This window comes from the organism of the source record quoted next, unplaced genomic scaffold, assembly GCF_019419815.1.
Source record: "Pyrus x bretschneideri cultivar Hongxiangsu unplaced genomic scaffold, Pyrus_bretschneideri_v1 Contig41, whole genome shotgun sequence".
Classification (NCBI taxonomy): domain Eukaryota; kingdom Viridiplantae; phylum Streptophyta; class Magnoliopsida; order Rosales; family Rosaceae; genus Pyrus; species Pyrus x bretschneideri.
In genome coordinates this window covers 2,827,794-2,895,964 of record NW_025999735.1, presented here as the reverse complement: position 1 = coordinate 2,895,964, position 68,171 = coordinate 2,827,794, and the positions used below count along the sequence as shown (strand labels likewise).

The following is a 68,171-nucleotide window of genomic DNA, read 5'->3' as shown; positions in this document are numbered from 1 at the left end:
ATGAAAACTATAAGTGTTGACGAGGCATTCGTTACTATGATTGCATGAAACTTATGCCAAGAATTTGTTTAACGCGATTGTTTATAAGCAACCTCCACTACTTGTGAATATAAGTTCATAACTATTACGTGAAACTCACTTATATTCTAGCGTCATATTCATGCATGAAAATTAAGCGTGAACTCTCAATAAACATACATAAATAGGTTATCAATCAAATAGTTAAACAAATTGAATTCACAACTTATGAAACGTAATTAGAAGTAATCAAATCATATTGCAAGCATAAACATATATTTCGAATCACCCCTAGCTAAGGGGGGTTTAGTTCCTCATACGTACAAGACAAAGAGAATTGAAATTAAACATTGCAATTGAGGAAAAGCAACACCTAAAAATTCCAACAACTCAAACTTGAATTGTATGAATGTTTAGGCACTCTTCTCCTCCTCTTCGTTGTGGCACAAGGTCTAAGGATATGTTGATTGTTGGATAGTGTTTTAGAGGGATGGGAAGTGGTGGAAATGAAAGGGGGATGCTGGAAAATGGAAGGAAAGCCACGACAAGGGGAAGGGAGAATGTGTTTTGTGTTGTGAAGGTGGAGAGTGAATTGAATGGGGAATTAATGAATTGTATGAATGCAATGCATGGTTTTATAGGGAGAGAATGGATGGGAGAACATGTGAATGGCAGCTAGGAATGATTAAAGAATGGAATGCATGTGTAATGACAACTAGATTGGTTAGTGGAAATCTAAAAATGCAAATGGGAATGCTGGAATGCAAAGGTGGCCACGGCTTTGAGTGTGTTTTGTGTTGGAAATGCATGTGAATGCATGTGAATGTTGTTTGTGTGAAGTGTGTGTGGGTTAAAGAGTGAATGGTGGCTGAAATAATGATGGAAAACAGCTAGGAGAAGTATGGAATGCATGTGAAATGTAAAGGGAAAAGCTGGAATTGCTAGGAAGGCCACGGCATTGAAGGTGTTTTTGGTGTGTTGATGCATGTGTTGAATGATTAAAGGGACATGTGGGGTGTATATGTGGCTGAAATGATGAAGTAGGAAGGTGGAAATGCATGTGAAATGCTGGAAAGGGATTGGGAATGCACGGCACAAAGGATGGGCTGTTTTGTGTTGGTGTGTTGTGTGATTTGTTTTGTGGTTAATGGGAATGTGGTTGAATGATTAAAGGGACATGTGGGGTGTAAATGCAAAGGGAATGCAAAGTGAATGAATAATAAATGCATGTGCAATAAAGATGGAGAAGGTGGTGTAACGATGCATGGTTATAGTTTAGGGTGTTGAATATGGATTTGCATGGCTTTTGAGGTGATTGTGGGTTTTGGAATTGGAAGGAAATGCATGGCCTTGGGGTTGGTTTAAGAGAGAATGGGCTAGGCCCTTTGTTTTATGTCCAAAGTGAATACAAGGCCTTCAAATTCGTCCAACACTTTGGCTCCAATCATATGCTATCCATTCCAAGCCCAATTTTGCTCCCAAATGCTCCAAAATGCATCTTTTTGCTCCCTTAGCCATATGAACCTAAAAACACACGAAAATGGCTTAAACTACTAAAACAACTATGAATTAACAACATAGATGCACGAAAACAAGCTAAGTAAGTCGCCTAAATATGCTCCTATCAAACTCCCCCACACTTATCTTTTGCTAGTCCTCTAGCAAAACAGAAAAACAAAACAAAACCTACACCTTCCAACAATTGTCTTAGGGATTTCCAATGCACATGACATGTTAAAAATCATCATTCCCACAGATTTTATTCATCTTCACACTTAAGTACATTCTTAATCATAGTCACCACATACTATTTCACAATTAAGCATTTAAAACCATATTTTGAATGTAGTAACATGCCTTAGAGAATTTGCTCAATTCCTCACAAGATATGCACTCAATTTCACTCAGATTTTCTGACTACACACTCTACACTAAGTATATGTGAGAAGATTGATGTAAACATGAAAACAAACACTCACATATATGTATCACAAAGAACGCAATTTCTGGAGTTAATAAGCATGTTTAGATATGATCTCATGAATGGAATGCTACTACTTAGACGCGAGAACCAGTGACACCATATGCTCATACCAAATTCAAACTCCACAATTGAAATGCACAACACTCAAGATAGAAGTCAAGGGTTGTAACGGGGCTTGGGGTATTGGCTCACAAGGAAAGGTAGGGATAAACAAAAGTTCTTTAAACACTAGCAAGCAAAGTAATGAAATTAAGGCTTAGAATTCACTTGGTATGCAGAAATCAACTTTTAGACATAAGGGGGAGATTCAACAACTCTTAGGGCCTAATTTATTGTTTTGGGCCCTTACTTCAACAAACAATACTTTTCAACCTTTTTTTTTTTTTTTTTTTTTTTCTTCTTTCTTTTTGGTCGTGCCTATGGCACATCAACTCACATAAACACTCACTCCCCCACACTTATTTTCTGCAATACCTTAATCAAAAGGAATTCATTGCTTACTATGCTTCAAGAACAAGGGTAAGGACGGTCATATTCTAGGCTAGGTGAGGATAATTGCGGGTTAACAAAGAAAGTAGGCTACACAATGCTCAACAGGGTTAAATCCTACAAAACAAATAAAATTGGGAAATATGGCAATTTGGCTTTGGTGGTGGTCACTACACAACTTCTTCTTGAATATGTGTTATGCAAATCAATAACATGCTTTGAATGAAATGGGCATGAGTTCTAGCATTTGGAACTATATGATGAAACGCCTTCTAAGTAGTAACCAAGCAAAGAATAATGAGATCATGCAACGACTTTGGAAAACAATAATGCACAGATTTTAACTCTCCAAATAACTTTTAGGCTCAAGTCTCACAAGGTTGTAGCGTTTGTTTGAGTTCCTTCCTTCAAGCATGTTACAAAAACCAATTTTTCTTTTATGATTGCATGTGAAGTCATACATTATAACCATAACCAAGCATATACCAAGAGTAAATCAAACTTTTCTCCATGTTTATAACTCTTTTTAACAGTCATGCAATTAAAAACCAAATCCTTATCATTATGTTGGAAGGTGACCTACAACACAAACACACAAAAACGACTCAAAACACTCTTTTTAGGCTTTTCAAAACATGTTTTTCAAATTTTTATGTGATTTTCGGAGTTATAAAACAAAACACACTAAAACACTCCAAATCAGCTCAAAAACATTTTAAAACAGCAAGGAACAACACTTGAAGTTATGGGTGATAAAATCCCACGAATTTGCATCAAATATACTTAGTTACCAACTCCCCCACACTTAAATCAAACATTGTCCTCAATGTTTTAAGCTTAAAACATACCAAACAAAAGTAAACACATAAACAACAACTAAACATACTAAACATGGCAGAATGTATCTAACAAAGAGAAGAGTTTAGGGATGCAAATCTGGTTATGGAGTGTAAATTCCATCTTCTCCTTGGTGATTGCAGTGAGGCTTCATCTTGAGTTTTTCCACAGGCTACTCTTGAACTGAGCTGGAGATTCTTTTGGCTTCCTCCGATCGTTGATTTTCCTTTGTGCTACTCTTGAACTGGGCAGCAGGATTCTTTTGGTCTCCCCCGAAGGTCTGAGCTTACTCCTTTTATCTGTTTCTTTGTTCAATCTCTCCAATTCGTATTGAAGAGGGTTAGAGGATAGCTCAGCATATGCTTGTCTCCTCATGCTTCAATGTATCATTTTCCTTTGCCTTACTTGCTCCCCTTTGCAGAAGTGGTCCCTTCTCTGGAAGTGTATCAACCGTTGAAGATGACTACTCGAGAGCAACGCTAGGTAAGCAACCAGGGAATAGAGTCCAGGTAGACTCCAAGTATCGGCTGATTGCTTCTTTCACTTTGCCATGCAAGTAATATCAAGGACAAAGGAAAAGACAGGGAAAGAGCATGATATGAGATACCTTTGCTTTCGCCCTTAATGATATGAGATACCTTTGCTTTCGAAGAGGTAGCGAATGAATCAGCACATACATTTGTTGCGCTTGTCTCCACATGCTTCGATCCACCGTTTCCTCTTGCCTCATCTGTACTGCAGGCATTTGGTATCTTCTTTGGGGGATACATCCATGGTTGAAAATGTGTTCTCAAGAGAAGGAGCTTACATTTTCGGCCGAGAAGGAAAGTTATGCTTTGTGGGTGTATGCCTTGCCATGAATGTTGATGTATATAGGAATTGTGATGGCAAGTGGCAGTGCGGATGCGGCAATGTCCTCCACGCGTATTCTGAAAAGCCGGGAGCTTTCGGCTTTGTCACCCACGTTTGTCGACTAAAGTGTGCAGCTGATTTCTTGCCTTCCACGCGTCTTCTGAAAAGCTGGGAGCTTTTGACAAAGTGGCACACGCTTTCTGAAAAGCCGGGATTGCGTCTGAAGAGCTGGCAATCTTTACGCCGGAAAATCCGGTTTTTGAAGAGTGGTGTCTCTTCATTTCTGAATCGGTGAACACCTCTCCTTTAATAGAGGTGATCGATCACCTCTAGCATGCACACTCTGAAGATTTCCTAAAAATCGTCTCTGGCCCGTCGAGATTTTACTCCATCCAACCCTTCTCTTTTAACTTCTTGAACAATGGCTAGCTCATCTAACCCATCTAACCTTTGCTTAGATTTGAGTCTAAGCAATGATCCGGTTGCGCCGCGTCAGGATAAGGTATGGTGCCCGTCTTTTTTATCTTCTCATGGCCCTCTTACAGGTGAGGACTCTGTGATGACAGATGCAACAACGGCTACGATAGTAGCTCGGAACCTCCTTACTCCCAAAGATAGTCAGTTGCTTTCAGGACGGTCCGATGAGTTGGCCGTTCAAGAGTCCTTGGCTCTTAGCGTTCAGTGCGCTGGCTCTGTGTCCAACATGGGCCAACGCCTTCTTGCTCCCTCCCGTCAGGTTGAATCATTGATGGCGGAGGTGGAGAGTCTTAAGCAAGAGACCAAACAGCTTAAGCACGAGAATCGAAGTTTGCACGTGCTTGCCAACAATTATTCGACAGGCATGAAGAGGAAGCTTGATGAGCTTGATGACCGTCAAAGACTTGCGGCTTTCTTCCAGAGGCACCTCTTTCCTGGGTTATCCAGCGTTCCACCAAGGTTTGGGGCCTTGAATGATCTATCTTCAGTGCCTCCCGCTCCTATGCCTCCCGCTCCGATGGCTCCTGCTCCGATGGTGTTGCCACGTAGTGGGGCCTCACGTACACAACCCTTGTGAAGGCTCCATCTTTCTGCCCTTTTTTTTTTTTTTTTTTTTTTTTTTTTTTATTGCATGTAATCTCTCGAAAATCAATGAACAAGCTTTATTCACTGTATTGGGTTGCCTCCCAAGTAGCGCTTTCTTTTACGTCTTGCAGCCGGACGAGACCTTCTTAGGCTCAATTGGAACCCATGGTATGGAATAGATCGGGTACCTGCACCAAAGAATCAAGAATATCAATAGAGAAACATGAGTGATTATCATTAGGAAATTTCATAGTTTCGGAAATATTGAAATCGATCACTTCCCCATCGAATTCCATCGTTAAAGTGCCTTTAAACACATCTATCTTTGTTCGGGCCGTCTTCATGAATGGCCTCCCAAGAAGAATCGGCAAGGGTGGAGCATGGGTGGTTTCCTCCATTTCAAGGACATAGAAATCCGCCGGGAAGATCAAATTATTCACCTGTACTAAGACATCTTCCAATACGCCCTTTGGATAGGCATTAGATCTATCGGCCAACTGAATAATCACACCATCATTTTTCAATTCACCAAGGTTCATTGAAGCATAAATAGAGTATGGCATGACGTTAATTGAAGCACCTAGATCTAACATGCATTGTTCAAACTTAGTATTACCAATAACGCACGGAATTGTAAAACTACCCGGATCTTTGCATTTAGGGGGTAATTTCCTTTGTAACACAGCAGAGACATTTTCACTTACTTGAACCACCTCTTTGTTCGAGATCCTTTTCCTTGTTGTACAAAGTTCTTTTAAAAACTTAGCATACCTCGGAACCTGCTTAATCGCATCAAGGAGCGGGATATTGACTTGAACTTTTCGAAAGGTCTCTAGAATGTCCTTCTCGGCTTCTTCCTTCTTTGATTGCCTAAACCTGCTAGGAAAGGGCACGTTTAGTGGAATAGAACTAGAAAAAGTCGAATTGGGACTTACCTTGGTGGTTTGGGATGATTTACGAGATCTAGATGAATTTGGCAAGGTTTGGTCATCCTTGGCCGTGGGCTTTGCTCCCTGTGCTTCGTCTTGCAACAACTTGTCCTCCTCGTCTTGACTTGATTTTGGTGGTTGTGAGGTGGTTCCAACTTCCTTGCCACTTCTTAAGGTGATTGCATTGGCGGTTTCAAAGCCACCCTTTGGATTGACAATTGTTGAGCTTGGAAGCTTGCCTTGATCTCGGAATTGTCCCACAAACTCCGCAATCTGCCCTATTTGCTTCTCTAATTGGTCCACCCTTTGGTCTTGGTTTTGCATCGCCTTGTTTTGATTTTCTTGTCCCTGAGAGAAACTAGTAAGTAACTTAAGAACTGTAGCATTATCTAAAGACGTACCTTGATGGTTTTGGCTGGATTGTGGTTGGTTTTGGTCTTGGCTGTGGGTTCTGGTGTAAAACCCCGGGGGTTGTTGTCTAAAGCCTCCTTGTTGTTGAGGTTGTTGGGGTTCCCTCCACTTGAAGTTTGGATGGTCTCTCCAACCCGGATTGTATGTGTTGGAATATGGATTATTCCTTGGTTGATTGTGGCTTGGAAATCCAATGGCATTTGCACTCTCCCATCCCCCATTCTCAATCAATTGTGGGCACGTGTCTGTAGGGTGTCCTTGCATGGAACATACGCCACAAGGAGCTACGGTTTTGACTTTTGGACCTTCCACCACCTGAGAAAGCAACGTAGTAAGGTTAGCCATTTGATTTTGAAGTTCGGTTATGGCACTTACCTCGTTGACTTGTTGTTGCCGTGGGCGGTCTCTTTGTCCAACACCTTCGTATTGTTGTGCATTATGTGCTCGGTTGGCAATTAGAACTTTTGCAGCCCACGGAGTTTTATCCACCAACGCACCTCCCGCCGAGGCATCAAGCATTTGGCGTTCCATTGGAAGGAGTCCTTCGTAGAAGTATTGAATGAGCAGCTCCTCCTTCATTTGATGCTGTGGACAAGAAGCAACAAGTGATTTAAAACGTTCATAGTAAGACGGAAACGATTCACCTTGATTTTGTTGGATACCACTAATCCGTTTCCTCAAGAGAATGATTCTTGAAGTTGGGAAAAACTTCTCCAAGAAAGCTCTTTTCATACTATCCCAAGATGTAACCGTTCCGGGTGCTAATTCGAAAAGCCAATCCTTCGCTTTTTCCAAAAGTGAGAATGGAAAAGCCTTCATCATCAGAATGTTCCCGTCGACATTTATGGGTGTCATGCTCGAACAAACAACCTCGAACTCCTTGAGATGCTTGTTGGGATCTTCCATGGAAAGCCCATGGTATTTCGGAATGTGGTGCAACAAGCTTGACTTCAACTCGAATTCATCGGTCTTGCCTTGGGCAGCCACGGGGTATTGAATGCATAATGGTGCGGCATTGGCCAATCCCGAAGCGGAAAGCTCCTTGATTGTTCGGTTGTCTGCTGCCATGTCTTCTTCACCCACTATTGTCTTGGGTTCTTCTTCAGATTCAGAAACGGACTCGGAACTTTCACTTGATTCGCTAGGTTCTGAGTTCTTTCTCTTTCGTCTCAATTCTCGCTCGAAATCGGCGTTAAAGCTCGAGATATGTTCACGAATCGGATGAGAACTCCGAGTCATAAACTAGTACCTAAAACAAGAAACAAAACAAGATTAAGAATCTGGAATAAAATAAAAACAAAAGAAAATAAAACAATCCAAGAGATTAGCAAAGTTGCTAATCCCCGGCAACGGCGCCAAAATTTGATGCGAAAATTATACGCACACAAATTAAACCCTCTTTTTGTCAAATTGTAGTAAGTATGTAAGTAGGGATCGTTCTGGACCGGGGATTAGGAGGGATTGTTAATCACTTGGATTTGACTTCAAAAACGTAAAAACAAGTTTAAAACACTATACTAGACTCAAAGAATGCAAAACTCAAAATAAGATAGATTAAGACTAAGACTAAACAAATATGGGGGGGATTGAGGTTTGGACAAATTTAAACTAAAATGAATAGAATGTAAAGAAAACAAATTGTGAATACGAATTTGACGGAAATGGATGGATGGGAAGCTAGCTAAAGGGTTCATCTCCACACATGTTATACTTGCATACAAAACGATTTCTAATTGCTTTTCAATAAACCATGAATTCTCAACGCCCCGGGTTAATTAGGTCCGCTTAAATTAACCGTCAAGTTTTCCTTAAGTTAATGAATTGGATGATTGCATACGACAACCCAAAGCATTCCTCACAAGTTCCCTACATGAATTGCATAATAGAGATACAAGCAAAAATCATTAAGCATCATGAAAACTATAAGTGTTGACGAGGCATTCGTTACTATGATTGCATGAAACTTATGCCAAGAATTTGTTTAACGCGATTGTTTATAAGCAACCTCCACTACTTGTGAATATAAGTTCATAACTATTACGTGAAACTCACTTATATTCTAGCGTCATATTCATGCATGAAAATTAAGCGTGAACTCTCAATAAACATACATAAATAGGTTATCAATCAAATAGTTAAACAAATTGAATTCACAACTTATGAAACGTAATTAGAAGTAATCAAATCATATTGCAAGCATAAACATATATTTCGAATCACCCCTAGCTAAGGGGGGTTTAGTTCCTCATACGTACAAGACAAAGAGAATTGAAATTAAACATTGCAATCGAGGAAAAGCAACACCTAAAAATTCCAACAACTCAAACTTGAATTGTATGAACATTTAGGCACTCTTCTCCTCCTCTTCGTTGTGGCACAAGGTCTAAGGATATGTTGATTGTTGGATAGTGTTTTAGAGGGATGGGAAGTGGTGGAAATGAAAGGGGGATGCTGGAAAATGGAAGGAAAGCCACGGCAAGGGGAAGGGAGAATGTGTTTTGTGTTGTGAAGGTGGAGAGTGAATTGAATGGGGAATTAATGAATTGTATGAATGCAATGCATGGTTTTATAGGGAGAGAATGGATGGGAGAACATGTGAATGGCAGCTAGGAATGATTAAAGAATGGAATGCATGTGTAATGACAACTAGATTGGTTAGTGGAAATCTAAAAATGCAAATGGGAATGCTGGAATGCAAAGGTGGCCACGGCTTTGAGTGTGTTTTGTGTTGGAAATGCATGTGAATGCATGTGAATGTTGTTTGTGTGAAGTGTGTGTGGGTTAAAGAGTGAATGGTGGCTGAAATAATGATGGAAAACAACTAGGAGAAGTATGGAATGCATGTGAAGTGTAAAGGGAAAAGCTGGAATTGCTAGGAAGGCCACGACATTGAAGGTGTTTTTGGTGTGTTGATGCATGTGTTGAATGATTAAAGGGACATGTGGGGTGTATATGTGGCTGAAATGATGAAGTAGGAAGGTGGAAATGCATGTGAAATGCTGGAAAGGGATTGGGAATGCACGGCACAAAGGATGGGCTGTTTTGTGTTGGTGTGTTGTGTGATTTGTTTTGTGGTTAATGGGAATGTGGTTGAATGATTAAAGGGACATGTGGGGTGTAAATGCAAAGGGAATGCAAAGTGAATGAATAATGAATGCATGTGCAATAAAGATGGAGAAGGTGGTGTAACGATGCATGGTTGTAGTTTAGGGTGTTGAATATGGATTTGCATGGCTTTTGAGGTGATTGTGGGTTTTGGAATTGGAAGGAAATGCATGGCCTTGGGGTTGGTTTAAGAGAGAATGGGCTAGGCCCTTTGTTTTATGTCCAAAGTGAATACAAGGCCTTCAAATTCGTCCAACACTTTGGCTCCAATCATATGCTATCCATTCCAAGCCCAATTTTGCTCCAAAATGCTCCAAAATGCATCTTTTTGCTCCCTTAGCCATATGAACCTAAAAACACACGAAAATGGCTTAAACTACTAAAACAACTATGAATTAACAACATAGATGCACGAAAACAAGCTAAGTAAGTCGCCTAAATATGCTCCTATCACTTAACTTTAATGTTCTGATGTTACTGTTGCTGGTGAGAGTAAAAGAACTTTGGTGCTATGTGATTGGTTTTGTCTCCCTTGATTTATCCTTTCTTTAACTGTTCGATACATGCTGCATTGTCTTCAAAGATCGTCGTAAGAAGGTCAACGACGGAAGTAAGACCACTTGTACTTCGAATATGCTCCATAACTGCTCTTAACTAAAAGCACTTAAGCGATGCTTCATGCAGGGCGATAATCTTAGCATGGTTCGAAGAAGTCGCAACTAGCGTTTGCTTGGTAAACTTTCAAGATATAGCAGTGTCTCCAACGGTAAAGACATAGCCCGTTTGAGAACATGCCCTATGTGGACCAGCCAGATATCTAGCATCTACGTAACCAATAAGGCAAGAATCAATTTGATAACCATAAGGGGCGGCAATACTCGAATATTCGTGGGTATAGAACAAGCCCAAATCCGTCGTACCCTTGAGGTAGCGGAAAATGTCTTTAACACCATTCTAGTGCCTGTGTGTGGGCGCATTAATGTATCTAGCCAAAAGATTAACAGCGAAGGAAATGTTGGGTTTAGTGCATTAAGCCAAGTACAATAAAGCCTCAATTGCACTTAGGTATGGAACTTTGGGTTTCAAAATCTCTTCGTCATCTTCATTTGGATGGAAAAGATCTCGTTTAGCATCTAGAGTCCGAATGACCATAGGAGTACTCGAAGGCTTTGTTTTATCCTCATTAAAATGGCGCAACACTTTTTGAGTGTAGTTCGATTGATGTACTAGGATTCCATCCAAACAATGCTTGATCTCTAAGCTGAGGTAATATCAAGGTTTCCTAAAGAAGCTAAAAAAGCTAATTTCTTCTGAAGAAGCCAGTACTAGTCAGCCCAAAGTATCCCAGAAAATCAGCCCTAGTACAACTTTAGAAAGATTCAATAAGTCTAAAAAAGAGATTACAGTTAAGGATTTATAAAGAGAAGTCAACAAAATCAAAGATGAAATTAAGTTTCTAAAATCAGAAAACCTAGAAATTCGTACATATCTCAGTAGGGTTCAAAAACAAACACTTACCAACAATAATGACGAAGAACATAATAGTTCTTCCTCAAATCACAATTCAGACTCCCAGTTTGAAGAAAAATCAACAAAAGGATTAATATTAGGATTATTAGACAAGATAAGAATCTAGAAATGGTATTCTAAAATCAAAATAATAATTGAAGACTTTCATTTAGAAACAATTGCTTTGATTGATTCTGGCGCATACTTGAATTGCATTCAAGAAGGATTAGTTCCTACTAAGTATTTTCATAAATCAACGGAGATACTTAGTGCTGCAAACCAATCACCAATGCAATTAAAATATGAAATTCCAAAAACCCATGTCCGTCAAAACAATGTTTGTTTTAAAACCCCATTTGTTTTAATTAAAAATATTTCAGATCCAGTTATTTTAGGTCTTCCTTTCATAGCCATCCCATATCCTTTTAAGGTACACCATAATTGTATAACTACCAGAATGTTGGGGGAAAAAAAAATCATATTTGAGTTTTGCATGGGAGACAGATCTTAAAAAAATTAAGACAATTACAAAAAGATAGCATTTTAAAAGCCATCAACTTAGTTATCAAAAAATCACAACAAATTAATTTCTTAAAAGAAGAAATTAATTACAAAAGAATTGAAGAACAATTAACAAATGAATATTTGTTACAAAGTATTGACAATTTTCAAAAGAGACTTGTTAATGAATTTTTTTGGATATTCTCACGCCTTTTGCCATAGAAAACAATACATTGTCAAACTTCCTTACAATAAGGATTTTGATGAAAAGAAAATCTCTACCTAAGCTAGACCAATTCAAATGAGTCAAGAAGTCATAGAATTCTGCAATACAAAAATCCAAAAACTTCTCAATAAAGGAATAATTAGGAAAAGTAAATCACCAGTCATGTCCTGCTTTCTATGTTCAAAAGAATACAGAATTAGAACGAGGAACCCCTAGGTTTGTCGTCAATTACAAACCTCGTAATGATGTCCTGGAATGGATACGATATCCAAGTCATAACAAAAGAGATTTAATTAAGAGACTTAGCCAAGCAGTAATCTTCTCAAAATTTGACATGAAGTCTGGATTTTGGCAAATTCAAATTCATGAGGATGATAAATATAAAACAACATTTGTCACTCCTTTTGGTCATTATCAATGGAATGTAATGTCATTCGGTCTTAAGAATGCACCCAGTGAATTTCAAAATATTATGAATGAAATATTTAATCAATACAGTCATTTCTCAATTGTTTATATTGATGATGTTCTCATTTATTCCAAATCGATAGATGAGCATTGGAAACACTTAAACATGTTTGCTATGATAATTAAGTCGAATGGATTAGTTGTCTCAACAACCAAAATCAAGTTGTTCCTAACCAAAATTAGATTTTTAGGATACAATATCCACTAGTCAACCATTCAATCAATAGATAGAGTAATTCAATTTGCAGATAAGTTTCCCAATGAAATCACTGACAAAACCTAGTTACAGAGATTTCTAGGATGTTTAAATTATGTTGCAGAATTTTACCCACATCTTAGACAACAATGCAAACCCTTGTTTGATCGTCTAAAAGAAAATCCCCCATCTTGATCCAATACTCATACTTCCATAGTCAAGCAAATCAAATCACATGTTAAGACTTTACCTTGTCTTGGCATTCTAACCCCCAATTCATTCAAAATTGTTGAAACTGATGCCTCTGAAATTGATTACGGAGGTATTCTCAAACAGTCAATTTCTTCTGGATTTCCTGAACAAATTGTTTGTTTTCATTTAGGACTATGAAATCCAGCACAAAGTTTCTAGCAAATTGTTCGTTTTCATTCCGGATCTATTGTATTATGTATTAGCAAATTTCAAGATGATTTATTAAATCAAAAGTTTTTAGTCAGAGTCGATTGCAAATTTGCAAACATGTTTTACAAAAAGATGTTCCAAATATTGTATCAAAACAGATTTTTGCACGATGGCAAGCCATATTAAGTATTTTTTATTTTGAAATTGAATACATTAAAGGCAACTAAAATTGCATTCCTGATTTCGTAACTAGAAAATTTTTGCAGGGGAAGAATGACAACAAGAAAACTTGATCAGAGGAGGCTTCTAACCACTCTACCACCTTCACCAGTCAAACAAGAATCAAGCCTAGATTCTTCATCGGCCTTAGCCATTACCAACCGCTTCACTCCCTTAGGTTCCACAATAGGAAACTTCAGGCCAAACTACCAAACACCACGACCAAATTACCAAACAACATTAGTTAGTCAATATGATCCTTATTCAACCTCGACATACCAATCATCATCATTCCAACTAGTCAGTTATACCAAAACATCACCATATGTCAAGAAAAATCCCAATGAATATCTTTTCAGTATCCCTTTTAACATCCATCAAGAACAAGCACTAGAAAAAATAGCCAAAACAGTTTCCCCCCAATTTCCATTATCAGCCTACCGAATCACATAAAACCCTCAAATATTATCAAGCTATTCTCAGTGAGACTGAATCCATTTCAATAAAACCACTCTACAACAAAACCCAGGAAAACAAAATCCTTTTATCATTCTCTTTACATCGGAAATTTTCTAACTGAATCAGAATGGGTACTCCCCCTTTACCAAACCAAACCCCTTCATACCCTACATGTTCTCATCCCTCACAATCATTACAATTATTTTGATTATATTCAAGCATGGACTAACATTTTCCTTCATCAAACAGAAGACTTTAGCTATTCATGGTTTATCAATATTGACAAGAGTTTTAGATTAAATTTCCCTGCATGGTTCCCAAAATGGTGGTCAGTTCACGGCCCAACAACCAACCTTCTACCAGAAGAATTCATGCAAGCTCTATCAACCAGCTTTCAAAAGAAATTTGACAGAAGCCGATTCAATTACAAAATTACATTTCTCCCATTATTTATGGCCAATTACAAAGTCCCATGGATTTTAAAATGGAATTATGAAGTTGAAACTGGTGAAGTGTATAGATCAAGATTGGTAAAGTGGTAGGATAAATTCAATCATCAGAAGATCATTAATCTGGTCCTTTCCGAGTTTCCCATCGACCCAATTCTAGCTATTCCAGCTTCATCAACAATGGCGTTGCTAACCATTCCAGAGCAATCTCTATCGGATAGTAGTCCATCATCATCTCTCAAAGGAACAACTAAGTCATCCAAATGAACAAGTTCAAAGAAGAAAGAAAAATCATCCCAGCTCAAAGATTTAGCTCAATAGTTAATTGCAGAAACAGCTTTGCTCTATGATGAAGACTCAAACTCTGCTGCTTCGGACACATTCTCACAACATCCAGCCAACTCATCAAGTCAGAAAACACAGGCAACATATTATCAGGATTCCCAGGACCCATTTGAAATTTGAAAAATTTAGCCATTTGAAGTCCCAGTAATCAGGCATGTGACCCTAATAGGAACCATGTCGCTTATAGCACCGAAAGTTGTAGCCATCATTCCAAATTCTGGACAAAACACTATTCATGAATAGTAAAATCACTTTTTACTATTCATCCATCATTATGTTCCCAATTATGGCCGCGTGATTCAACAGTCATCTACTTTTAGCATATGTCCAGCTCATAGCACAACCAGATTTTCCGCTTCAATTAATATCAACAATCCATAAAAACACACCTTAAGTTTCATTCAAAGGAAGCTGAAACTTCTGCGCATTCTCAGATCAGAACAGAAGTAATATTCAACTTACAATATCTCAGTTCAAAAATTGTAAAATTTTAGAATGTCAAGGATGCCTGCGTGCACCAATATCCTTTGCATCAGTTATTTTCTCATTTGCTGACTCAATCGTCAGTAAATCAATTGTAAGTTTCAACGTAAGTTTTGCAACAAAACTTATTTTCAAATTATACCTGCATCATTATTTTGAATTCATTATTTTCATTATGAAGAATATTTTCATAACAACTGATTTTGAATGGCACAAAATTCTTACTCACAGTAAATTCATCGAGTATCTCAAGTTCAAGGTAAACACAGACCAATCATTTGTTCATTTTTTTTTTTTTTTTTTTTTTTATAACAGTTGGTTTCATGGCATCTTTAATCCAGGATATCCTCCTCATCAGATTTCACATAATTCCATGAATAATTCTTTTAACAGCTCATTCAATCCTAATCATCATTGCCCTTGGTATAATTGTCCTCATCGTCATTATTGTCATTAGCTTCCGCCCTATTTGCTATATATATATATATTGACAATTATATGAAACATATACAATATATATATATCGTAAGGAAAATATGAACATAGAGGGGTTCATGCATCATGGGAAATGGTTTCATGCTTCGTGGTTCAAATATCTTCCTTCATGTTAAGTGTACCTGATCGGCAGAAAACAAATAAAAGCCTTTGAATTGGAAAAAAGCCTCCTCCTACGATCCGTCAGTTCCTCAGCTTCTGGCAAGAGCGTGTTAATAACGTGTTGTAGGGCTATTTAATTGAGGCATTCTAAGGAAATAGAGATAGGGGGCTGGCGGTAGCAAGAGAGAGAAGAGAAAGATTTAATTGTGAGGTGTGTGTTGTATCACCTTCATTGTGCCTTTATTTATAGTATTTGGATAGGTAAAATCCTTATCTTTTTAGGATTACAACTTTTAATAGGTAATCAACTCCTAATAGGCATATAAAAGATATTCCTAAATCCACTAGGATTTACACAATCACATTCCTATTCTAAATATGACTGCAACAAATTCTTTGTTCTTCTTCAAAATGAGGTATTTATTACATTACAAATGAGCAACACTAAGAAATAAATCAAAACAATCCTTTGTCTACAAGACAATGAAACCTAGGCCAAATCAAATCATATCAAAATCCTAATTAAATCTTATAAAATAAAAAAATAATGCCCTTTTTATTTTTCAAAAAGAAACAACTCATTCGGATCCAAAAGTCACAAGCACGTAGAATGCCATGATGGCTAAGAGAAGATCCTCATGTGGAAAATCTAAAATTGTTAAGGACCAAGGTCCAGAGAGTAATTGATGTCCAATCCCAGGCAATCAAGGTCCATGATCAATCTATATTCTGTTCAATTCCTATCATACCATAGTGTAGCCGTAATCGTTTTTTATTTTTTTGGTTGGTAAAATACCATGCCAAAACATGGTGAAACATTTATTTCAAACAAAACAAACTTACAATAAGGGCCCAATACATGTACACAAAGAAAAAGGGGACCTTCCAAACAAACAAAAAAGAGCCCAACAAAAAGTTGGGACCCAAGAAAATTGAAAACTAAAAACAACTGAGGATTCGCTGCAACCAACGCTACTACAACAATGCTTGTCGATCCGCACAAATCCCATCCTCTAACCGAGCCTCACCTCAACAATCCCATCAACCAATTCCAATCTTTAGTCCAAGCACAGCCACAAATTACAAAGAACCTGCATCAAAGTGAAAAAAGCGTGTGGAAATCCACGAGCAACATTGCCATCCAAGGCAGATAGCAAAAAGAAGGTGATGGTGTTTGGAACACCTGACCCAATGGAAGCACCAAATCAGAACTCACCAACTCGACAAGCCGCAAATTGCAGTGAAACTTGACTAAAGATCGGAAATTAGAGGAAGGAGGAGGAGATACACTAGTGGGATGAGAAGAGGGTAAATCGAACAGGAGCCGTAGTCTAGATTATTTTGTTTTCATGTGCAATTTACTTCCCACACTTGTCTCTCAATTTCTTTACATTCTTCAATTTAATCAACGCATTGTATTTCAATTCTCTTTTACTATTGCAAATTCAATTCAAGCACTTGGCTTTTTTTTTTTCTTTTTTTTTGAGTTCATCGATATTTTTACACTAAGCGGAGGAGGAGTTTGGCAAAGCCACACAATGGGCAGTCTAATTTGGTATCGAATTTGCCATCCACAAGATTTGAACCTAGGACTTTTCACTTCCAGGAATACCACCACACCGTAGTACTGATTAGCTAGCACCTTTAAAATTTTCTTTTATACGCGCTTTACTCTTAGTCTTGTCTTAATTTTATTTAATTTCGAAGCACCTTTATTTCTACTCACTAGTTCTTCATTTAATTTATACTTTCTCACAAGTAGGCTAACTTACTCTTGTATATTCTCTATTCCTTTTTCTCATTCCATTTTCCCTTCCTCCCATCTATCTCATCACTTGGTTGTTCGATCAAAGCATTTGAATCTGAGGTAGAGAAAAAACCTAAGTTGAGAGAAGGTTCCTTGCTTGGCCCTCTTACATTTTTTCTATGTCGATCATTCTAGGCCACATGGTGGCACACTTGCACATCTAAATCAAAGAAGGATAAAAAAAATCCTTCTAGGCAACCCAGCCTGGCCAGGAAAAGAGAAACCAACTCTTGCTAGCACTTGGAGAGATTCAACAAAAAAAAAAGTTTTTATATTTCCGATCCAAGTTAGTACTCTAGCGTGTTTTAATTATATGGACATTGGTATACATTAACTGTTATTTCTGTACTGTTTTATGTACTACTTTGGAAGTTCCAACAATAAAAAGCGGCAGATTTTCCTTTCAAATACTATTTGGTGGAGATGCATAATATAAAGAGATGATTATAAAATGGAAATAAACTTCTAAAAAAAATATTTGTTCCTTTATTTGATCTTGTAATTAGGATTGCAAATTCTTGACAAAAGCAATGTTTCAAGCTCCGTGGAATTTATTCTTCTCCATTATTGTTGCATAAAGATATAGATATCATCATATGCATATGTAATCCTATTTCGTGCTTATGGGCAGAATGTAATGACGTAGTCAGGTCCACCAATGCAGGTAAATGTGCTGTTTTTATCATCAAAAGCGTAGCTATAAGCTTGAGGGCACTGCTGCTCAAAGATCTGAGAGTACTTTGTGGGAGGACATTTCTCTGGCTTATCATTCGGCGGAGTGCAGCAGTACTTTGGATCGCCAAATGCAACGCAAGCGCTTTTGCAACTGATGATACGCCCATCAGCTGCTTTCACTTGCAACTCAGCTGGGCACGCCGCGTTAACATTGACAGGGCAAGTCGAGGCCTTGCACTCGCCCGTGCCACCTTTTGGTGCAACAGACATAGGCAAGTTGAAGCCGTCAACAAGGCTAACATCGTAAAAATCTTTACCCCTGTTTTTCGCAATTGTGATTTCAACTAAAGTTGCCGGTGGAACTGCGCCTGCCCCGTTGCATTCGACCTTGCCAGAGCCACAGTTTGCAGTTTCACAAGTGAATTTTCCAGCGGCGTCCGTGGAGCATCTGGTTCGGGCCCAGAAACGACCAGACCATGGAGATGGAGCATCCACTGATCGGCTAGCTTTGGATGCTAGTTCAAAGCCGGTGAGTGATAATTGAGGTTTTTGGTCACCGGTTAGGGTTCCTGGCCAGATCGTATTGGGGCAGTTATTTGTGAAAGTGATTTTCGCTGCATGTGCACCTGCATTTATGTTCAACATAGAACTAGATACTAAGAATATTGATACTGAAAAATTTACATACAAATTATAAATATATCTAATTAAATAATTAAATAAATATCATTTTTTTTAAGAACCTTTTCATAAGTAAGCAGTAATTTTATTATAAATATACTTTGATGATTATTTATCTAATCTCATGTTCGCCTCATTGGTTAGTTCACTTATATGTATCCGGATTGAGAACTTTCACGGTATCCCTTTAAAAAGTACTAGTACTCCTTGTTTTAATAAAATTATTAGTGAACGTCAGAATTATCCATCATCGTTATTCTCTTTTAGACTTCCTACTTGAGACTAATATGAAACAAAAAGAACAAAAAATATAATGAGAAGTTTGTATGATATTACCTGAGAAGAAGAGGATGGCAAAGGTGAGGCCGAGGAGGGAAGCTACTTGGCTCTTCATCATCGACATTGAGTATGTCTTAACTGCCTGTTTGCTGCTAATTAACTTCTGATTTGATGATAAACTTAGGAACGAAGGGGGGTTTATATAGGCTTAGAGCGTGCCTAACTTTTTTGATCTTTTGCACGAGTAAGAATTAGGGGTCTAAGCTGCCTTGGGAACTAGGAAAACGAACGCGCTAACTAACAAATAGATAACGATATTTGGTCTTGGATGAAATGAAGGATATAGGATGAAGAAAGAATGGTGAGACCGAGAGAGACATATAGAAAAATGTACAAAAAATAAAATTTAAAAACAAAACACTAAAAATTATGTAAAGCTTTGCAAGTGGCCCTTTACTACAGTGGTGGAAAGGTGTTGAACCATTGCATGACGGCGTGGGTTTAAATCCTATTGGTGGCTAATCTAACATCTAATCTAACAAATTTTATCGTTTCACAAAAAAAAAGAAAAGAAAAAAAGAATTATGTTAAGCTTTCACTTCATTAAATTTGTTTCATTCATTCTTTTTTGTTTCTTTTCCTCTCACCACTCTTCACCATTCATCCTTTTTTTTAATGTAAACTTCATATCTCAAGTATAAAAATTAAAAACTAAATGGTTATCAAACAAACCTTATTATGCAATGTAATATATGTCTTTTTGAATGAGATTTTAACAGTGTCATGCAATGTTTATCGCCAATCACATATTATACAAATGGTTTGTAAACACATTTTCATATAATGGAAAAATGAATGAACAAAATAGTGTTATAATATGAGTTGAGTTGATTGATCATGCGGGCTAACCATTCATCTAGTATTGCAGTCTAGAGAGTTGTATTTCTCTTTACTTGTTTGTATGAGATTTTAGATTTGACTCACATAAATGACAAAGACATATTATATTTATATTGAGTTTGATATCCAGTTAGTAGATGAATAACCCATTGTGCGGTCTATTCAATTTTTATTTTTATTAGAGTAGAATGTCTCTCTGTTAAAATAGAATTTTTATTTTTATTTTATTTTTATTTTTTTTGGTGTTCTAGTACATGCAGCTGTTGGATTGGCAGTACATATCTCTTAATCAATTAATATGATCCATAAATATCAAATCCTAAAGAGATCAATTAGAAGGTTGATTAGTCATCTCATGATTTTGATTGTTTGACAAACAAGCTACACAGATGGCTAAGCTTACGATAGACTGGTTGGGCTACCGTGAAGGTAAGGGTGGAAAAAAATACTGAAAATTCCAAACAAAACTGAAAAAATGCCGATCCTAAACTAAAAAAATTTCAAACCAAAAATCCTAAAAATTTCAATACTCAATACCAAACCGATCCCCAAATTTCGGTATGGGAATCGGTGTCATACTTTCATTCATTCGGTAATCCTGAACAGAACCGAAATAAAAATATATATATATGTTATTTAATTTTAAATATATATTTGAAATTGTAACAGCCGTCAGATTTAGTTGAGATTTAATCTCAACCGTTGAATACAAATCAAAGTTCAAACCCTCAGAGAACACAAATCAATCACTCTCTCTCTCTCCGTCTCTTCTTGACTCGACAACCTCACCTCATACAACCTCACCGCCCTGCTCGACCTCACCTCAGACAACCTCATCTTAGAATCCGACCACACCCACATCGCACAAGTGACTCACCTTTCTAATATATATATATCTCTCTCTCTCTCTCTCTCTCTCGACTTCTCATCCCTTAGACCCTCACTGTGGAGGAGCCTTCCTTCACGGCACAGAGGCAGAGCCATGGCCATCGGCACCGCTCACCTCTCTGATATCTTTCTCTTGACTTCTTCATCCAGATTCCAGTGCACTATGCATTGATTCTTCCCTAAATCAAGTAAATTTTGGAATTAATTTAGGGTTTGTGAAATTTAGATTAGGGTTTATGAAATTTAGCACTTGGAATTGATATGGAGGTAGAAGATGAGAATTTATCAATAACAGTCAAAATTTAACACTCAATTTTATAAATGTCATTTTTCTTTTTATAAATTCTTTCAAATATGGCAGAAAAACCACTTAAATAGACCAAAATACCCTTATATTAAAACGAAATAAACATAAGAGACAACACCCTATAAGATCAGAATTAAGGAAAAATGGGAGGCACATTTCGTGATGTCAAACCAACTGTAAATTGGAAACCAAAAGAAATCCTCAGATGAAATTGAGCAATCCATGTCACCAAGAAGAGAAGAAACGAAAGACTAAAGAGGAGTAAAAGAAACAACGTGAGCAAAAATGTTAGGAGCTGTAGTAGTATTGCTAATAGAAATTCTGATGCCAATGAGAATTCAGAGTCCAAAGCTAAGATGGAAAAGAAGAGTAAAGGGTCTAGGCTTGGAGGAGTTCGAGTTGCTGCGGACAAAATCAGACCAAAGAGAGTTGGCACGTGATACAAGAGGATGTTCGGGGCTTCCATCTTTCCATTTCAAAACCTTGAGTTCCTAGATCCCCAAATTGCCCAACTTAACATAAAAAAGAGGTCAAAATTTAGGGATCATCTGTGAAACACAGACACGAATATGACGATATGACATGACACGACACACCAATACAAAAAATCTCTAAAAAGTAAGATACGATATGTGAGAGATACAACAATTAAAATTATATAATAATAAACAAAGATAAAAAGATATAATTTAGAACATATTTTGATAAAATAAAAATATATAATTTAGAACATATTTTGATAACACGAGATCATCCAAATTCAAGTTCATTTGATTTGTTGGATAAGAAAAGTTGGAAATCTAATTCCCTTGGCATAGATAAAAGAAGGGTGACAATTGTATTCATAGTTTCAATTAGAGGTTGGCTCTTCATAATTCATATTCACTGATTTCTGTTACCTTTGAAAGTTAAAAAAAAAAAAAAAATGACATTTATAAAAATGAGTGTTAAATTTTGACTATTATTGATAAATTATCTTAGAAGATATGTAATGGCTGAACAATAGTATTAGAAATTTTAGAGCGAGAAGCATTCAATTGGTTTTTTTTCCAAGTCAATCGGGTTATCCCAAAATAATCATTACAAGTTATAAGTCAAATGGTTAAAATTAAGGGAGTTTTAACAAAAAGGGCTTGACACTATTCATTCTTAATCAAAAGGACATTTTGTGTATGAAAAGTCCATAATGTATCAAACTCTTTTCTTTATTTACTTTTATGCCATTTTTATTATTATTGTGGGGTTCATAATGATGTTGACATTTTCGTCTAGAAATACATTATTTTATATGATGCTATTCAACTTATGCTAATTTGCTACCAGTTCCTCATGCTTCCATCATGTTGTCGATGTTATGCAGCTCTTCTTTTGTCAAATTGTTCCAGTACTGTTCATCGCCTTCTACCAGCTTTGCATCTCTTTCTCTATCTTCTTTCACCTTGTAGTACATTTATGCTATTTCTTCTTTGAAATTTTGAGGCTTCCAATAGGGTTGATGACTGATCCTTGTCTTGCTATAAATATACATTTCTTCTTCTTCTTTTTCTGCTATACCATATCATACTTAAAATCTTCAAAATCATCTAAGACTAGCATTTGGATCTCTCGAAATTTTAGAATATTTTTGTATGAAGGAGTCCACCTATATGAGGAGATAGGGAATAGTTTAAAGGACTCTTAATTAATCATGGCTATATGCCTAGCTTTCTCCTTATGCATATGTACATAACAATCCGGAGGACACTAATAAAACTTATGCAAATATCTTTCCATCTTTCTAGATAATCTTCTGCTACTTTCAAAAGCTTTTCAGGAAATAATTCTAGTTGGGAGACATGGTTGATAAATATTTTATTAAGATAGCCAAACTCTAATAGTAAGGCTGGGGTAACTTCCACCACATTATGCTTTTTCTGATACTCATAACTAAAATGCCGTGGGCTATAATCTCTCATGTTAATTATGGCTACAACTATGCTAACCTCCGGTTTACAAATACAATTCTCTGTACTATCACAAAGACATGGTGATACATCTTTGTAATAATATCCATCCCTGGTTTTGAATCAAAGATGGACTGATACAAAGCACATTGTAATTGTAATTGCAACTTTTTCATAGATTGTGATGCTCTGCATAGGATCTCATTTTGCATATCTGGTGGCATTATTCTTAATTTTGCTTTTGAAATTTCTTCTACTAAAATATCATCTTTTATTAAGTTTAAAGATATATTCTTAAGAAAACTTTCATATTTTTCTTGTTTTTCTTTGTCACTCAGAAGCTGATGCTGCTCATTATTTTGATGTTGCTCCAGTTCAATGTCTTCTTCTAAAAGCTCAATTTTAATTTCTTCTATGGGCGCATTAGCCTCTTGTTCTATGGGTTCAATAACCTCTTTTCCTTTGTTCTTATGTTGATTAGTTTCCAAACTTATTTTCAATTCTCTTTTCAGGATGTCACTTGCCTTATGCTGCATTGTAAGAGATTGAAGTTCTTGGTTCATTTTGGTAAACTTACTAAGTAATGACTCATGGTCCCTAGAGATAACTTGAAGGTTGTGCTCAAGAGAATGAATATAATGTTGGCTTTGATGAAAATTAAAATTAAAACTATCAAACTCTTGTTCTAAGGCTCTAATTAGTTTTTCATGGCCTAATCTCATACTTGGCTGTTTGATTTGGATATTCCAAAAATTATTTAACAGAACCTGCTACCTATCATAAAGTCCTGGTACTCTTGGCCTATATCTCAAGGTAGGATTTCTGATTCCTTCAATAATATTGCCATTAAAGTTGAAAGTAGGTGTTGATGGTGATGTTGGTCTGCTATTTTGAAATCCATTGAATGGTGGAGGTCCATGATGCATCATTATGCTACTGAAAGGTGCTATTCTGCCTTGTGGTCATGTGCTATTTGAGAATGATGGTCTATGATATTCCATACCTGTTCAACAAATTAATTTTGATAAGATATCAACTAATGTATTGTCATTACCTTTTATATTTCAAAAATTGGTTTAAAACCATTTCCTATAATTGAATCAACAAAATTAACCCATCTTTGGGCTGTCTATTTATTAGCATGTATCTTATTATAATGAGAAACTATATTTTGACAATTTGTTGTAATCGTAAATACTTCATTATGTAAAAATAAAGAAAATGCTTCAAGTGAATTAATTATCTCTAAAATTTCTAAATCTGTTGATAGTAATCTTGATTGTACATCACTAAGTTTTCCTGATGAATATCTACAAACTTGTTCGTTAGACTTTGGTGACTCGTTATGCTTTTTCTGGTATAATATACCTGTCCATCCTAATGATGAAGTATCTATTTCAACTATTTTGTAACTATCATCTAATGGTAATGTTAATGGTTTAAGTTTAGTAATTTCTTCCTTTATATTTTGAACTGATTTAATATCTTCACTATTAAAATATCTTTGTCTTGTTTTGCTAGTTTTACAATGTAATACTGCTATTTTTCTTCCTAAATCAGGGATAAATTTTTTTGCATAATTTAATAATCCTAAAAATGTTTGTAAATGTTTCTTATCTTCTAACTTATCTGGAAATTCTAAAACCTTTTTAGCTATATGATCTTGTAATTGTATTGTAAATGACTTGATATACATTACTAAAAATTCTATTTCTACTTTTCTAATGCTATTTTATTTTTGCTAATCACAATTCCCTTATTGATAAACTCTTGTAAAACTATCTCTAAATGCTTTCTATGTTTATTTCTATTTTTAGTATGTACTAAAATATCATCTACATAAGCACTACAAAAATTATCATATTTCTTGAAAATTTGGTCCATCTTTCTTTGAAAGATCGATGGAGTATTTTAAAGGCCAAATGACATAACAAGCCACTCAAAATGTCCTTCTGGACAAGTAAAAACTATCTACTCAATTGATCTTCTGCTAATCGTATTTGCCAAAATCCTGATTTACAATCAAATTTACTAAAATATTTACTCTCTTGGATTTTATTTATAAGCTTATCCTTACTTGGTAACTTATAACTATCTTCATATGTATTATCATTTAATCTCTTGTAATTATAAACTATTCTAGCCTTACCTCTCTTAAGCTCTGAATGTTTTTCCACAATAAATGCTGCTAATCTATGTCTAGACTTTGAGGGTCTAATTACTTTTAAATTTACAACTCTTTTATTTGCTGCTCAAACTCTTGTTTATCTAATAAACTACAAGGCATATCAGCTGTTTTATGGTTAAATCAAGGTTAATTATATCTAATTTTGCTAATATTATTTTTACTACAATGTAATTGTGGGTATTCTCCTATAATCCTAGTTTGTTCTGCTAATTATAACAATTCTCTTAAACTCTTTGGTCTATCTAACTGTAATATTTCTATACGGATTTCTTCTTCTAAAATCGGATATTAATGTTCAAATATTTCTTCATCAAACTCTTCTATGTTATTATGCTCATCATTTTCTTTTGCGTTTTCCAAATAATAACTATCTTGACTACTAGATTCTTCTATACTTAAGCTTTTGTATGCTGCTATAGTATTACTTTGATCAGTTATTGTAATACCTCTTTTGAAAAATGTTATGTTAGGATTCACAAATAAAAAACCTTGTAAACTTTTCAAAAAATTTAAACCTAAAATGAACGGGTATGATCCTACTGGTGAAACAAATGTTAATGGTAAATTAAATTGTTGTTTTCAACTTTAATAGACTCATTATTAATGCAATGTGTTAAGTAAACTGGTCTCTCATCAAATTGTGTTATTCTCATAGGTTTTGTTAATTTTTGTCTATATTTTTTTGGTACTAACTCTTCTCTTATGACACTCTTTGTACTTTCTGTATCTATCATATCTATTGTTTGTATCTTATGTTCTTTTGCTAATTCTATTTCACAATTTATGGTAATTAAAGAATTATTTTTTGGCTTTTCTATACTATGAACAGTATTTCATAATGTTTTAGTATTTTCTTGTGATTCTGTTGAATTAACTTCTAATAATCTATTACTATAACACTTTTCACATAATATAGAATATGAATTACAGTATTTGTTTGCAACTAACTTGCTATACTTATGATATTTTTTTAGCCAACCTAAATTTATATATTTATACTCTTCTTCATGTTATAAATACAAACATATACTCTTCTGAATCACTATTTGTGCTACTTGAATCTTCCGAGTTTGAATCTATCATATTTATACTGTATACTATAAATATTCTCATTATCACTTAAATCATCTAAGCTATATAGTGATTGTATATCTTCATCTTCTTCTAACTTAAACAACTCCATTAAATGTACTTTTTCTCTCGACTATTTACCTAATTTTGGACATTTAGGTCTAATGTGTCCAGTCTCTCCACATGAATAATATTTGCGACTACTCTTATCTTTTGGTGCTTTATATTTTCTAATCCAAGGTCTACCACTTCTTTTCCTAAATTGTTTTGGAATATATTTTCTCTTCCTATATGTTCTTGAAGGTCTTATGCTGTTTGTATGATTTGTATGACTTATATTTCTTTTTGTATATTTTCTATGCTTATTCTTTTTATGACAACCATACTGTTGTGATATTTTTATAACTCATGTAAAATTGTTCCTAATTTGTCTCTTAGCTTTTATTTGACTACACTCTTGTCTAAGTATATCATATACATGTTGAATTCTAGGTCCTATTGCAATATCATTTTTCTTTAGATGCTTTTGCCATTTATTCCAAATTTTTTCTCCTATTGGTTCTTTTATTTTTGTCTTGTAAGTATCTAATAAATTAATATCACTAATTCTACCTGTTCTTCCTAAATATTTAAAGAAATTTGTGGTATACTCAGCTACATACTATAAATCACAAATTTGTAATTGTTCTAAATTTCTAATTGCTCTTATTTGTTCTTATTTGCTTCTGCCATCTAATCTATTATGATCTAAAAATTCTTGTTTAATCTAAGTAACAAAACCATCAATATTAAAATGTGCTTTAGCTGCTCGATACTTTTGGATTTTGAACTTTGCATGACTGAAAATAATAAAAAACTAAACCATCTAACGTATGCTCAAAATAATCTAACATATTTTGTGAATTACTAAAATCAAACATTAATGCTGCATGTACGCAAACTTTTTCCTATCTTTCAATTGTTCTCTCCCAATCTTGTGGATTTACATTATCTAAGTTTAATATATTTTCTGCTATATTAATTTGTTCTAACCTTCTCAAATATGGAATCCTTTTTTTTCTAGATGGTTTTATCATACTTTCTTCTATGTACTCTACTTTTGCTTTTTCATTATATTGTTCATTTGTTGGTCTCAAAAATTGTTGGTTAGTTCTACTTATGTATCTTGGATTTGGATTTTCTACTCTTGATGTGCTACTTTCTTCTGTTGGATTACATGCTACTTTTAATTCTAATAAATTATTATATTATTTTGATCCTAAAATATGTTATACTCCTATTTCTAAAATTAAAATTTCATCTCTTCATCTGAAATTATGTGCAGTCCTAAATCATGTCTTATATTTTTCTAAGTATTGTTCTTCATCTAAATGATCGATATCTTCTATAAGCTTATTTACAATATGATCAAAATTTTGCTCAACTAAATTAATATCTAAATTATCAAAAGCCATACGTATACTCTTGTTTTCGATTTCACTTTCATCCTCTTCTATTTTTTCTAGTTGCTTGTAATTACTAAGCCTAATTGTTGCTTGACCTGTACTAGCTTCATATATTTGTACTTTATCTGGTTGTCTATTTCTTACTACTTGTAAATTAGGTAATGTCCAATGAGTTCCTTCTAAAAAGCTATTATCTACGGGTTTTGCTTCTATCATATTTACATGTTTATTACCAAATGTTTGAACTAAATTTTGAAATTTTAAATTAAACTTATGATTATATCTATCAGACACTTTACCATTATACATTAAGCTAATACACAAATTTTTATACTCTCCTTTCATATTATAATTTTTTGTTCTTATGCTTACTTTAATATATTTACTAAATTCATTAATTGTCATAACATAATTTGGAATACATCCTATGACTGCTAACTTTGAACTTAAATCTACTTAAGTTGTTGCTATTGCTGCTTGTTGGTGATTATCCCATCTATCATCGTATATATATACACTAAAGTTTTTGTGCCTACTTGTGCTCTGATTAATCCTGCTATCCCAATTAATATTGTTCCTATGTGAATCTAACTGAAATTTGATTTTCTCAAATGAGTAACTACTTCTTTACTAATTAAATTAAGTGTAACTTCTTTATCGATACAACTAACTACATGTTGACTGATGCTACTTACAATTCTACTTCTGTCTTCAAATAAACCTAATTAATACAAATTATATTTATTTTTTTTTGTTCTCTCAAAACCTCTTCGAATAAATTCTTGTGTTTTTTCTTCGTTTGGATAAATATCTTCTGCTCTAACTACTTCTTTTTTTTTTTTCCTAAAGAGTTCCATTTTCTATTATCAAAAGGATTTAGCTTAGGTCTTCTAATATTATTTTTTGCACTTAAAGTTAAATTTTCTAATTTATCTAGCAAAGATGGTGGAAGTGATGAAGATGCATCATGTAAAACTTGGTTTATTTCTGCTATTTGTTCTTCAACTTGATCTAATTTTTTAGCCAAACTTAAAATTAGTTGAATAATTAAATTATTTTGCCTAATGAGAATATTACTACTGGCTACTTGTGTTGAAAAATCTGTTAAACCTACTGGTTCTTTGTCTAACTTACTAATTTCTTTCAAAACTTGGATATATTTTCTGCTAGTTCTAGAATCGATCATTAAATTAATAATTAAACTAATAATTTATCTATTTTATTATGCAACTTATCTACTTGTTCACTCAACTCTTTTTGCACTAATTGATTTTTTTGAACTTCTAATTTTAACTGTTCAACTATTTCTAATGATCAGAGTTTTACTTGCTTAGGCTTACTATCTATGAGGTCAATAAGCTCTTTTATCTCTCTTTTGCTAGGAAACCTTTGAATATTTTTATTATTATCTTCTAACTGAGATGTAATATAATCTAAATTTTGTCTAATTATTTTTATGGATTTTTTTTGAAAATGTTCTAACAACTAGTTCAACAAATGATTATGCTTATTATCCAATTTTATATTTTCTACTTGACCAATAATAAGATCTACAATACTATTGGCTTGTGGATTTTCTTCATTATGCAAAATATGATTATGCTTTCTCAATGGAAAATAACAAACTAAACTATTTTGGTCTAAGGTTATTTTTCTTTTTTGAGGTTCACTAATTTCTAATTTAAGGTAATCTATCATAAACTACAGTCTACCTTTCTCTAAAGTTACGGCTAATTGGCTTCTTGGAAACTTTCTTTCTTCTATAAGGGTTTGTAAAGTTTGATCTGTTGCCCTTTTTGCTTCCAAAACTTTATGCTGCACTTCTATGTTATTATATTTACGAGTAAATGAAGGATGTTCAAGATAACCAAGATAAAACTTTTGCTTCTTCAAAGTCCTGCTAATTCTTTTGGATATATATGCTAATCTTCTCTTTATGGTATTTATAGTGGGGTGTCTGGGACAATAAATACCTGGTGGTTGTGGTTGACAGGGTCTACAATGACAATAATATCTGTTATTCATACAAAATAAACAAGTATGATATCAGTTGTATTAATGACTTCCGTCCTCAAGGTACTTTACTATTATAATTATACTATTAAAATGCTAAACTTGGCTCTGATACCAGATTCGCAAGGCATGCCCGGTTAAGTAGTCGGATGATCATTATAACAACTAGACATAGAACCTTGCACATGGAACTCGACATGTTTCAGCATGACGGCCATTCACGGTATAAGTATAAGGCCTTAACGGCTGAACTCAGAGGTACCCTAATTAATGTCTAGTTATTTGTATGACAATCATTCAACTATAACAGAGTGCTTAAACAAAGTATGATCATCAGTTTAGCAGGTTAATAATATAACTACAATAGTGTTTCCTTGTTTTGGACTAGAAGTCTAATTAAACAAACACACTAAAGAAAGAAAAGAAAACTTACTTAAGACTTGGAGATTGCTTGAATATGTACACTTGAACTTTTATTGATATATAGAATGTTTACAAAGATAGTTGTTTACAAGAAAGTGTTTACAAGGATGCTATGAAGACTACGGATGCTTGAGAGTATGAAGATGGTGTGAGTATATGGTGAGAGTAGGGTGTTCAGGTGTTGAGATGCTGAGGTGTTGAGGTCTTTTGATGTTGAGGTATGTTTTCAATGAATAAAACTCTACTTATATATACTGAATGAGGATACAACGGTATAAAAATTTACAAATGGTTGGTGTGGACATCTCTTTGGTATTTGTTACTTTGCTTCTACTGTTGCTGGAAATATCAGGATTGTTTCTGAAACGTGTCTAATTTTTGCTTTGCATGTGAATTTGCTTGTCTCTTTTTGCTTTGCATGTGAACTTGCTTGTCTCATTTTGCTTTGCATGTGAACCTGCTGCATAGTTTTTCTCCTGGAATTTTTATATTTGCTTTGATAAAAAGCATGTGACATGTGATGGATGTTGGAGATTGGGATACTTTTGGTTTATTTTGTTAGAAGGTTTTCAAGGGCAACATTGCCATTTTTGAAATTATTTGTCCTTAAGGTTAAATGAAAGTTTTCTAGGATGTTTCCATTAGTTTTCCCTACAATTAAATTAAGCACTTTTTTTTTTAAGAATGCTAAGTACTTTCTTCATGTGCCTTTCTTCTTTAATTTGTAATATTGGTACGCAAAATTAATGATCAAATCGTATAATTTTGAGACTATTTTTAAGAGATTAGTATTGACAATTTTATTAAAAATTAATATTAGCAATTAAAAAAATCTATTCATCAGGCATTTCTTTTTAGTGAAGAGAGAAGAATGCAAGATATTTTTCTTAGTACTATATAAATTTCTATGGAAACTAGTGTAGTCTTTCCTTTTTTTTTTTTTTTTTTTTTTTTTGTTGCCAAGAAAACTAGTTTAGTCATTTAATTATTATTCTATTGTTAATTAAAATACTCTTTATTTACTTAGAAACTTTAGTAACCATCAAATAATTAAACGATTTGAAAAATACACAATTTCAACTATATGAGACCACATCAGGGTAATCCTACTGGCAATTTTAGTATTGTTTTTACACATTTGCACTTTTCGATCCGAAGCCTTTGAAACTACTCCAAGCGCTGGTAATGATCTTGTTTAGCTGATGAATCATATCAAAATTACTGAACTTTTTTAGGAGATCTATGAACCCAACTTCCATTAGCCCTGTTGACCAAAAGAAAAAAAAAAAAAAAAGTTGCTCTAAGCTCTCTCTCTCTCTCTCTCTCTCTCTCTCTCTCTCTCTCTCTTTTCTTTTGGGGTCAGCTTTAAGCTCTCTTTCTAATAAACTTTAAGGACCAACACGTGACACTGGCAACTAGAATTTTACCTAAAATCCTAATTAAATCTTATAAAATAAAAAAATATTGTCTTTTTTATTTTCCAACAAGAAACAACTCATTCTAATCCAAAAGTCATAAGCACGTAGAATGCCACGATGGCCTAGAGAAGATCCCCGTGTGGAAAATCTAAAATTGGCCAAGGTCCAGAGAGCAATTGATGTCCAATCCCAGGTAATCAAGGTCCATGATCATTCTATGTTCTCTTGAATTCCTATCATACCATAGTGTAGCCGCAGTGTTTTTTTTTTTACTTTTTTTTTTTTGGTAAAAACACTATGCCAAAACATGGTGAAACATTTATTTAAAACAAAACAAACTAACAATAAGGGCCCAATACATGTACACAAAGCAAAACGGGACCTTCCAAACAAACCAAAAAAGAGCCCAACCAAAAGTTGGGACCCAAGAAAACAGAAAACTAAAAACAACCAAGGATTTGTTGCAACCAACGCTGCTACAATAGTGCATGTCAATCCACACAAATCCCATCCCCCAACCGAGCCTCAACTCAGCAATTCCATCAACCAATTCCAATCTTCAGTCCAAGCACATCCACAAATTACAAAGAACTTGCATCAAAGTGAAAGAAGCGCGTGGAAATCCACGAGTAACACTGACATCCAAGGCAGATAGCAAAGAGAAGGTGATGGTGTTTGGAACACCCGACCTAGTGGAAGCACTAGATTAGAACTCACCGACTCGACAAGCCGCAAATCGCGGTGAAACTTGACTAAAGATCGGAAATTAGAGGAAGGAGGAAGAGATACACCAGCGGGATGAGAAGAGGGTACATCGAACATGAGCCGTAGTCTAGATTATTTTGTTTTCATGTAATTTACTTCCCGCACTTGTCTCTCAATTTCTATACATTCTGCAATTTAATCAGTGCATTGTATTTCAATTCTCTTTTACTATTGCAAATTTAATTCAAGCACTCGACCTTTGTTTTTTTTTTTTTTTTGAGCTCATCGCTATTTTTACACTAAGCGGAGGGGGAGTTTGGCTAAGCCACACAATGGGCAGCCTAATTTGGTATCAAATTCACCATCCATGAGATTCAAACCTAAGAACTTTCACTTCCAAGTGAAGAGGAATACTACCAGACCGTAGTATTGAGTAACTAGCACTCGTCTTTTGAATTCTTTATTTTATGCACTTTACTCTTAGTCTTGTCTTAATTTTATTTAATTTCGAAGCACCTTTATTTTGAAGCACTAGTTCTTCATTTAATTTATACTTTCCCACAAGTAGGTTAACTTTAATCTAGTATATTCTCTATTCCTTTTTCTCATTCCAGTTTCCCGTCCTCCCATCCATTTCATCACTTGGTTGTTCGATCAAAGCATTTGAATTTGAGGTAGAGAAAAAACCTAAGTTGAGAAAAGGTTCCTTACTCGGCCTTCTTACATTTTTTCTACGTTGATCATTTCTAGGCCATGTGGTGGCACATTTGCACATCTAAATCAAAGAAGGATAAAAAAAATCCTTCTAGGCAACCCAGCAGGGCCAAAAAGAGGAAAACAGAAACCAACAGAACTACTTGATGAGTCAATTTCATATTATATATTTTACCCTATTCTTAGTATATTTCGGTTAATATTTTGAAAGAATTTTGATACTTTGAATTGTATTTTCAATATAGGACTTTCGACTTCTCTTGGAGCAAAACATGGCCAAATGAACGAATTTTGGAGTAATTCGACAATCGTGAGTCACTTAGCTTGATCGTATCAAAATATTAGATTTTTCTACCAAGCGGTTATTTTCTAGCAATAAAATAAAGGAGTGATGGGCGGTGCTGGAATAATGACGTTTTGGGCTTGAATTGCATTTTTGGAGCCCAATATGATCTCGGATGGGTTTGTGGCCTTATGGAGATGTGTTCAGAACGTCTTGATCTTCAAAATAAGCTATTATGGACCGGATTTGGAGGACATTGAGGCTAAAACGTGGCTGGTTAGTTTCTGTGCAGTTTCTCCTAGTTTAATTAGGACTTTATGTTTTAATATATTTTATTATTATTTAGCTTCCTAGTGGATATAAGAGACTTGGTTCCTAGGGTTTGTGCGGCTGGCTTTGAGGGAGATATTAAAGGTTTTAGTCAGCCCTAGTTTGGGACTACGCTTTCTTTTATGCAACTTTGGAGGCAGAGGGAATTGCTAGGGTTTTTGGAGGTTTTCTACTTTAAGGTGTTTTCAATCATTTTCTTAATAATATTTTCTATGATTTCAATTAATATGTGTAACTAATTCCTTTTGCTAGGGCGAAGCCTTGAGCCTTAGCATGAATATATAATTTTTATGTAATTGCTTATGATTGATTGCATGTGCACTTTGAATTACTAATCACCATGATTAAAACTATCAAATTATCTTAATGCCTGATCACCATTAAGATCTTTAGAAAAGTAATTTGATGCAATTTTGGTTGGAAGGTTCCTTGAAATTGGCTCTGGCTTCTTGTGATTAATAATTGCAATTTCACTTAAGATGAACACCACGTCTTAAGGGTTACATGGTTTTTCAAAGGATTTTTATAAAGCATAATGAGTCTCTCATGTTCAGATTTGATCCGAACGTCCGGACGGGTTGTATGTTAGATATACATTCTATGTTGGAGGTTCCAAGTAGAATATAAATTAGGAAAACCTAACCTTCAAAGTGGCATGTGTAGATCATAAGTAATTGGTAAAAATACATAGGATTGCTAGGTGATGGTGGAACCCTAGTACTTTCTGAATTTGATTTTTCCAAAATAGTTTTCTTTCCCCTTCATCTTTAATACTGCAGATTAGTTTATTTTTATTAACTAAATTCATTTTAATTTAAGTAGGTTATAAAATCAACCATCTCAACTTTTTGTTTTACAATAATTAATTGGAATTTGGTTTGTTTCGAATTATTTAATAAACCCTGGGGAGAACAACCTTGCAAGAACCATTTATACTACAACAACCTGATCATTCTTGCAAGTAATATAGGAGTTTTTGACCCGTTTGCGTGTGTGGTAAAATCCTTATCACCCATGTTCACGGTTAATGCAATAGTGTGGCCGCACCAATTTATGCAAGTGTAGAAAAGATGAAAATAAAGGGTTTAAGGAAAATTTAGAATTCTTTACAATCTCACAATTCTCAAATACTACTTCAATTCTTTATTCTTCTTCAAAAGGAGGTATTTATTAGATTACAAATCAGCAATACTAAGAAATAAATCAAAACAATCATTTGTCTACAAGACAAGAAAACCTAGACCAAATCAAATCATATCAAAATCCTAATTAAATCTTATAAAATAAAAAAAATATAGTCCTTTTTATTTTCCAACAAGAAACAACTCATTCGGATCCAAAAGTAACAAGCACGTAGAACGCCATGATAGCTTAGAGAAGATCCTCGTGTCGAAAATCTAAAATTGGCAAGGACAAAGGTCTAGAGAGTAATTGATGTCTAATCCCAGGCAATCAAGGTCCATGATCATTCTATATTCTCTTCAATTCCTATCATACCATAGTGTAGTCGTAGTCCTTTTTTATTTTTTGGGGGTAAAAACACCATGCCAAAAACATGGTGAAACATTTATTTCAAACAAAACAAACTTACAACAAAGACCCAATACATGTACACAAAGCAAAACGGGATCTTCCAAACAAACTAAAAAAGAGCCCAACTAAAAATTGCGACCCAAGAAAATAGAAAACTAAAAACAACCGAGGGTTCGCTGCAACCACGGCCGCAACCAACGCTACTACAACAGTGCATCCTATCCCCCAATTGATCTGAGCCTCAGCAATCCCATCAACCAATTCCAATCTTCAGTCCAAGCATAGCCACAAATTACAAAGAACCTGCATCAAAGTGAAAGAAGCGCATGAAAATTCTTGAGCAACACTGCCATCCAAGGTAGACAATAAAGAGAAGGTGATGGTGTTTGGAACACCTGACCCAGTGGAAGCACCAGGTCAAAACTCACCGACTCGACAAGCCGTAAATCGCAGTGAAACTTGACTAAAAATAAGATATTAGAGGAATGAGGAGGAGATACACCAGTGGGATGAGAAGAGGGTAAATCGAACCAGGAGCCATAGTCTAGATTATTTTGTTTTCATGCAATTTACTTCCCACACTTGTCTCTCAATTTCTTTACATTATGTAATTTGATCAACGCATTGTATTTTAATTCTCTTTTACTATTGCAAATTTAATTCAAGCACTCGTTTTTTTTAGTACATCGATATTTTTACACTAAGGGGATGGGGAATTTGGCAAAGCCATACAATGAGCAACCTAATTTGGTATCGAATTCGCCATCCACGAGATTCAAACCTAAGATCTTTCACTTCTAAGTGAAGAGAAATATCACCAAACCGTAGTACTGAGTAGCTAGCACTTCTCTTATGAATTCTTTGATTTACGCACTTTACTCTCAGTCTTGTCTTAATTTTATTTAATTTATAAGCACCTTTATTTCTATGCACTAGTTCTTCATTTAATTTATACTTTCTCATACATGGGTTAAGTTTAATCTTGTATATTCTATATTCCTTTTTCTCATTCCATTTTCCCTTCCACCCATCCATTTCATCACTTGGTTGTTCGATCAAAGCCTTTGAATCTGAGGTAGAGAAAAAACCTAAGCTGAGAAAATGTTCCTTGCTTGGCCACTTACATTTTTTCTACGTCGATCATTCTAGGCCACGTGGTGGCACACTCACACATCTAAATCAAAGAAGGATAAAAAATCCTTCTAGGCAATTCGGCCCGGCCAAAAAGAGGAAAACAAAAGCCAACAAAACTACTCTTGCTAGCACTTGGAGAGATTCAACAAAAAAAATGTTTTTATATTTCTGATCCAAGTTAGTACTCTAGTGTGTTTTAATTATAGGGTTATTATACAAAATAGTTCCTGAGATTTGCATGATCAATAGAAATGGTCCCTGAGATTGAAAATCAATAGAAATGGTCTCTAAGATTGTCCACCATCCATGATTTTGGTCATTCCGTTAAAAACTCTTTGGGCAATTTTCAAAACTTCGTAACTCAATCGATTCTTAACCAAATTTGACCCATAATATATCAAAATGAAGATAAGAAAGTGTAGAACAAGATTATACCTATTTGGAAGCCCAATGATTGCCATAGATGGCGGAAAAATAGCCTGAAAGGTGACTGGTTTGCAGGAAAATTGAAAAACTCGCCGAAAACTGAGTAACTTTAAATGTTCATAACTTCTTCAATACTCAACGAAATCAAGTGACTCAAAAATGAAAATCATACTTCTTAACGAGACGAAGAGAATGCTATCTTTCTTCACTGCTAAATTGCCGTGGTTTTGCCGGAAAAACTGCTCGAAAATGGCTAACTCACAAAAGGTGAGCCACTTTTGAGCCGTTGTCCGACCAAAAAACAGTGAGTTAGCCTTCGAAAAAGGTACCATTCTCTTCGTCTCATCAAGAATTATTATTTTTGTTTTTGAATCACTCGATTTGGTTGGGTATTGAAGAAGTTATGAACATTTAAGGTTTACCCAGTTTCCAGGGAGTTTTCCAGTTTTCCCATTGACCAGTCACATTTCAGGCTATTATTTGGCCATATCCGGCAACCATTGGGCTTCCAAATGGTATAATCTTATTCTACAATTTCCGATCTTCATTTTGATATATTATGGGTCAAATTTGGTTAAGAAATGATTGAGTTACAAAGCTTTGAAAATTGCCCAAAATTGTTTTTAACGGAAGGACAAAAATCATGGATGGTGGACAATCTCAGGGACCATTTCTATTGATTTTCAATCTTAGGGACCATTTCTATACGGCAGATTTTCCTTTCAAATACTATTCGGTGGAGATGCATAATATAAAAAGATGATTATAAAAGGGAAATAAAATTCTAAAAATACTATTTGTTCCTTTATTTGATCATGTAATTAGTATTACAGATTCTTGACAACAGTAATGTGTCAAGCTCCGCGGAATTTATTCTTCTCCATTATTGTTACATAAAGAAACAGATATGATCATCTGCATATATAATCCCATTTCGTGCTTATGGGCAGAAAGTAATGACGTAGTCAGGTCCACCATTGCAGGTAAATGTGCTGTTTTTATCATCATAAGCGTAGCTATAAGCTTGAGGGCACTGCTGCTCAAAGAACTGAGAGTACTCTGTGGGAGGACATGTCTCCGGCGTATTATTCGGCGGAGTGCAGCAGTACTTCGAATCACCAAACGCAAGGCAAGCGCTTTTGCAAGCGATGACAGTCCCATCAGCCGCTTTTACTTGAAGTTGAGCTGGGCACGCCGCATTAACATTGGCAGGGCAAGATGAGGGCTTGCAGTCGCCCGTGCCACCTTGTGGGGCAACAGACATAGGCAAGTTGAAGCCGTCAACAAGGCTAACATCGTAAAAATCTTGACCCCCGTTTGCTGCAATTGTGATTTCAACTAAAGTTGCTGGTGGAATTGCACCTGCCCCGTTGCATGCTACCTGGCCAGAGCCACAGTCTGCAGTTTCACAAGTGAATTTTCCAGCGGCGTTCGTGGAGCATCTGGTTCGACCCCAGAAGCGACCAGACCATGGAGATGGAGCGTCCACTGATTGGCTAGCTTTGGATGCTAGTTCGAAGCCAGTGAGTGATAACTGAGGTTTTTGGTCACCGGTTAAGGTTCCTGGCCAGACAGTGTAAGGGCAGTTGTTTGTGAAAGTGATTTTCGCTGCGTGTGCACCTGCGTTTGTATTCAACATAGAACTAGATACTAAGAATATTGATACTGAAAAATCTACATACAATTATAAACATATCTAATCTCATGTTCGCCGCATTGGTTAGTTCACTGATATGTATCCGGATTGAGAACTTTTATGGTATCCTTTTAAAAAGTACTAGTACTCCTTGTTTTAATAAAATTATTAGTAGACGTCACGGAATTATCCATCATCATTATTCTCTCTTAGACTTCCTACTTTCACTAACAGTATTACAATATAGTGTGGACTAACCCCTCTCATATTTGCATCCGGCAGGCATGCATACAATATACTAGAGACTAATATGAAGCAAAAAGAACAAAAAATATAATGAGAAGTTTGTATAATATTACCTGAGAAGAAGAGTATGGCCAAGGTGAGGCCGAGGAGGGAAGCTACTTGGTTCTTCATCATCGACATTGAATATGTCTTAATTGCCTGTTTGCTGCTAATTAACTTACTTCTGAGTTGATGATAAACTTAGGAACGAAGGGGGGTTTATATAGGCTTCGAGCGTGCCTAACTTTTTTGATCTTTTCCACGAGTAAGAATTACGGGTCTAAGCTGCAATGGGAACTAGGAAAACGAACGCACTGACTAACAAATAGATGACAGTATTTGGTCTTGGAATGGTATGGTTATCATCCTTGACCTGCAATTACTCCCTCCAAAAATTCATTTTTAATCCAAAAATTAAGAGTCATTTGATAATCATTTTATTTTTAAAATTTTAGTTTTTAGTTTTGTGTTAAAAAAAGAAGAAGAAAAATATGGATGAAATGAAGGATATAGGATGAAGAAAGAATGGTGAGACCGTGAGAGACATGTAGAAAAATGTATAAAAAAAGTTACAAAAAATAAAATTTAAAAACAAAACTCTAAAAATTATGTAAAGCTTTGCAAGTGGCATTTTACTACAGTGGTGAAAAGGTGTTGAGCTTTTGCATGACGGCATGGGTTCAAACCCTATCAGTGGCTAATTTAACATCTAATCTAAAAAAAAAAAAAGAATGATGTTAAGCTTTCACTTAACTATTCATCTAGTATTGCAGTCTAATTAGTTGTATTTCTTTTTACTTGTGTGTATGAGATTTCAAATTTGACTCACATAAATGACAATAACGTATTATATTTATACTGAGTTTAATATTTAGTTAGTAGATGAATGACCCGATGTGTGGCCTATCCAATTTTTATTTTTATTAAAGTAGAATATCTCTCTCTTAAAATAGAATATCCTTTTTGTTTTTTGTTTTTTTGTTTTTTTTTTTTTTCTGGTACATGCAGTTGTATTGGCAGTACATGTCTCTTAGTTAATTAATATGATCCTCAAGAGATAAATTATAAGGTGACAATAACTATTATATTTATACTGAGTTTAATATATAGTTAGTTGATGAATGACTTCTTGTGTGGTCTATCCAATTTTTATTTTTATTATGGTAGAATATATCTCTCTTAAAATAGAATAATCCTTTTTTTTTCTTTTTTTTTTTTTTTGGTACATGCAGTTGTATTGGCAGTACATGTCTCTTAGTTAATTAATAGGAAACCTTAACGAAAGATACTATTCACTTTAACGAAAAACCACATTTTTATACTAAAAAGTCAATTTTGATACTATTTACTTTACCTTTTATTTTGTCTTTATCGTTAAAACTCAAAATTTTCAAGCATTTTTCATTAATTTTTCTTAATTAATATGATCCTTAAATGTCAAATCCTAAAGAGATCAATTATAAGGTTTGATTAGTCATCTCATGATTTTGAATTTTTGACAAACAAGCTACACAGATAGCTAAGTTTGCGCCATTTGTGCACCGTGATAGACGGATCGGGCTGCCGTGAAGGAGATGAACAAGTGCTAGAATGCTTCGGTTTTCCTCATCCCCTCCATTTTTAATAATTTATATACATAAGAGGAGCACACCGATGACGTGTTTCCGTAATGAGTTATAATGAGGAGAATGAGAATTGCACTCAATCTCGTTTATTGGCGGTGACTCGAATTAAACATTTACAAAAGAGTAATGTTAGGAAAAATAAAATAATAGATATAATTTTATAAACTAAATAATATGAAAATTAATGATTGAATTATTATTTAAATGTTAATATATGTGCTTATTCATATTAATGACACATCATGTAACTCACGAATTTTGTTTACAAATTTAATCTTTCTAATGTTACCTTTTTGTTTTTGTTTTGTTTTTAATTGAACCTAGCATTACCGTTTACAAAATCAAGAATAGGAGGAGAGATAGGAAGTTGTTGGGGGCAAGAGAGAGTGCGCAAGGGGAGCCGGCTGGTGGTGACATGTGAGGTGGCTCGTGGTGATTAGTGACAAGAATGGCGGTGGCCATGGGCTAAGAGGTAGGACCAGGATCCTTTTCTAATCTAAGGATGAGGATCCTCATGACCAAGGGATGTGACCCGTTGAATTTTTATCCAACGGTTACAAACAGGGGGATCCCTTTAAAGTTATAATAATTATAACTGTTGGATTTTTATCCAACGTTTCACATTTCTTGGTCATGAGGATCCTCATCCTTAGATTAGGAGAGGATCCTCATCCTTAAGGGGTAGGGAAGAGAGATGGGGTCATGGTGAAAAATGAAAAAATGACAAAGATAAAATGGGGCAGTACAGGCCTCAATAAAAGATAAAAAATTGAAAAAAAAAAAAAAGGTTTTACTAAAAAAAATTACTCTCTACTAAAATAAAAAAAATAAAACAATAAAATTTTACTAAAAATAATTGGAGTATAAAATAGATTAGTTAAAATAGAGGTATTTTAGTAATCACATTATTTTTCATTCTGATTGATGTGAATTAGTAAACAGTTTTATAGATCAATGACTACTCTAACAGGAATCTAATATGATTCCATTCCATTTCAATTCTTCTTCAATTCAATTTTTCCTTAATTCAATTCTCCTTAATCTAATTACAGATTAGTAAACGAGCCGCAAAATAGTGAAACATACAAATATCTCTAAAATGCCATCCCTTGATAGAAAAGAACAATGGACAACTACTCAAATAAAATAAAATAAAGGACAAAATAGTATTTACATGTTTGAATGCATCTTCAAACTCACATTGTGGATGGTTAAGTATTCTTCTTCAATTGCTACGCGTACAGTACTTCCAAGTAACAGATGTGGGAATCTGTAGACTATTGTGTTTGCACTTAAATTGCTTGCGTGACATGTTTACTAATATAATTTGAAGTAAATTAGTGGTTTGCATTATTAATATTAATTCCCTGTCTACATTCTTCTTATTTATTTATGGTTAAATAGGCTTTGGTGCAGTAAATTAGTGGAGCATTCAAACAGAATTACTGCATTACTAAGGTATTTATCTACCACACTACGTATTCAGTTATGGACAATTATACGTGGCTTTATCAAGAGGAGTTTCAGCATCTACAACAAAATCTTGGTAAAGAAATAAGAATTATACGGTCCGGAAGGAGTCTTCACAAGAAATGTAGTGTACAAAAATATTTTGCTTCCCTCGAATTCATAATGGTTACAGTCTTTCTTTTAATGTTTAATTCCATTTTTCAATTTTTAATGCAAATCTATTCCAAATAATGCTAATATTTGATTTTAACCGAACTCAATAAATTTTCAACAGGATGAAACGATATGACTTAATATGTTTTGCCGTCATGTGTATCAAGGTCAATTAAAGTTCTTGGATTGTTATAATACTTTTTATTTAGCTTTTGGTTGCAACTAAATTATAAGGATTTTCTCTCTTTGGTTTAACATATTCTAGGCAAAAAGAACATGAATAATTTTAAGAATGCATCTCTTCTTAAAAATATTGTTCTAAATGTTTAGGATACTATTTTTCATGCGTTCCGGATTTTGTCCCACTAGGTTTACCACGAACATTGTTTCAATTTCACAAATATTTCCCTCAACCTTAGTAAACTTTAAATTCGTGCCTGTATTATGAGAAATGATAATTGCATTTCTTTTATGTTTCGAAAAATTGAAGCAATCCACATATATAAATACATTTAGCGTAACGCGCCGTGATCAAAAAACCGCCTTTCACATGCTCGTGAACGCTTGCAGGAAGACGAGTATAATTATTAGGATTCGGATCTTGTGTTTTTGTGAATGGTTTGTATCTTCATATTATTTGACAGTTTTGGATTTGTGGTGTGTGGCTTGTGAGCACCAACGTGTACTCTTTGCCTTTGAAATTTTGTGACAGTAACTAGTCACCGTGTGACTTAGTCGGTAGGGTTAATACATATTATCTATAGGTAAAAGAGGAACCACATGATTTTCACAAGAAAAGTTATATTTGAGCTCATATAATTTCTTTCTACATTCAACTTACTCTTTGTAATCATATTAATTTAATTAAGGAATGAATATATAAGGATGAGCAAAATACCTACGTGTATGGCTAACCACAGTTACCCATCTATTTAAAACTTACGTTTACAGTTATAAATAATTGTTTACCCGTAAAATTTAAATAGATATTTATAAATATTATCCGTAATTATAATGGAGTACCAATTTAACCGTTTATTTAATATATGAAAAATCAAATACATAACTAATTATCCTAAAATTATTTGATCTTCACAGACTCCCGCCGCTCATCTTTCTCTCCTCGGTTCTGTCTTTCTCATCTCCAACTGTCTCTCATCATCGGCAAAACAGTCAAGGTTTGATTAATTTCAACAGTGCATCTATAACAACAAAATAAAAATATATTTATATAGGGTAGTACTAGAAGACATCAGAGATTTGCACGTACTATATATATATATATATATATATATATATATATATATATATATATATATTAGGATTTGCGATCCCAAGTAAGATCGGTTCAGGATCATGGGATCCTTTTCTATCAGATAGGAAAGGTTATTGCACAAAATGTATTTCTAAGTAATTGCTCTATAGATCCTATATCAATCTATATGAAGAAGAAATCATGTAACGAAGGGGATTCTTATTTGTACAAATGGTACTTCGAACTTGGAACGAGCATGAAGAAATTAACGATACTTCTTTATCTTCTGAGTTGTTTTGTCGGATCGATCGCTCAAGACCTTTATATATAACCTGGCATTCGTGTCGTGTTTCTCGTGTTCGTGTCGTTTTCGTGTCATACCCGATAGCTTAACGGGTCGTGTCGTGTAATACCTGTTAAAGTAAACGGGTAATATGACCCGACCTGAAATCAACCCGTTAATATTATCAGGTAATATGACCCGACCCGTTACCCGTTAAGAAAATTATATTTTAAATCAATAAAAATGAAAAGAAAAACATAATTTGACCCAAAAAAATGTAAAACATAATACTAAATTAGTATATACATACTAAATTTCGGAGTTGACCCCTTAATGAAAGTTGTAAAGCTTTTCATTACGAGTGATTACATTTTTTACACTTATTATTATTAATTTTTCACTCAAATAAATAACATTGTTCATGAGATTTGGAGGGTTTTAAAAATCTACACTTATTTATACTTTCACGAAGTATAACATAAGATTTTATGGTATCCACTAGTGTAAATATTTTAAATTGAAGATCGAATTCATTTATTCTATTCATCTAGGGTCAATGAGTGTAGCTGTAAAAAATCATCAAAATTGGAGTTAAAATAACCGTTAAATCGTAATTTTTCGTTTATAACCGTCGAAAAGTTTTGTCTTATTACTTGATCTCTGAATGTTTGTTTTTTGCAATTTTTGGTGTATGCGATCTTGAAGCATATATAAACAAGTTTGACGGTTGGATCATTGAAATTAGTTTCTAAGATGCGTATCCCATCAAAACAATAGATTCACTAACACTTAAGAGTTTATTTATACTTTCATCAAGTATAACATAAGATTTTGTGGTATCCACTAGTGTAAATATTTTAAATTGAATATCGAATTCATTCATTGTATTCATTTAGGGTCAAGGAGTGTAGCTGTAAAAAATCATCAAAATCGGAGTTATAATAACCGTTAAATCATGATTTTTCGTTTATAACCGTCGAAACGTTTTGTCTCATTACTTGATCTCTGAATGTTTGTTTTTTGCAATTTTTGGCGTATGCGATCTCGAAGCATATATAAACAAGTTTGACGGTTGGATCGTTGAAATTAGTTTCGTAGGATGCGTATCGCATCAAAACGATAGATTCACTAACACTTAAGAGTTTATTTATACTTTCATCAAGTATAACATAAGATTTTGTGGTATCCACTAGTGTAAATATTTTAAATAAAAGATCGAATTCATTCATTGTATTCATTTAGGGTCAAGGAGTGTAGCTGTAAAAAATCATCAAAATCGGAGTTATAATAACCGTTAAATCATGATTTTTCGTTTATAACCGTCGAAAAGTTTTGTCTTATTACTTGATCTCTGAATGTTTGTTTTTTGCAATTTTTGGCGTATGCGATCTTGAACATATATAAACAAGTTTGACGGTTGGATCGTTGAAATTAGTTTCTACGATGCGTACCCCATCAAAACAATAGATTCACTAACACTTAAGAGTTTATTTATACTTTCATCAAGTATAACATAAGATTTTGTGGTATCCATTAGTGTAAATATTTTAAATAGAAGATCGAATTCATTCATTGTATTTATATAAGGTCAAGGAGTGTAACTGTAAAAAATCATCAAAATCAAAGTTAAAATAACCGTTAAATCGTGATTTTTCATTTATAACCGTCGAAAAGTTTTGTCTCGTTACTTGATCTCTGAATGTTTGTTTTTTGCAATTTTTGGTGTATGCGATCTCGAAACATGTATAAACAAGTTTGACGGTTGGATCATTGAAATTAGTTTCATAGGATGTGTATCCCATCAAAACGATACATTAACTAACACATAAGAGTTTATTTATACTTTCATTAAGTATAACATAAGATTTGTGGTATCCACTAGTGTAAATATTTTAAATTGAAGATTGAATTCATTCATTGTATTCATATAAGGTCAAGGAGTGTAGCTGTAAAAAATCATCAAAATCGGAGTTAAAATAACCGTTAAATCGTGATTTTTCGTTTATAACCGTTGAAAAGTTTTGTCTCATTACTTCATCTCTGAATGTTTTTTTTTTTAATTTTTGGAGTATGCGATCTTGAAGCATGTATAAACAAGTTTGACGGTTGGATTGTTGAAATTAGTTTTGAGGATACGTATCTCGTCAAAACGATAAATTCACTAACACTTAAGAGTTTATTCATACTTTCATCATTTTGATGGGATACGCATTGATGTTATACTTAATGAAAGTATAAATAAACTTTAAGCGTTAGTGAATCTTATCGTTTTGATGACTTGGAATAAATATATTAATTATTTATATATTTTAAGTGTTAATTAGACTATGTTTCAATTAGTATGTGATGATATTTAATAATAAAATTACATTTATGTTTTTTATTACGTATTTTAATTTTATTCAAGTTAAAATGTTATAAGAGATAAAAAAATAAAAATAAAAAGCTGGTTATTTTTTTTCTTTGGGTTAAACATTAGGCAGGAAATAGATGGATATAGGTTGCAAAATTTCCCAAACATTAGGTGGGAAATGGCTGAAACTCTTGAAATATTAGGCGGGAAATTAATTATTATAATTTTTTTATGTTTTTGGTATTTTTAAATTACTTGATATTTTTATTTTTAATGTGTTTTATGATTTTTAATCTCAATCTTTGCCTATAATATACTATAAAAATAAATAAATAAAACTTAAATTTTAAAATTTATATAGAATAATAATTAATAAACAATATATACATATTCATTATATCCATTGCATTTTATAGTAAGTTTTTAGTAGTTTAAAAAATTAAAATCATCAAAATAGCATTTTTCTTATCGTGTCGAAACAGGTTACCCGCGTGTCTCTCTCGTGTAAACCTTTTAAGGACCCGTTATTAACGATTATTATCGTGTGACCCGATAATGACCCGATTAGTTATCGTATTGACCCGAAACCCGTTATTTTTGTGTCGTTTACGTGTCGTGTTAACGGGTCGTGTAATAAATTGACAGGTCTAATATATATATAGATCTTTTAACAAGAGGGATTTTTTTTTTTTTTTTTCAAAAAAATAGGAACACTCTCTTGACCGATACGTTTGGCTTTAATGAAATTGTGTGGTTGAGATTGTGTGGCCTGTGATTTAATTTCAATCACACAATTTTATTAAAGCCAATCCAACGATTAAGAGTGTGTCTCCAATTTTTTTTTTTTCTGACAAATAGAAATCCCTCTTATTAAAAGATGCGTGTATATATATTTACTGGACAACAAAAAGATTTCTTTAATTTCAACATCCTTATGGATGTAGATGCATGTCGCTCGAATGGGAATTCTACTGCCAAACTTTCTCAGATATACAATTTTTTTGTTAATTTTTAAATTGTTAAAAAGACATGTAGACAGATAAAACAAGGGTAAATAGCTAAAAATAAGGGTAAGCGGGTTGAAAAACAAATAAACGAATAAACGGTTAAACAGGTATACGGTTGAATGGGTCTACGGTTATGGGTATGGTTAACCATTTATAAACAGTTATGGGTATGTGTATATTGTATAACCGTTTATGCAATTATCCAACTGGTAAACGATTGTGCGAGTAAGAGCTTAAATGGTTATGGGTAAATAATTGCGGTTACCCATCTGCCATAACTGTTGCCCATTCCTATGAATATCTCGTTAAACCCAAATTTACTACCTAAACTACCCTCACAAATCCAATTCAAAATGTAAATTTATCTTTCCACTCATTTAAAAATTAAAATCCCAAACTAAATAATTTGGTGAAGTTTCTACTTGCTTATGGGAATGAAAGCTTTTTGGACTTTGACTTTTGTGCACAAGTTGAATAATTTGATGAAGTTTCTATTTATTTATGACAAGTTGAATAATTTGATGAAGTTTGAATAATTTGATGAAGTTTCTATTTATTTATGACAAGTTGAATAATTTGATGAAGTTTCTATTTATTTATGACAGGTTGAATAATTTGATGAAGTTTGAATAATTTGATGAAGTTTCTATTTATTTATGACAAGTTGAATAATTTGATGAAGTTTCTATTTATTTATGACAAGTTGAATAATTTGATGAAGTTTGAATAATTTGATGAAGTTTCTATTTATTTATGACAAGTTGAATAATTTGATTAAGTTTGAATAATTTGATGAAGTTTGAATAATTTGATGAAGTTTCTACTTATTTATGAATCTTACATATCTTTATATATAAAGTCAATAATCCCTTTTGGGGTCACAAGTTTCACCAAAAATTTTTGGACCCAAATGCCCGTAAAACAAAAAATTTCAAAAGCAACCCAATATATTGAAAGGTATTTTCATCATTTTAACAGTATTTTTTAATAATTAATTCTTTTTGTATAGTTTTTTTTTAACTAGTACTTTACAATAGGCTAGCAATAATGTGATTCAATCAATTGTTCATTAAATATTATTTTCACTATTTTTAAACACGTTCAAAACATCTTAAGAGGCGTGTAATGCCGGTTATAAAAAAAGGTCTTTCGCATGCGTATAATAATGTGATTAAATTAGTTGTCAGATGATTTTTATTTTTTTTTATTTTTTATTTTTTTTTGTACAAATGATATTATCTACAATAAGAGGGAGGGGGTGGTGACACATCCTGATCCAGAAAGTCCACTTGGACCTTGAATCGAGCTGTGCTGGTCGGCACCTAAAAGGTGATGAAACCATAAAATGTGATAGAGTGTAGAAAAATGTGAATAATTTGAACCTAAAAATTTTAAATACCAGAGTGCGTTGTGAGCGGGAGCGAATCCATTTTACACACGACGTTAGAGCATAAGTAAGGTACAGAAGTGTGGGTAAGAATCATACCCTCAGAAGTATCCATCAATATTATGATTCGCCACAGATCATTGTCAATACAAACTCAACAGCTAAAACCTGGAGGGCACTAAACAGAGAGTGTGAGTAAGCAATAAAACCAAACTTCCCAAAGTTATTACCTCTCTAAAAGTAATGCCCCTCGATGTAAAACCTATATCGTTTTCCATAAGACAATACAACATATATACATATATCCAAACCATACTAAAAAAAATGGCCAAAACCACGATTTGCCATGTCCATCAACTCCACCATGCATTAATAAGTAGGCCAAATGAACTTAATCAATACAAAATGATATATCAGTAAGAGTCATCTAATGTGACCTATACAACTGCACCCATATCTTATCAATCAATGCTAGCACATAAGTCGGAGTCACCTATAATGACCTGTACGACTTATCCATATCTCATCAATCATGGCTAGCATATAAGTCGGAGTCACCTATAGTGACCTATACGACTTATCCATATCTCATCACATATCTCATCAATCATGGCTAGCATATAAGTCGGAGTCACCTCTTGTGACCTGTACGACTTAATCATATCTCATGAATCATGGCTAGCATATAAGTCGGAGTCACCTATAGTGACCTGTACGACTTATCCATATCTCATCATATATCTCACCAATCATGGCTAGCATATAAGTCGGAGTCACCTCTTGTGACCTGTAGGACTTATCCATATCTCATCACATATCTCATCAATCATGACTAGCATATAAGTAAGAGTCACCTATAGTGACCTGTATGACTTATCCATATCTCATCATATATCTCATCAATCATGGCTAGCATATAAGTCGAAGTCACCTTTTGTGATCTGTACGACTTATCCATATCTCATCAATCATGCTAGCCAATAGCTCAATAAGTATACCTGCACACGAGTCGGAACCACCTAAAGTGGTCTGTACGACAAGACTGGGTGTAAATAAATACGCTCAAGTGCTACGATCATGTGCAAACTGTGCAAATAATTACGGGTCACCTACGAGTCGGAACCATCTAAAGTGGTCTGTACGACAGGGCTGTGCACCTACCTTGGATCCAAGGTGAGCGTAAGGTGCAGGAGGTGAACATCACGTGAAGGACTGTGCCTTGGCCGTGGGCGAGAGCACTAACATCGGGGTGCAGGTTTATGAGCTATAATATATCTCAACACAATCATACTCACTACCATCACTATCATCAACATGTACTCACCTGAAGCTTACCTGGGCGTTCGCGATATCCTTTAGCAAAAGCATTCACAATAATTAGGTTCAGGTAATATCCATATGAATATGCCATGATGCAATCTAAACCCAAACATTTCATGATATTCCCAAAATATATAATACAACGTAACATGTACAATCAATAACACTCTACTCCCAAACTATTTACTTTTGAGAGTAATCATTAGTGATAAGCCCAATTAGACACTAGTTAAATTAACTATCATTACTTACCTTTCCTTACTTCAATTTCTTGATTCTTCACGCATTGATTTATGATCAACATTTAATCACCAATTCATAAAGCTAAATCTCACACTTCCCACCAATGTCCCTCACATTGCTCAATTCACTAAACAAGGCTATTTGTCTCAATTATTTAATCTCATTTATTATACGGCTGCATCTAACGTCTTGTTAGACTGCCTACGTACCCTAAACAGGGATAAAGCCATTCGTAGTTCGCAATGATTAATTGTAGGTAACAAGCATGGATCACTTTAGAAGTGTTTATGGAACTATCAATTATATGCCTATGAAAGAAAAAGATCCACTCACCTGGAGTCCACACTATGATTATCTTGCATGCACATCGAGACATCACGATCTATCGTCGCTTATGAACAATTATCAAATCATGTCTCAAAGTTCTTACCGATAGAATACATAATTTACATAAAACATATCCTCAAGGACCTTTAAGAATAATTTAAGACCTATTGACCAAAAGTCAACCGTCGATCAAAACAACCCTGTATAACTCGATTCGGAATATCTGCATATCAGATTCCCAATCCGTAACTTCCAAAGATCCACATTATTCTTCTAGAATAACATACTAAAATTTTATTACGATCCAACGGTTGGATCCTTGCAAATTCCCAAAACTGATTAGCGGTTAACGTTTTATTTTATGAACTTACAAATCCAATTCGGAAAGATCTGTATGTCGGATTCCCAATCTGTAGGTTCCTAAAATCTTCAAATATTATGTACTACAATGTAACAAAGTTTGGTGACGATCCAACGGTTGGATCGTCGATTCACATAAATACCTATTAACATATCGTAGAGAATTTAGGTTCCAACGATTAACCTATGTCATTCAAATATCAAGACTAAATTCAAGGCATTTAACATAGCCTAAAAATAACATTGGCGGCCCACTGGCCATGTGCCGCTACACACGCAGCCGTGGGTGGCGGTCGACCGTCTCGACTCGCTGGAAAATCCAACTATTTCCAAAAGTTACCAAAATTTACAGGAATAAAGATCTCAAAGAGAGGAACAACTTTCATACATGCCACAAAGTCCAAAAGTGGACGGAAGGGGGTCAATTTTTTCCACAAAGCCGGTGGGTGCCTAAAACTTTTTAACGTCGATTCGTAGTCTACGGTGGTCCAACGGGGTCAAGGTTGGTTGGGATTTTCCCCGGGGATGATGGGCTACAAAGCCCAAGTGGTGGCATCGGCCATCGCTTTGCCGATTTGCCGGAAATTTGAAAAAGGTGGTCGAAGTACTATTGATTTTCGTCGACTTTCGTGGCCTTAAACCGCCACATACCATGGTTAATCAAAGTGGTTCATGGGTGGGTTTTGTAGAAGGGAATGAAAGCTTCAAGATGGTGGTGGTCGCATCGAAAATCTCCATCGGAGTTGGCCAGAATCGGCCTTGGAAAATGGGAACTCTTGGTGGGTGTGGGTCGACGTGAAGGCTACTCCCCTTTTTTTTTCTTTTTTTTTTTTTCCTTCTTCTTCTCTGATTTCTCATTGGTCTTCCATCTCTTTTAATTTGATTGGTCCCTTTTTCTCTTTACTTTAGGCTGATTAGTTAGTGTTCTCATAAGGTGGGAGTTCACATAATTTAACTACCTTTAAATAACCAACTTCAAACGTTCGTAATTATACCATTATAATTCGGACTCGCAAACGGCTTTCTCCTATGCGTTTGTAGTGGCAAGTACTACGAGGATATGCTAAAAGAATAAGTCATACGTCACTCTAACCGATGATCAACAGAAGTCAAAGTCCTTACCTCTAGGTCATTTTCATAAATTCACACTTCTAAAATTAATAAAAACGTAAAATTTGGGACGGGTTGTCACAGGTGGGCTTAGTTTCATAATGGGTTAGCAATAATGTGATCCAATCAGTTGTTTATTAAATATTATCTTCTCTATTCTTAATGTAAATTCAATAAAATGTAGATGGAAATTGAAAGACCAATTTTATTATGTGAATTCAGCTGTTTTGATTGGTTTGTGAGGGGTATTTTTCTAGCATGATCCAACATTATTCATTTACTTCAAATATTTGACTTTCCCTTTGTCAATTCACGTATATAAATACATTTAAAACGTGTAAGTTACGTGTAGTACGCAGTGATTCAAAAAATGTCTTCTGCACGCGCGTGCATGAAGGCTGGTCAACGTTATATATGCATCCAAAAATGTCTAAAAAGTAAAACTTTCTTGTGAGTCTACGACACAAGAAAGAAAACTCTTCCTATACGCTCTACTTGCTGCAATGACTAGGCCAATCTAAACACTGCCAAAGACAACACCAAACTATGCACCCACACACACAATGCAGTCCACCTCGTCTACTTTTCATGTCCTTGTGGTTTTATTTTGTGGAGTTGGATTCCATCCGGATCCAAATTGTGAGGATCTTAGGGATTCTCACATCTTAACCATTCATTGTACATTGTGCGGTCAGAAATCATTTGACTTTTTTTTTATTTAAAATTAAAAACAAATAGTACTTGACGAAAATTTGCCATAATGTACGATGAATGGCCAGGATGTGAAGATCCCTAAGATCCCCACAAAGAGGATCCGGAAAGGATCCTCATCCTTATTTTGCAGCATAAAATGTCTGCTTTCATATGCTTTCCTCACCAAGGAATTCAAGGTTATGGCTCTTCTGTTTGCGGTTTATCCAAGGATTTGGGTGTGAGTTTGATAAATTTTAATTTTATTGTTAATTTCGTTTTGTAGTGGATGGTAATTATGTAATGAGGTAAAAAAAAAAACAATTAATATGAGTTCAAATAAAAATTTCCCTTTTCACAATCCAATTACATTTTTTAACTATTTTTTTAATATAGTAATATATTTATTTTATACCAAAGAAATTGATGAATAAATTGGTTGCAAAGTATTAATTTTTTTAAAATGAAGGTTTTAGAGATGATCCGTATGTAGTCTCTCATAAATTCTACAAATTAATTTGACTTTTGGACATTTTCCATTTCATTAAAGGGGCAATTATCTCCAGTATACAGTGACAGATCAATAAATATTATATTAAGGAATTTTAACGAAACACTTTTGACACTGTTTATTTTTAATGTTAGGGACATTTTTACTCTAAAAAGTCACTTCTAGTATTATTCACTTACAACACATTTTTGTCATTTTGGTTAAAATTCAAAGTTTTCAAGCCATTTTCATTAGTTTTCCTTAAACTCTAAAAAGTCACTTCTAGTATTACTCACTTACAACACTTTTTGTCCCTTTGGTTAAAACTTAAAGTTTTCAAGCTATTTTCATCAGTTTTTCTTAAATATTATTAGGGAGTCAATAAGAATAGTGCGTGTAGCGCACATTTTTTTTTAATGAAATAACATGCAAATTGGCATTTCATTGGACCTTGGTAGGCGTGAGGTCATTTGCCGAGTTATATTGTACGTTTGTTGATAGATGTAAATAGCTTCTGAATGAGTATGTCAACTGATGTCAATAGTTGTTGAGCGAGCATGCCGACAGAGGCTAACATATGCAACAAATACAAAGGTATGAGGCTAGCAACTACCCTGCCCAGTACCCACACAGGCAATTCATCGAGCATTTGGAATGTAGCTTTCAAGGGCATCTCAAATTTACAAACAGCAACACCCAACTCTTTCATAGAGAATTTATGAGCTTGGACAAGTCAGTTGATCCACCTTATCCCGAGGTGGATCCACCCTGATCATATAAAAGGTATATCGAATTTCAGTTTGTAAAATGAATTTCACATGAGCGTAGAATTACTTGAAAATCCTTGCAACCAAGAAATGAATAGATATGTTAGACCTGGTCACACCATTTTGGTATTAATTAACGTATCTCTATTGCCTAAGTTAAACTTGTATTAAGTGGTTCCACTTTAATTATACAAAAGTTTTTATGTAATAAAACTTACACATATCGTGATAAAATGTAAATTGGGAGAAATTATTTGTATGATTACGAGTGAGCTACTAGCTTGTTTCTTTGAAATCTTGACCTTGCAAACTTTCATGAATCATGATATTGATTTTGTAATAAGTAGTGCTATATTTATCATCTATTTGGACCATCATTTATACTATTTTTTTTAATAGAAATATAGTTCACCAACATATAAATGTCTCATTTCTACTGAAGAGATGATACAAATAGATAATATAAATAACTATTAAAAATAAATCCTATATTGATGAGAGAATAAATCTTACATGTGCTTGTAAGTAAATGAAAACGTTATTTGTCATGACGTCTTTCCTTTCCATGCCTTCTTTCCTTGGGAAGCCACCCACCATGACGGTGCATCAAGTATATGAAATTTACAACAAGCAAGAACAAAGTCGTAGATCTACAAGATCGATCAGGACTTGTTAAAAATTCGAAAAGACAGTGAGATTATGGATTCGATAGAGTAACTGCAACTCTTGTAACGAGGATGCAAGCTGGTTCTTTCGACATGGATTCCGATGAGCTGAGGAGGAAGACGAATCGATCGATCTGAAGTGGCGAAGTGGATTTGCAGATGAGAAGAGCTTACAGTGGGAGGGCTCAAAACATTTGGGCAGTTTGCCTTTCAAGACATTTGGGTTTGAAAATTGGGCTTGAAATTAGGCTAAACCAATAAATACCTAATATAAATAAATAAATAAAATTAATATATGTTCAATTGAACCAATTAAATTCGGTTTGGTTTTTCACATTCGTTTGGTTTTCAGTTTTCGGTTTTTTAACCTACTACTACCACATTGATGAAAAAATAAACTTTACATGTATTTGTAAGTAATTAAACTACTTTTCATATTACTAATTGATTATATAGTAGAAGGTCAACTTTTTTCGTAACGTTTTTGTTTTTAACGTGCATACCATTAAATAATAGATAACTCCAAGAAAATGTTGATGCGGTCGTATGGTTTGGCATGCAAAGACGTGGAATCTTAACTCCCTTCGATTTCCAAGACACATCCAATAGATCCAAACTTACAAATCTGTCGTATTTTGCACTTCCTGCCACAACTGTCTTTGTATATTATCTGTCTTTTACCCCTTTTCCTTCGAATACACTGTACTGAACAGTCTGAACCCCATTTCTCAAGCCTCTCAACCATGTTCCATTAATTCGGAATTAACTCAATAATATCATCACAAATATATATTCTTCATCTCAATGAAAAAAATAATAATGCAATTGTTTCAAAGTACTTTTTTTAAAAGCACTTATCCTCAAAAACATTTTTTTTTAAAGAAAATTCAAGTGCTTCTTGGAAAAGCATTTGAAGAAAGCATACTTCAATATCATGTTTGGCGGCTTGGTTGGGATAAGTTGTGATCAATTAAAATGAATTTGAGTTCAGTTCCTTATTTGTTGTGTTAAAATGTGAGATAGATATGATTGAACATGATAGGTTATGAATCTACAATATGGTGGATTATCTCTAACCTATCCTTATGTATAAGTTACAAGTCTTGTCTTACATGCTCCTAGCAATTCAATCCTATCCTAAAACCCAATCAGATCCCCACAAAACAGCCCCAAGTGTTTATTTCGTAATACACTTCAAGTGCTATTTAACCTAGAAACAAATTTCTCTCCAAACACTAGAAAAAGATTTTTGATGATCTAAAAGCACTTTTAGTTGTTTTAAAAAGGACTTTCAAACATGCAAACATAAAAGGAATCTCAAAGGCCCTTCCAAACAAGCATGAAGGGAACCTTTGAAAGCACCAGAGCCGAAAGGATCAATCTAGGCTCTAGAACCGGAGTCTTAAAGCCAAAATAGCTAGACACATTCGTAGTTATGCTCGCTTCACCAAACACGTATATAGGTCAATTCCACTTCATCCATGCAAGGTATTTATATATAATATATATGTTCATGACAAATTGTAGAATAAAGATGTCTGCAATGCATAAAGAATAAACTTTGAAGGCGAGTGGTGGACTGCTTTGGTTATTAGGGTTTTTTTTTTTTAATTTACTGAGTTTTTAATTCAAATTCTCTCATGAATTTCGTATAGATTATTCTATCACTTATCCAAAAATAAATAAATAAACTTTAAAGAAGCATATGACCAAATTGATTCTCTACAAAATAAAAGGAACAATACGGAAAACCTAAGGTACCGTTATCCTTGATTTTCTTATCATCTCTATATATAAAGCCAACATTGTTGTGAACAATGTTTTTTGAGGTCACAAGCTTCACCAAAACGAAGTGGACAGAAATGTCCCCTAAACAAAAAAGTTCAAAAGCAATTCAAAATAATACACCAAATAATACAGGGGTACTTTCGTCATATAAACAATATATTTTTAATAATTAATTCTTTTTGTACAGTTTTTTTTTTGGACAGAAATGTCCCCTAAACAAAAAAGTTCAAAAGCAATTCAAAATAATACACCAAATAATACAGGGGTACTTTCGTCATATAAACAATATATTTTTAATAATTAATTCTTTTTGTATAGTTTTTTTTGGTACATTTTTTTTTTTAATTTAAAAAATTAGTACCTCACAATAGGCTAGCAATAATGTGATTCAATCAGTTGTTTATTAAATATTATTTTCTTTATTTTTAAACATGTTCAAAACATCTTAAGAGACGCATAATGCTAGTTATAAAAAAGGTCTTAAACACGTCCAAATCATCTTAAGAGGCACGTGGTGCTGGTTATAAAAAAGATCTTTCACACACGCATAATAATGTGATCCGTTTAGTTGTCATATGATTGTTTGTTTTTCTTTTTTTGAACAAACGATATTATCTACACTAAGGAGGAGGGGGTGAGCTTAGCCTCACATTGGGTTAGCAACGATATGATTCAATCAGTTATCTATTAAATATTATTTTCTCTATTTTTAAACACATTCAAAACATCTTAAGAGCCGCATACTGCCGATGATAAAAAGGTCTTTCACTTGCGCACAATAATGTGATTCAATCAGTTGTATTATTTTCTCTATTTTTAAACACTTAAGAGGCACATATTGCCAATTATAAAAAAGGTTTTTCGCACGCACATAGTAATGTGATTCAATTAGTTGTCAAATGTGTTGCAATCCTATTAAATTATGAATGTGATTGTGTAAATCCTAGTGTATCTAAGGATATCTTTGAATATTCCCTTTAGTAGTTAATATCCTATTAGAGTTTTAATCTTATTAGAAGAAAGATTTAACATATCCTATTGTTATAAATAAAGGCACAATGGGGTGATACAACACACATCTCAGAATTACATCTCTCTCTTCTCTCTCTTTTGCCACCGACCCTCTCCCTCTCTAGTCCTAAATACAGTTCAGTAAATTAGGCCTACAACACGTTATTAGCACGCTCTTGCCAGAAGCTAAGGAATTAAAGGATTGTGGAGGAGGCTTTCTTCTACAACATCAAAGGCTTTCAATTATTTTTTGCCAATCAGGTTCTTTTAAATAAATTAAGATATTTGAAACGACCTTAAAGCTTGAAAACATTCCCCATGATGCATGAACCCCCTACATTTATATTTTCCTTTCAATTATATATATTGCATATGCGTTCATATATTCTATCTTGTTCATGCAATACGCAATTATGTTATGTGTTGTGAGTCAAAGCATTGAAATTAATTTAGAAGCAATTAGGGTTTTTAACCTTAGAATTCGAAAAAAAAATATGGGATTTTTCGTGATTGAGCCGCAGCTCCACACCGCATCGCCGAGCCACGCTGGCAAGCCTGCAGCCATACCACAGTTAGGATGACAGCATTTTGATGCCATGGACCTCTCGTAGCAGCCATGTGGGCTTGCTGCCACTGCACTACAACCAAACCTCGGCTTGGGTTGGTTTATGCATGGGCCCGAAGCCTTAAGTCCACTCCAACAGGTCAACAAGCCTTTGCTGGGCTCTGTCCTTGTCTCGGCCCATCAAGTCAACAAGCTTTGCTTTCTGGGCTTTGCCTGCATGTGACCCCGCCCACCTACAACAAGCTTTGCTTGCTGGGCTCGCCATCTTTCTTGGCCTATGATCACCAATGCCAGCCCATGTGGCTAGGCTTGCTTAGAACCGGCCCACAACAAAGCCAACCATCGTTGGGTTTTGCACGCACCCATCCCAGGCCAGCTCCGTGCTGGGCTTATGCACTTGGGCCTTTTATGGCCCACAAACTTGTAACATTCCTGCTGGGCTTGTCCCAGACACACATCCCATGGTTTGCTGCCATGATTGGGCTGCTCCACAGCCAACTCGTGGCCCATTAACCTTGTCCCGCACACGGCACCCAAGCTCACCAAGATTGGGCTATAATTTTAACCCGAATGTTATTATTATTTTTTCTTCTATAATCAAACCTGAATGGTTGCGATCTATTGAATTAATTAAAGTGACCAGCACTCCATTAATCTGATAATTAATCCAAAATTATTAACCTGAAATTCACTTTTTGGCAATTAACGATTCAATAAATTATTTCGTTTCTTTAAACCGTTGACTATCTTTCGTAGTCCCGGTGCACTCACACTTGGGTTCCTTAAGCAATCCACAAATTCACTACACTTAATTGTATATTGTCTTCTGTGTTCTTGTAGGTACCCCTATATATGAACCGAACGTTCATAACTAAATCGAACCTGTAGTTTCGAATTTAGTGCCTTTGAAACCCGCAATTTTTATTCAAAACTTACCACATCAAACCCATGGCTTTTATGCTTAAATTAAACTAATACATGTCTATAGAACCCGCATGTTTTATGATATATGTCTATGGCTTTCCATACAACTAACCACGTCTTGTTGTACCCATTGTCTTAAGGACATATCGAACTTGAACAAGCTCGATTTCACCGCTCTAGAAGTCTCTGGAAGAAACTACCTAAAATGGGTTTAAGACGTGAAGCTCTATCTTACTGCAAAGAGTCTTAGAGCTACTACCGAGGAACCTACCAACGATAAACCCGTCGATGAAGCTCAAAAAGCTACTGTTATGATATTCATCCGCATACACTTCCATGATGCACTGCAGACCGAGTACCTTGTAAAGGAGGATCCATGTACCCTCTGGCTCACTCTGGTTAATTGTTTCGATCACCAGAAAGACATTTACTTGCCTAAAGCAAGACACGACTGGCAGCATTCACGCTTCCAAGACTTTAAGTTTGTGAATGAATACAACTTTGAAGTTTGTAGAATCCGATTACTGTTTAAGTTTTGTAAAGAGGACTTAACCAAACAAGATCTCTTGGAGAAGACCTATTCGACCTTCAATGCCACCAATATTGTCTTGCAACAATAATATAGGGCACAAAAGTTCACCAAAATTTTCAGATTTGATATTTGTTTTACTTCTTGCTGAAAAGTAAAACCATCTTTTGATGAAGAATCATCAAGCTCGACCCATTGGCTTGAACGCTCTGTTCGAAGTGCATGTGACTAATTCTAGCAGCCACAACCAATGAAAACCTCGTCATGGCTATGGAAATGGGCGATAAGCCCCACCACGGGCCTAAGGTCAACAAAACAAAAGCCTACCCAAGGGAGGAAATTTGACCCAGAAGCGCTAACCCCTTGCCCTTAAGGCCCCTAACTTCAAGAACAAGGGAAAACTACCGTTGAATCGATTTCTACTGAACTAGACATGTGCTATCACTGTTGGATCAAAAGATTACTGGTCATGCATATGCCAAGCTACCCCCGAGGGTATTGCCAAGTATCATTCCCGTCATGAGACTAACTTTGTGCATGTAGAACATCCCCGAAGGTACTACTACAACTCTGGAGGTTTCAGATTTTCAGGAGGCATCCGCTCCCATGGATGTATAAAGTTTAATTTTTCTAAGACATATTAAGGCATTTTTACACCCTTAGTGGTCGAACCCCTCCCCTAAATTTTAGGTTTATGGTTTAATTTTTTGGATAATTTTTCTAAGTCTTTGGAATTATTTGTTTGGATCAGTTTGTTTTATGGATATTATTTCTCGAATTGATTAATTGAATGAAAGAAATTATATTTATGCATGTGACAAATTCAATTAATTTATTTCTAGGTATGACTAGTGGGGAAGTTAGGTGTATGGCTGATAGTGCCACCATGCACAACATATTGTGTGAGAAACACTATTTTACTAACTTCGTACCTAAAAATGTAGATCTGATAACCCGCTCAAGCCCATCTAATTTGATAGAAAGATACGGAAAAACCCGTATTATGTTGTCCAATGGTACTGAATTAACCATTAAAAATGTACTCTATTCTCCACGTACCAGCAAAACATTGCCAAGTTTTAGAGATATTCGACATAATCAATACCATGTTGAAACCACTGAAGAGAATAGTTATGAATTTCTTTGTATCACTTCTTACAAATATGGCCATAAGCATATTCACGAGAAGTTGAAACGTGTCCCGACTCCAAGTGGTTGTACATAACAACCATTCAATCCCTGGAGACCCATCACGTGGCCGGCCCTATGGCTGGGTTTTAGTGCACTCTCCTACTTTAGCATGATTGAATGAGTCACCCTGGATGAGATATGATGCACCGTATCCTTGAAGTATCACATGGGCATCACTTAAAATCTTATTGTAAACACGAATTTTCCTAAAACAAGAACACATGTACAAAATATCTGTGGATGGGCTGTTAATCCGAAAGGCCATTGGGGCTTGATCTAGGGATGAACAGTTGTGTGGATTTGTTGATGTTGTTGATCCAAATGGCTATTGGGGCTTGATCTTAGGATGAACAGTTGTGCAGTTGTGTGGATTTGTTGATGTTGTTGATCCAAAGGGCCGTTGGGGCTTGATCTTAGGATGAACGGATCTCCAAAGGCCTTTGGGGCTTGATCTTGATGAACAGTTGATGAACGGATCTTCAAGGGTTTTTGGATTGATGAACAGTTGATGAATGGATCTTGAAGGGCTTTTGGGCTTGATCTTGAAGAACGGGTGTGTGGATTTGTTAATGTCGTTGATCCAAAGGGCCGTTGGGGCTTGATCTTAGGATGAGCGGATGATAAACGATAAACACTTTCTTCAAGGGCCATTGGGGGCTTGATCTTGAAGGTTGAGGGAAGTTTCTTCAAGGGCCGCCGGGCTTGATCTTGAAGGAGGATTTGACGAAGAACGAAGAGGGCTTTCTTGATCCTTCGAGATTTGCTTGAAAGCTTTAGAGTCTCAAAACTTCAAGGTTTTGGTGTGATGTGAATTGGTGAAGTGAAATGAATGAAATCAGCTTCTATTTATAGACTTTTTCAAGGCCTAATTTTGAATATAATATTCAGATGAAATAAATCATTTTTGTCAGGTGTTGACACATGTCTTATTTGATGACTTTTCTAATTTTTTTCGATTTTTTGTTGAGTTACATGATACGTGTAAAATTTAAGTGATACGTGAATGTTGAAATTTTAATTATTTGTCAGCATTTATTTCACCGAAATTTCGATGTCTACACTTATCCCGGCCATCCTCTTTACAAAGCATGCTCCCTTGGGAAGTTGAACATTCAACCCTCATTTACAAAGATTATTCACGACCCTCCTAAGTTTCTTCAGAGAATTCAAGGGGATATTTATGGACCTATCAAGCCAACATGCGGACCATTTAGATACTTCATGATGTTGGTTGATGCATTGACGCAATGGTCACATGTCTTCTTATTGTCTACACGTAATGCTGCATTTGCAAAACTCGTAGCACAAATTATTAAGATTAAGGCTCACCACCCTGATTATCAGATCAAGTTGATTTGACTGGATAATGCTGGAGAGTTTATGTTATAGACTTTTGACGATTATTGTATGTTTGTTGGGATTGAAGTTGAACATCTTGTACCTCATGTTCACACCAAAAACGGCCCGGAAAAAGTTTTCATAAACCTCATTCAAATAATAGTTCGAACTTTGGTTATGTGAACCAACTAGCTAGTATTTGGCTGGGGCCATGCAATATTGCATGCAAATATGTTGGTCTGCTTAAGGCCCATCGCTACCCAACCTCATTCACCGTTACAGTTGGTTACTGGATACAAGTTTGACATCTCACATTTACGTGTGTTTGGGTACACAGTTTATATGCCAATATTGGATCCTTAGGGGAAAATGGGAATCTATGTTGCTTATGATTCGCCATCAATTATTCGCTACTTAGAGTCCTTGACATAAAATCTCTTTACTGCACATTTTGCGGATTGTCACTTCGATGAGACAATCTTCCCGTCATTAGGGGGAGATAAGTTCACTAACTTTCTTGTAGAATGTCACGAATTATTGTGTATCACTCTCACTATGTCTCATTTAGATCCTCGTATCCCTTAGTCTGAAACTGAAGTGCGATGTATTCTAGATCTTCTGAGCATCGCTTAAAGCATGCTGGATGCTTTTAATGATCTAGTAAAGGTGACAAGATCACATCTACCCGCTGCAAATGAACCTGTAAAAATGGACATACTCAATGTACACTGTATCATCACCTTGGAAAGTCGGACCGTCCCTAAGGGTGGGGTGGCCACACCTCCCATGCGGTTCGATACACTGGTGGCTAGCCAATCATCTGCTCCTACCCTGAAGCGTGGTAGACCCCCTGGTTCAAAGGATTCACAACCCAGAAGATGATAATGGCACAAACTAGTAACCCTAATCTAAATTCGGCCATTGCTTACTCATATGTTCTGACGCATGAGGTAGTGGCGAAGCCAGGATTTGTCGAGGGGAAGGGCGAAATTCAAAAGAGTGCAACATTCAATCGAAGTGGTTGCTTTCACATTGGAGAGTGCAAAGTTTTGAGTCAATATTCATAGCAAAAAATAGTCTCTCCACCAAAGTAGTTGTAAGTAATAATATCGAAGCCAATTTAAGAAGCTTAAATTGGCTAGGATTAGATCCTAAAAAATGTTTGGCGCTAGTCAAACAGTGGACTAGGACCTAGCAATTAGGTGCCTAGGCGAGATCTAGGTAGGAGCCTAGATGGATTTAAATTATTGTAAAATAAGCATTAAACAATATTTACAAGAATAAATAATGTGAAAGTTTAAGATAAATACGGTGGGAGTCTTAAAAGAGAAAATAAAAATACATACAAGAATAAAAAATTTTAAAAAAGGAGAGAAATGGGTTAAAAAACCACAAAAAAAAGGTGGGGTTAGAATAGAAAAAAAAAAGGGGGGGGGGGGCGGGGAATGGGTAAATAAACAAGTGGGGTAGAAAGATAAAAGACCAGAAGAGAAGTGGTGGGTCAACACAATATTTTAAGAAAGAAAAAAAGTAAACAAACGGTCAGCAAGATAATACTTGGGTAAGGTGTCAGTACCCAATTTTTACTAACTTAGGTGGCTCAATAATTGTCCAACACATGTCTTTAAAACTCACACCCAAATTCTTGCTATCTTGATAACCGGATCCAGATCCTCTTCGGATCATACACTGCGGATCCACGTGGACCAATTCATCCTAGCCTTTGATTTAAATCTCACGGCATAGGTTTAATTTTCTCTTTATTTCTTCTACCAAATGCATCTTCTTCATTCTTTCCTTTTTAAGATGTCCATTCCCGATGAAAAAAATGGAGCAACAATCACAAAACAAATTTGGTGGGGAAATATTAAAAGAATTAGATGGATTTAAGAGGCCTTGTCCCACTCTCGCTGTCTTTTGGCCAATCTCTTCTCTGTCCGCAAGTTTTTCCCTAAATTTAGTCTTTCGTCACCGGAATAGATGCCAGAGACGATGGGGTCAGTGATGTCACCGAGTAAGTGGGTGACGTATCAAGTTTGAAATCAATATTCATGCTCTTTCCTCTCTACAATACCATAAGTCATCACTATTAATGCAATTTACCACAAGGATGGGAAGAAGAAGATGCATCTGGAAGAAAAAGAAAGACTCTGTTTTACATGAAAGAATTGAATAAATTAAAAGAAGTGTAAAATATTAATCCTTGGTCGTAGGATATAAATCAATGGCCAGGATGAACTTGTCCACACAGATCTACAATGAATGATCCGGTGAGGATTTGGATCCCTAATGACTAAACACCTATCTTCTTCCTCCTTCCCTATAATGGATGTCATAACGTTTCACTACCTTATCAGTTTGGTAGTTTTCAAAAACTGAATATGTAGCTTATGAATGTGGTAACTGTGTATCTCTATGGGGATCTAGATACGGAGATCACTCTACGAATTGAAACAATCCGGGTGGATGTGGTATAATCGTCTGAGTGATTATTTGACAAGTTAGGGTTATGTGAACAACGGACTATGCATATGCGTGTTCATCAAGATGTCACATTCCGGGTTTGCGATCGTTGTAGTTTATGTCGACAATATGAACCTCATCGGAACTCTCGCAGAGCTTGAGGAAATTGTCGTTCATTTGAAATCGGAATTTGAGATGAAAGATCTTGGGAAAACTCGATATTGTCTTAGCCTAGAGATCAACCATTGTTCAGATGAAATCCTAGTACATCAATTGAACTACACCCAAAAGGTGTTGCGACGTTTTAATGAGGATAAAACGAAGCCTTAGAGTACTCCTATGGTCGTTTGGATTGTAGACGCTAAACGACATCCCTTCCATCCCAAGGAAAATAAGGAAGAGATTTTGGAGCTTAAAGTTCCATACCTAGGTGCAATTGGTGCTTTATTGTACTTGGCTCAGTGTACTAGACCTGACATTTCTTTCGCTGTTAATCTTTTGGCTCGATACAGCAACATGCCTACACGCAGACACTGGAATGGTGTTAAAGATATTTTTTGCTACCTTAAGGCTACGACGGATTTGAGCTTGTTCTACACCCATAAATCCTCAAAAGGAGCCGCCGCCCCCTTCGATCATCGGGTTGATTCTAGCCTTGTTAGTTACACAGATGTTGGTTATCTGTCTGACCCACATAGGGCACGTTCTCCAATGGGCTATGTCTTTACCGTTAGAGACACCGTTATATCTTGGAGGTCTACCAAGCAAATGCTAGTTGAGACTTCTTCGAACCATGTTGAGATTCTCGCCCTGCATGAAGCATCACACGAGTGTTTTTGGTTGAGAGTAGTCATGGAACATATTTAAAGCACTAGTGGTTTTACTATCGTCGTTGACCTTCCTACAATGATCTTTGAAGACAATGCAGCATGGATCGACCAGTTAAAGAAAGGATACATCAATGAAGACAACACTAAGCATATATCGCCAAAGTTCTTTTATTCTCACCAGTAACAACAACATCAAGCAAATCCGTTCCCGTGACAACCTGGCCGATCTCTTCACCAAGTCCTTGCCTAAGTCTACTTTTCAGAAGCTAGTCTAAGGAATTGATATGTGAAAATTATCTGAGTTGAATTACTTATAGTTATCTTATTTGGAAGTTATGTCTAGCTTAGGGGAAGTAACCAGAAGCATACTTACTTGATCTTAATGTACTCTTTTTCCTATGATTAGGAGCATTTTTCCCATTGAATTTTTTGCGACGTAACGAGGTTTTAATGAGGCGGCCATTCTGGGTTTATTATGAAATCCCATCCCTGCATACTGTTTAAAATTACGTATCTCATATTTCGTATTCATATTTGTAGTTTCGACGCTTTCATATTTACAACGTATATTTTTTTGGAATAAGTAAAAGGAAGAAATTGCCCCTATTGTATTAAACAGGATTCTTCACAGACATATTTGATTCTTTCATGATTTTCTAGATTTCTTTACATATTTGGGTAGTACTCGTCGATATGAACGCATGAGCACAAACATAATGTTATTTAGAGTTATAACGAAAGAGTTAAAAACAAACAAAGTTAAGGGCAAAACAGTCATTTGACCATATCTGGAAAGCTCTAGATTTGCTGGAGCAATGATCTGTGATGCCACGTGTGTGGCTGTGATGGGAAGAAAATGAGAGAAATGAGGGAAATGATGGGGAACAGGCTAATGAGAAGAGAGAGCAAGAAGGGGAAAGGAGGGGGGGAAAGAAGGAGGGGAACCAGCCAACCCCCATTTATCTTGTTTTTGTCCCACGCCACCCGACACCTAACCTGGTTCTTGTAGTGATTTTCGATGCCATCTCCGGTGATTCACAACACAAGGCCACTTGGATACAACTCAGCATCAACATCTCTTCCATATTCACCCAAAAATTGAAGAGATGGGCCTGAATTTCATGAAGAACTACACCGACGGGTGCGATGGTACCTTGCTGACGATCCACCATTTCTGAGATGTTCTCCTTCATCCACCACCAGCAAAATACTTCTCTTGAGCCTAGGAACAAACCCCAAACAAGTTTGGGGGTGGCAGAGCACCGAAGAGTACGAATTGAAGTGCACCAATTTCAAGGGTTTCCGACGGATCGAGAGTGTTTTCAGGCGTTTCCCGGTTGAATTGGACTTCAGCCCAGGTATGGAAGTTCTTCCCCTTATTGTGCTCTACATTCTTGTAAAATTTGGTAATTTTTGGAGTTATGTGAATTTTCAAGCGAGTCAGGGCGATGCGTGGCCAGTGGGCCAATGATGCCTTTTTAAGTTAAATTCGATGAGCTGATTTCAAATTTGATATCCATTTGATGTGGTTTGATTGTTTGAACCTATTTTCATTATAGTATGTCACTTGACCATTATATAAATCGACAATCCGACCGTTGGATCGTTACCAAACTTTAATACGTTATAGTATGAAATATTTGAGGACCATAGAAATTTATGGATCGTGAATCCGACGTACAGATCTTCCCTAATTGAATTTCTAAGTTGGAAAACCAAACGTTGATAGCCACTTGAATTTGTGATTGGCTAAGATTCGACCGTCGGATCGCGATGAAATTTTAATATGTCATTCTATGAGCATAATGAGGACCTTAGGAAGTTACAAATCTGAAATTCGATGAGCGAATGTTCCCGATCAAATTACATAGGGTTGTGGACCCCACCATTGACTGAGAGTTGACTTTTGGTCAACATGTCTCAAATCGTTTTAAATACTAAAATTAGTGTTACTAGAGACTCAGTGTGGCTTTACGGGCCTATCCCATTGAGGGACTTCAATATAGGTGATATAGTTGTTATCCTGGTTTCGTATTTAATATCCTTTGTGATTGTCACTTGATTTTATAAATGTGATTTCTATTGAAATGTGATTCGAATTGTGGATTGGAAATATTTGTGAAATGTGATTTCTATTGAATGTAATTCAAATTGTGGATTGGAAATATTTGTGGAATGTGATTTGACGTGCATATTCGAAATGTGGTTTGATTAGCATGATTGGTATGATGTGATGAAATGTGAGGGCTAGTAGTGGACCGTTAACCTATTGCCATGGGGTTTGTTGCTTCAAAGCTTGTTTCATATTCCATTTTATTGTTTCATTTCTCGTTTCGTTGACCGTCCCGAATTGTGTAACTTTTGCTTTGATTCATGTTTTATTTCTTCGAACCGTTGTTATGTTCTTTGGACTTATGCTCAGTTCCGTTGAGTGATCTGGAACTGGGTTCCACTGGGGTTTTGTTGAGTGGTTTGGTTCCCTGCTCCGTCTGGATTTCGTTGAGTGGTCCGGAATCCCTCGTGCTCTGTGATTCTGTTGAGTGGTTAGAATCGTATCCTGCCTTGGATTTCATTAAGTGGTCTAATATCCATTGTATTCCGTGATTCCGTTGAGTGGTCTGGAATCATATCCACTCAGATTTCGTTGAAAGGTCCGAAATCCCTTCTACTTCGCAGTTTCGTTGAGTGGTTTGGAATCGTATTATGATTTGGATTCCGTTGAGTGGTCCAGAATCCCGCTTGGTATTTTAGTTTGTTGAGTGGTCCGGAACTCGATGTTCTTGGATTTCGTTAAGTGGTCCGAAATACCATTTTTCAGATTTGTAGGCTTCGGCCGAACTGTGTCGCTTTAGCCCTGCATTTTGGTGCGTTGTGTGTGTTATTGATTGATGTGATTGTTGAATGGTGTTGGAAAGCATATTTATTGTGAATGGCATAATGACAACTCTTGTTTGGCTTATGATTGGTGTGTGGTGTGGTACTCTTATGCTTTGCTGCTAGAAAGTGTTTTACGAAAAGTTCAGAGTTTAATGAATGGTGAACTATGAATGGCTTGATCCTATTTAGGGTACGTAGGCAATCTAACGAGGATGTTAGATGTAGCCATAAAGTATAAGAAAACTACTACACAATCCAAATCTTGAGTTGTGCTTGTCCATATCCCGAAGGCAGGGTACGTTAGATACGGTAACTTGGTGACATCACGTGTCGATCCTGGACGTATGTCGGGATCGAGGCGTGACATTTGTTCTACCTCATCTGCTGAAGGTCTGATGCGATGTTTTGTTTGAGTATTTACACACTCAATGAGGAGTGTTGCAATCCTATTAGATTAGAAATGTGATTGTGTAAATCCTAGTGTATCTATCTATCTTTGAATATTCCCTGTAGTAGTTAATTCTT

General features: G+C 35.1%; 2 protein-coding genes across 2 annotated transcripts; both read right to left on the bottom strand.

Annotated features, from left to right (window-relative positions):
* Nucleotides 1-17,806: 17,806 nt before the first annotated feature.
* On the bottom strand, nucleotides 17,807-19,248 carry LOC103948556 (thaumatin-like protein 1a). The gene is made up of 2 exons (XM_018647776.2): nucleotides 19,041-19,248; nucleotides 17,807-18,649 (listed from the first exon to the last, which is right to left on the bottom strand). Exons 1-2 carry the CDS (start codon nucleotides 19,105-19,107, stop codon nucleotides 17,970-17,972), a joined length of 747 nt encoding a protein of 248 aa, XP_018503292.2. The 5' UTR covers nucleotides 19,108-19,248; the 3' UTR covers nucleotides 17,807-17,969.
* Nucleotides 19,249-37,486: 18,238 nt separating this feature from the next.
* On the bottom strand, nucleotides 37,487-38,860 carry LOC103948476 (thaumatin-like protein 1a). The gene is made up of 2 exons (XM_009359507.2): nucleotides 38,700-38,860; nucleotides 37,487-38,324 (listed from the first exon to the last, which is right to left on the bottom strand). Exons 1-2 carry the CDS (start codon nucleotides 38,764-38,766, stop codon nucleotides 37,645-37,647), a joined length of 747 nt encoding a protein of 248 aa, XP_009357782.2. The 5' UTR covers nucleotides 38,767-38,860; the 3' UTR covers nucleotides 37,487-37,644.
* Nucleotides 38,861-68,171: the final 29,311 nt, after the last annotated feature.

Excerpts from the sequence above, each read along its gene's own strand:
- LOC103948556 (XM_018647776.2), bottom strand. The coding sequence starts at position 19,107 with ATGTCGATGATGAAGAGCCAAGTAGCTTCCCTCCTCGGCCTCACCTTT. Across the intron at positions 18,650-19,040 it reads TGCCATCCTCTTCTTCTCAG|GTGCACATGCAGCGAAAATC; the intron begins GTAATATCATAC and ends ACATAAATGCAG.
- LOC103948476 (XM_009359507.2), bottom strand. The coding sequence starts at position 38,766 with ATGTCGATGATGAAGAACCAAGTAGCTTCCCTCCTCGGCCTCACCTTG. Across the intron at positions 38,325-38,699 it reads GGCCATACTCTTCTTCTCAG|GTGCACACGCAGCGAAAATC; the intron begins GTAATATTATAC and ends ATACAAACGCAG.